This window comes from Protopterus annectens, chromosome 5.part0 (assembly GCF_019279795.1).
Source record: "Protopterus annectens isolate FY-2018-M chromosome 5.part0, PAN1.0, whole genome shotgun sequence".
NCBI classification, from domain to species: domain Eukaryota; kingdom Metazoa; phylum Chordata; order Ceratodontiformes; family Protopteridae; genus Protopterus; species Protopterus annectens.
The window spans coordinates 1,918,206,379-1,918,278,467 of NC_056735.1; positions in this window are offsets into that span (position 1 = coordinate 1,918,206,379).

Consider the following 72,089-nt stretch of genomic DNA (forward strand, 5'->3'; position numbering starts at 1 on the left):
TCAGGCTTCATAATTCTAAAGATCAATAATTATCAAGTCCATATAAATGTTCCTCTGGTAAACTGAAATATATTTATTTGCCCTATCACCATACAATTGTATCACTGTCATCACAAAGCTACTTCAGTTAAACAACAGTAGGATTCGTTGGCTGATTGAAAATACTTCTCCATTGCAAGGGTTAATTATAAATTGTCCAGTTGTCTGTTAAGCTTTAACACAAATTTAATTCCTTACTGAATAATTAATGTTCAACCAACAAGTCAATCACATTTATTTTAGAAGTTGGCACAAAAATAAATTCATACTTAAATAAGTCAAACTAAAGTGATATCATAACTGGCTATTGTTAACAATGTTGAAATAGTCTGTAGTTGAAATAGAAACATTAACTATAAAACTAGCATATTTTAGCCTTTTGATTCCCTGCCAGAACCTTAGCCTTTCATTTGTCTATTTGCTAATCATTTCTGATCTGTCTTCTGATTGGCTGACTTCTCATAGTCCATCTGGTTGGCAACAGTGCAGATTTACTAAGCATTCCAATATCTGTAACTGTAGAAATTACAAAAAAAATATTTGATGGAATACCATCATAACTGAGATATTGTATTAAATTTCTATCAGGCTTATTGAGTTGAAAATATAGTATTGGATAAGCTGTGCCTATAGTATTGGATAAGCTGTGCATTTGTCACTTCCTTTTTCATCCCTTTGCATTTGTTCACCTTATCTCCCCTCATATCCTGACATTGCTTGCCAAATCTTTCAAACAAATTTGAATAGTTAGACATATAATTTGAAAATAATAAGTCTTTAGTAAAAGATTTTTATATAGGTTTTATATTTCCTGGGCTAACTTTCCCATAGTGTCATTGTTAACCCAGAATGAATGGACAGTAATCTGTGATTCATTCTATCATATAATTCAATTACTTCTAAATTAAAAAATTGATTCATCTTCAAGACCAAAAGTAGTTGTAACTATTTAGGGACATATTTTTGCTTAGTAAATTCAAAAATATAACTAATATATAATTGTAAACCACAAATGGCAAATGAAACCAAACAAAAATATAAAAAGGCAAGGATTTACTAAACGATATATATTTCTTTAATCATGAACCAGTAATGTAAGCGCTTTCGGTCACACTTCAAATGTGCAACCTTCATCAGACAACATCAGTTAGTTAATTAAGGAAACATTTAGAAAGCCCACTCAAGTGACATCATCATTACATCAGTTCCAGACTCAAAATTTAAAGCAACAATATCCCCTTCTTGTCATAAAAGGAATGTATATGCACATTCCTTACAAATCTCATTATATAATACATATATAATACATTTTATACAAAAAAATCAATTTAGTATAAATTGATATCACATATTTATATACTTTAATATTTCATAAAAATAAAAAATAAAATTAAAAAATATGTGTGTGTGTATATATATATATATATATATATATATATATATATATATATATATATATATAAAGTACATAATTAATATATGTATTATATAAGATAATACATACGTGCATACTAATAAATGTGTACTTAAAAGTACATGCTTCCCCAAAACCTCATATGTTTATATAATTACCGTCTTTCTAAAGCCTTCAGTTTAAGCATACATTTCAGGGAACTAATTTAAGTCCGAGAAACATATAGGTGTTTGTTAACAATTGCCACCACAGTTCCCTTTGTTCTAATTTTAAGGACCAAGGCCCACCCCTAGGGTCAACTTTCTCTTGTTCGATAACCAAAAAAAGGAAAAAGTGATCATTATGGTCATTAATGTGTCTGGCTAGAGCATTAGTACAGTCTTTTTTCATTATACTGTACTGGTGTTCATACACTCTTTGCTTCAAATGACGTTCCGTCTTCCCAATATAAAATTGTGGACACTGCTGACACTCAGCCAGATATGAACCCAGACTGAATGGACAGTAATCTACTACTCGTTCTATCATATAATTCGATTACTTCCAAATTAAAAAAATTGATTCATCAAGACCAAAAGTAGTTGCAACTATTTAGGCACATATTTTTGCTTAGTAAATTCAAAAATATAACTAATATCTAACTGTATTTATTTCAGTAGTTGCTCTAATTGTCTTGACAATTTATCCTTAAAAACATTGGAATGCTCATGTGTGAAAGGCTCCTTTTAAACAAAATGTTCAGTGCTGGTTGTTTGACTTTCAATCTATCAATAATTACGTCACCACTGTAAAATTTGTAACACTTATATCAAATTCAGAATCCACAATGTGAAGTAGGGCATGGTTTCCATCAAGAATATCTTTTTTTAAATGCATTTATTGAATTATCACTTGTCTTTCACTTGCATGAGTAAATTCCCTCAACATGTCACTGACGTATTCAATTAATTGCTGCAGCACAAAATTGCATATATAAATCATCCACTGTCTTCTTCAATGAAGTCCTTTCATCAAGAATTTCTCTGGATGTCATGCCAGTGGATCTTATAAACTACACTAATAACAAAACTAAACAAACACAAAATCACAATGACTTGGTGTGTTAAACAAATAGCCAAAAAAAAATGTTAATATTAATCATACCATGGACAGACTTTAATACCCAGTTTGTGTTTCAATTCAGCTTTAATCAGAACTGAAGGTTTCACATTAAAATTCTGAATAATCGTCTGCATAAATCATATGACAAAACTAAAACGGGTCTATATGAGAACATCGAAGTTTCAAAACTTTGAATGTTCTAATTTCGAACCCTATTACGCTAAAGTTGAAAATATCGAAGCAACAGAAAATCAAATTTTTTCCTAGGGAAAGAATTTGGTTGTCCATTTCTGTTGCTTCGGTATTTTCAGCGCTGTGGTGGAAAGTTACGGATCGGGTCCAGGTAAGTGTACAATTGAGTGCAGGTTAGGGTAGTTAGGGTTGGGTGCAGGTTAGGTATGTGTGTGATTGTGTGGACGTGAGGGTTAGGGTGGGTTAGGTGAGCTAGGGTTAGGGCATGGGTTAGGTATGTGTTTGATTGTGTGGACACGAGGGTTAGAGCGGATTAGGTGAGTTAGGATTAGGGTTAGGGTTTTGGTCAGGTAAGTGTGCGATTGTGTGGACGTGAGTGTTAGGGCAGGGTAGGTGAGTTAGGGTTAGGGCGCAGGTCAGGTAAGTGAGTGATAGTGATGGTCCTTAAAGTTAGGGTTTGGGTTAAGGTAAGTGAATAGTTAGTGGTGTATGTATAGTTTAGTGTAGGGTTAGGTGTAAGATTTTAGGTGTATGTGTGAGGATTGCTGTTTGTTTGGTATGCTTTTGCTGTGTGTATGTGTTTTGGAACAACAAATTTTTTCCCTAGGAAAAAATTTGCTGTTCTGTATTTTCGATGTATTTAGCTTTCATGTATTAGGGTTCGATATTAGAACATTTGAAGTTTTGAAACTTCGATGTTCTAATATAGACCCACTAAAACAGCTGATAAGTGACACAATACATTGAATACGATATGGAAACACAAAATCAAACATAAAAATTACAAAAATATTCTCAAACACTTTACAGTTCTGTAGTCTGTAGTCTGTAGAATAAGAATACTTTTACTGGAAATGTTATCCTTAAGAGTAGGTGGTTTTAAAACATATAAAAGAAGTTACCATCTTTCTTCTTTATATTTTAAAGTATTTTCACAGCAACCACAATGTATTGGTATAAATTTCATTCACATAATTAACTTAATGTTTATAAACAAATGCCACAAATTCCCAGTTACACAAAATGTTAAACATTGCAATCGAACCATACCTAACCAAATGCACAGCGCAATATTATTTTTTATTTTTATTTTACATTTGTTGACCGGGCTAGTCTAGCTGGACAAATATCCGTTTTCAGTAGAGGCCCGGGGAGAAAAGCTCCAATTACAAGAAGTAAACAATCATTAACAATAAAAAATATTAAGCATAATACAATAAGTACAAAGGTGGACTTATGTGTGAATTAACGGAAACAAAAAAAAAAAAAAAAAAAAAGCAGAACAACAATATTTCAGAAAATAGCTGGTTAACAATAAAATTACAAGGTAAGCAACATTCTGCAGTTAGATACAAAAGAAAACTCAAGATGTGATAACATGGTGGAGGGAAGAAGAGAGAAAAAAAATGTTAGAGACAATCTCAAAGATAAAACTTTATTAATATTAATCATGTGTTATTGAACAAATTGCACAACTCAAATTGCAACTCCAACTTTGTGGTTATAAAAAAACATGTTTATAAGCATATGTTTACTATTCACAATTGTTTACTTAAGACCTCATATATGAAGTGCTTGCTCTGTATTACAATAGATACCCAGGTTTGAACCCATGTCCATCCATCATTCTAGCTTCTCCACAGCAATGGATTTATATAGTTAATCAGATGTACAACTAACACACAACATTGATACGAATTGTTTATGAAAACAGTTTCTGCTTCTGAATACAGTTGTGTTTGCAATTAAAAGGAAATAGTTTACTCATTGAAACATATATCAGCTGCAAGGCAAAGCACGTAACAATCTTGTTTGAGAAGCATAGCTATTTGAATAATGTTCACAAAATAAAGAGAAGAAATGCCATGCAGTGTTCAAAATTTTATAATGTGTGAGGAAATGTTATCTTTCCTGTTGCCAGTACCACAACCATCCACATATCTAAATGCAAATTAAACAGGACAAAGGTCAGGAAATTATTTTCTATTGCACCTGTAATGTCAACAGATAACTGTTTCACATATTGAGTATAGGTAACTTCTTTTTTTATCCTCACAATGTAATATAATGTGTGTAACACAAGGTGATAAAAATCTGCACTGTGGATAGTGAATGTCCTTCTGTTCTGGGGTTCTAATCCAGACATGGTGGTGTTTGTCTGAACATAAGGATGTTTAATGAGCATATGTTCATGCTGAAATGCAACAAAGTTGAAATAAGATAATGATATATTTTAACTCCTTGTTTCATAATGTTTCCTCTATTTCAATAGCATTTTCTATATTTTCTCTTCATTGTTTGCTTGCCTTGTGGCATTGCACACTCTGTATTGTCAGTAGTCCTTGTAGTTTACTGCCTAAAGAAAAAAGTGAACATTTTAATTTAGGCTGTCTTTTGTAGTGCAAATGAGCCCGGTGGTGGTGTACAGCAGTCAGAACTCTGCAGAGTACTCAGTGAAGAAAATGCAATTGTCAGGTAACTTTCTCTGGGCACAATGTCTATGTGTAGTGATCTTATAGAAAAAAAAAGTTATGCAAGGTTTAAACCCAGGTAAGTGAAACATTAAAGGGAAGGGGGGGGTCTAAATCCATATTTATACAAAGTTTGTTATATTATTGTGTTGCTGTTTGAAAGTCAACTATTCCCGTTATTGCTAACGACATTTCAGCTATTGTCTACCCCATTTACCATTATTTCGTAGAACCTTCAATCCTAATAATGTGTCAGAAATTAATGTTATGATCAGTCAATGAAAAATAAACAGGATTAATGTGCCACTTAATGCACTTCTGGCTTTGGTCATTGCTAGGTATACCTTATACTTGAATTAAGTTTTCCTTTCAGCTTTTGTCTCTGTCATTTTTTTGTAATGCCTTTTGCATTTGCTCTCCACTTGGCAGCATGGAAATATGGTTCACTCCCTAAGGAAAAAAGTGAAAAAATTTGATTTAGACTGCCTTCTGTAGAACAAGCATGCCTGGTGGCAATACATGGAAGTTAGCAATCTGGATAGTACTCAGTGAGCAAATTCAACCTGTCATAAATAAATATACATATATATATATATATATATATATATATATATATATATATATATATATATATATATATATATATATATATATATATATATATATATAGGAGCCCTTCATTTGTTCAAACTTTCAAATGTTCGAAACTCATATGGCCGACACCATATGAGCGAACGTTTGAAAGGCCAACAAATGATAGCGGAGATCCTGCTACTGTGCAGGACTGGGAGATTCCCCTTTGCTGGGCTGTAGTGTGATTTCAGAGTGAGACTATTTAAGTAGCAGTGGGGGGGGGTGCAGGGGCTTGCCCCCGTGCATAACACAGTTTTACTTTGTTTACAGGTAGGTAAATGGTGCTATTTCAGGATGTCGGTTTTTCAGAATGTCGATTATATGGTGTCGGCCATATGAAAGTTGGCATTCTTAATGGTCAACATTCTGAAGTAGACCTATATATATATATATATATATATATATATATATATAGGGTCTATATCACTTTGACAAAATGGCAGAAGTTTGAACACCATATGTTAGAACATCTAACCTCAAACTGCAAAACCATCGAAGGCTTAGAACAGCAATTTTTTTCCCGGTGAAAAAAATTGCTATTCCAAGAAACAGACACACAACACAAGCACACCAAAAAACAGCAATCCACACACACACACACACACACTTAAAATCCTATATCTAACCCTACACTAAACTGTAAATACACTACTATCTAGCCACTTACCTTAACCCAAACCCTAACCCTAAGGTCCGTCACTATCACACACTCACCTGACCCGTGCCCTAACCCTAACTTACCTATCCTGCCTTAACCCTAAAATCTGTCATTATTGCACACCCACCTCACCTGCGCCCTAACCCTAACTCACCTAACCCGTGCCCTAACCCTAACATCCGCACACTTACCTGAACCCGACCCGTAACTTTCCAGCACAGTGCTGAAAATAGCGAAGGCACAGAAATGGCATATCGGATTCTTTCCCTGGGAAAGAATTTGGTGTTCTGCGGCTTCACGATAATCAGTTTTTTAAATTCACAGTTTGAACATATGGTGTTTGATCTGCTGAAGTTTTGACAAACTTTTGTCTGTGGCAAAAGATATAAATGCAGTGGTCATAATGAAGATACTTGACGTAGGGTTCAAATCTAGTTGACAGATGTCTTTACCAAGGGTATCAGAATGCCTTTTGTCATTTTGATTAGGAATGTCAAAGTAAGTGCACATGAGTATCATAGCTATGTTTAGTGGAAGAAATATATCATTACTACTTGCTATAGATGTCCGATATAATGTGTGTAAATTGTGTTAAAAATGACAAAGATGATGGTTAATGCAGAATGGATATACATAGGTATGATGTGCATACTATTTTGTTCAAATTATTGAGTTCTCACATTCCTAAGTACAAGTTTATAACAGTATATGTTATAAACTATGCATGTAACTTAACCCACCAAGTCATACAACTGTAAGCATCTGAGACATATTTACAAACTTAAACACTGCCTCTTGCATAAAAATGCAGTCTTACGATAAAGCAAAGTTACAGACATTCAGGCATCTCTTAAGTATTTCTGCATTCAGTCTTAAATTAGTTTACCTCTAATTACTATATTAACAAGAAAGTCCTCCTGTGGCAATGCCAGCTAATGAGAAAAGTTTAATATTTTATCCTTTTTTTTTCTCTCTTGGCTTTGATTCCCAGGTAGTACTACTCAGTCTTACCAGTGTCTACTCCCACCATGCCAATATGTTACAACTCATACAAATTTTCCTTAAAAAAACATGATTATAACAAATAACATAATGCATATCAGGTTTTAGCGGTGGAACGTCTCAGTAGTTTGAGCATCACACATGGCCAAAGCTCACTGCCATTTTAATACCTTCTGTGCTTCTTGATGAACTCACTGACAATGTGTCTGGCAAGACATTGCTGTGCTTCCAGTTATGCAAATGCAGACAGCAAGGCTGCACATCATTGCAGAAGCTGTTACATGCAGGAGCTCAATTTTGTGCCAGTTTACACCTATATTTCTAGTTTGATTGTTGCAGACATAGCTGGTGATGGGAGGGATGATATTTCATTACAGCAGAAAGGCCATGTGTTGAGGAGTCCAGGATTTTGTGGCATTCACCACGATGAATTACAGCCAGAGGCTATTGCAAGGGGAATATACTGTGTCTCAGTATAAGGCTGAGACATGGAATAGCTTGGCAAAGGCTATGTCCGGTGCAACTGGCATCCCACATTCTGGAGAAAAATGTTGTCACTACTACAGTGACATGGGTCTATATCACATAGTCAAAGTTTTATAACTTTGAATATGGAATGTTCAAACCATTCCTTTAGAAGTTACAAAACTTTGACTAGTGATAACAAAAGAAGTAAAATAAAATAAACTGTTGTAAGCAGGGGGACAAGCCCCCCTTGCACTCCCCACACCCCACTACATAAATATACCAACTCTGAGATTGCACCACATTGAAATGAATGGAAACCACCCCTTACGGAAATTTCCATTTAAATGCTCAAACTTGTACAAGTTTGAACTTATGGTCTTAACCATATGGGGTTTGTACTTGTACATGTCCGACTATGTGATAGGAACCCCCATGACATGAAGATGTACAAGAGGAACCTCATTAGCTGACTTGAGGAAAAAGGACTGCAAACATCCCTCAGCTGTGTAAGTATACTGACCCATAACCTGTCTATGATATGGCATTAATTAGCCAGCCAGTGCAGTTGTTCATCTTGATTTCATATATATGTGTTTTCTTTTTATACCTTACAGCTACACCAGAGATAGCAGAAAACTGTGAGGTACATCAGAAGAGACTAACTCATCTTAGACAGGCATTGGGTAAGTATGCATCTGTTTTGAATGCAAGACACAGGCATCTTCTAAGTCCATCACTATATATCATGCCTACATTTGTGCTGCACTAGTTTTTGGTTATTGTATTAGGCAATCAGTACATCAGAATAATTGTGTGCAGGTTCAATACCCAGAAACAGATTTTCAAATTTTTTACAGGATAATATGTATATGATATTTTAACTTCCATAGTGTATGACATTAACAATTCAATATATTTGCAAATGCAGTTGTTATCTTAGAAATCAAATGTCTTACATGGCACAGTGAAATAAATAATTCTGTTAGTAATATCAAATAATTGTGCATGACTGATGTTATGACAAATTCATGCCTTTCCATTATATCTGGATATGGGCAATGTGTACTTATGCATTTCTCATATTGTTTTATGCATTGAAATAATTAAGTAATGTGACATGCCATTGATGTAATTATCTCTTTGTCTCCTCCTACCACATCTTTCCTTTTTTTATTAACATTTTAATACATTGCTGCTGAAAACAAAATGGTCATCAGAACAGGGAGGCAAACCAACCAGTGGAGTTCAGTCACAAAACCTCCACAGTTGGCTGCAGCAGCACCACCACCACAGGCAACACAAACATCCAGCACATCTGAATTGCAACTTGTTAGTGATGCCTACACAAATTCTATCCTAACTGCTTCATCTGTGTCAAGTAGCTTTTCCCTGGCTACTGATGAAGTGGTCCCTCCCAGAGCACTAGTTGCCGAGGTGGTGATTTTGCCCCCCATCAGGAACTGACAAGGTTGGTGAAGGGCATTATATAGAGGAGCTGCAGTACCTGAATTACCAGGGTTGAAAAGGACCTGTATCATATTGCCAAAATGATGCCACATCCAGCACTGGCCCATGTAACTGACACAGGAGACAGTGATGAGAGTTTTGAGGGTGAGGACGAGATTCTCACTTTTCTCAAGGATGTGGATGCAGCTCTGAAGACCACTACCTATCTCCAGTCATGGTGTCCCTAACCTTTTGTGTCCATCACCATCCCTGTCTGCCATGTATGTCCTGTATATCTCCACCTGCTGCCAAACTACCCTGTGAAACTGGCCCTCTAATTCCTAAGCACCTTCCCCAACATTCCTCTTTCTGCAGGCAAAAAATGTGTACCAGTCCCACAAAAAAGTGCACCTCATGCATAGCTCTCCAGTTTGCCTGTGTGCCATCTAGACACACTTGATTTGGTCAAATTGGTTATAAAATATTACTCAGCTGTTGTCACCAATTGATGAACTGTTGACTCTCAAAGTCATGGAATTCATTGTATAATTCTTCATATATGTTCTGATGAAATAGAATAGTGCTCTCTCACCATCCTCCTGCAATTTCCTGTAGACTTTCTCTTGTGTCCTACCCTCTGTTTGTAACCACCATTTTCAACATTGTCCTATCCACCCTTTTTCACATATTCTGTCAACAAATAGAATCACACAGCACAGATGGTCAAAAATAGCCCATCAAAATGCCTTCCCTTTTGGTCTTAAGCATTTGCACATAGGTTGATATCATGTACCAGTACTGACTGGTGGAGATTGCTATTTAACTTCTTATGTCAAAAGCCATAGTAATCCAGTAGAAATGATCTTAATATGCTGTGTTATGTGAATACAGAGTGAAGGCAGATTAATGACAGTACTGCGAAACAGTTACTGTAAGATTTCCTAAACTGCTTGATGTAATGAACTACAAGTTCCTAGCTGACTTTTTGTGATAATTTCTCTGTAAATGGATGTTTTTGCATCGTGTCATGGATTCAGTTACAACTGTAGGTCAAATTCTTTTTTCATGACATTTTATATTTCTATCAAATGGTTAACTGCAAATACCTGTATTTATTTCCTGTTCCAGCATTTCAGTAACCATTTAAATAGTGCAGAAAGAAAGCATTTGCCACAGCATTACTGCCCCAATGGGGAGACTTAGTAAAGTAACCTTAGGCTTTTATGTCTTAATGTGAGTTGTACTTCCCTACCCCTTTTTGCTCCTTATAGCAATCACATGATTGTACAGAGAATGACAGAGTAATGAGGAGGAATTAAGTAAGAGTAACATGCCATAAAGATGTTCGTACATGTCCCAGAAAGAAACACTATTGCTATTCCTCTCTCTCTCTCTCTCTCTCTCTCACTTTCTCTTTTTACCCCTTTTGTTTAAGTAAATTGCCACTCTCCTTCAACTTTGTCATTTAAAATGTGTGAAGGAGGAGTTTCTTTGTGGTGTGATTAGATAATGCTCAAATCTATAAACAGATTTTTGTAAAATGTCAATAGTTCTAATCCAGGCATTAGCTAACTGTTAATGACTGTTTTTAGTACACTGTTTTATGTGTAGCTTTTACCTGCACATTGTTATGAGCCAACATTATCCTTCTTCTATCAGAAGCTCCTTGGACTCGGCATATGCCATCACCACTTCTCCCCATATAAGAATCCTCTCTCTTCATTGCATCATTCTTTCTCCTCTGCATTTGCACAATGTCTGGCTGGGAACACCAACTCAACTGAGGCTAAATGGATAGTAATAGATAAACAAGGCAACCTAGACTGTTTAATCTGCTCCTTAAAAATATATAAGTGCAGGAGAAACGTTTGCATTTTACATCTATTAAGACATTTGTGAATATGATATCTATTGAGAAGATATTATAATTTCTGTTTTTGCTCTGAAAGATGGCTAATGTTTTAACTGCATTTGAACTGACAGACAGCAAATGTTTTATCTGTTTTGGAACTGTGAGACAGTATATGTGGTACATCTCTTTTTGAACTGAAAGATAGCAAATGTAATATAGAATCTGTGAAGGAGTATCCTGCTATGCCCCTTGCCTTGATGTCAGTTTCATTGGGATAGGTTTAGACCTATTAAAGGTATGCTCTTCTATATTAACTGTCTGCTACAAACTGAAAGTAAGACGTCACTGCATATCTATACTCACCTGCTGATAGACTCTATAAAATTACCTACCTTACCCCTTCCCAGCAACCAGTTGGCAAATCCTGTAATCACTCTCAATTTAACTTGTTTTTTGTAGACAGTCATATTCTCTGTCTAACCCTATATTCTTTCTCCCTCTTTAAAGATTGAACTTCGGGTATAATCTACTTCCCCATCAACGCCTATACAGACAAGTGACTTGGTGAATAACATCTCCAGCAACTGAAAAGCAAATTATTTGTATGTGTCTGTTGGACTTTTTTAAATAATATACTGCATAAACCATGTCTCTGCTACACATCACCAGGCTGAACCAAACCACTATAAACTCTTCCTAACTTGCCCCAGTCTATCTAACCTACCCACATCCTGTATAAGTGTCCCATTTATCTCATTCCACTCTCCTATATTCTTATACTTTCTTTCCTCACTACATTCCTTATTTTTAATCTATATAAAAAAATGTTAGCCTCTCCTGGCCACTTAACTCTACTCTCTCTATATTAAACTTACCTAACTTCACTGATTGTTCCTGATGAGTCCTTTGTGGCAAGTCAGGTCCAGCACACTTCTTTTGTTCTCTCTACACTCGGGCTCACTCTGGTCCCCTACCCTACCCCCATTCCCATCCAACCCTGGGCTTCTGACCTTTATACTTAACAATCCTCTCCCCCTAACCTCGCTCTCACTCCTACCTCATAACTAACAGGCCACTCCCATACTTACTCACATCTGATTATAGGATAGCCTCTCCTTTTCCATAATCCTTTATATATTCATGCACATATTCTGCGGTCAGACCAGACCAATCCCCTCACCCAGTCTCCCCACTCTAAATACACCATGCACAAAACAGCACCAAAACACAACCTGCTACTGAAATATACCCATGTTGTTGTTGTCTTTCGGCTTTTCCCGGTTAGGGGTCGCCACAGCAGAACTCAGGTCCGCTAATGATTGACAGTATATTTTCACGAACGCCGAGGTGCCAGCTCGAGGTTCAACCTTCAGCGAAGGCACACCCATTTACGCACATATTTCGAATGCCCACCAAACCATGGGGAGGACATGCAGACTCCACACAGAAGGCATTCCCCGCACTCCAGCCAAGAATTGAACGGGAGAACCTCTTGCTGAGAGGCGACAATGCTACCGCTACACCACCGCGGCATATGAAATAAGATCTCTTAATAATAAATACCCTCACTACTGCCACACACTTAACCTCCTACCATCATATTAGTAACCCAAGATCTCAACCTAAATTCCCAACCTACCCAATCCCTACTCAAGAAAAAACAGCTTTACTACTAATATCGCTATCAAGCTACCATCACTCAGATTTTGACCTTGCTTCATTTACAGTACCCCTGTACCAATTAAAAACACACATTTCTACAAAATACAACACATTTATAGCAAAATACCTAAAAACTGTTCTTCAAATAGCATCCAAAATCATACTCAATGGTGACATACACCCAAATTCTGGTCCTACAATCAACAACAGTCGCCCCACGCAACCAGATGAACAACATTCTAAACTGCCTCAGGAAACCCTCTGATCTCCTAATACTTAACATAAACATAAGGCGTATATTGAATAAAATATCATAACTACATACCACTCTGGCCCTTTACTCCACTGACATAGTTCTTCTCACAGAGACCTGACTAAAACAGCAAATCAAAGATAATGAATTTGTTCCACCTGGATATAATGTTATTAGACAAGGCAGGGTACCCAAAAGAGATGGTGATGTTGCTCTACTTTTCAAGAATAGCCTGAATATTGACATGGTAGTTAATGAACAACCAAAGTTCAATAACACAGAAACAATATTCACCAAGCTAAGAATAAAACAAACGCTATATATAATCGGTACCTATTTACCTCCAGGTAACAACACTGATACTGTAGAATTCATATTAGACTAGGCATCCCATAACTTCCTCCAAAAAACAATCATACTGGGTGACTTAAATACTGATTGGTCCTTCTGTGACTCACCCAATCCCACCAAGCGCATCGACCTGCATGGCTACACTCAATTAATAAAAACCACAACCAGAGTAGATAAAGCATCCAAAAAGGAATCATTCCTAGATTTGATCCTCACTAACCAGTCATCTCAATCCTACCTCTCTGGTTCCCTCACAGACACCCTTAGTGATCACTTTCCAAGATTTGTAATAAGGCACCAAGTGAACCCAGTAAAATCCCCCACCATCCAACAAATTCGATATACAAAGAATTTCAAAACCCAAGACTTCATATCCGCACTAAACCAATGTAATTGGAGACCACTGTCATTTATCCCCCTGGATAACACTATAGAGTACTTCAACAATACTTTCCTTAATATTCTAGACCACCTTGCCTCTATCAGAACTGTAAGAACTAAATCCAGCTATCCCCCCTGGCTTACCAAAGATACCAGACTACTTCTAAAACAAATAGATAAAACATTGGACTCATGGTGTCACCATAAAAATCAAACTAATAAACAGGCATTCTTGGAACTAAGGAATAAAGTAAAAAAAAAACAAATTCGGACAAAACACAACACTAACTCACAAATGTTCTGGTAACCATCATTAAACCCTGCAAACAGGAAAGACCAGTACTCCACCCCCTAACATCGATACCACCACCAATAACATTACCATCCAATTCAATGAATATTTCACAAAATCTCTTCTAGTACTCACTAATAATAATTCCCCCACCTCCTCCTCACCTGCAGACCAAAACTGCTTCTCCTTGCAACCTGTCCCTACTAGCACAATATATAAATATATGAGTAAACTCAAACCCAAAACCCTAGCTGCTGATGAACTACCAGCAGAATATCTCAAGATTGCACCCAAAGCCATATCTTATCCTGTTTTCCTGCTTATCAGAACAACATGTTCCTTTTCTGTGGAAAATCTCACATATAAAACCACTTCACAAAGGGGGTAACTCAGTAGAACTATCTAAATGCCGTCCAATTGCCATTCTATCTCCTTTGGCTAAAGTTCTTGAGAAATGCATACACTCCCAAATAATGAACTATCATCTTATTAATAAACTGCTGACCAACACCCAACTTGGATTCCATCCCAATCACAGTACTACCCCAGTCCTTATTAGCTTTACCAATAATGTAAATCAACACCGGAACAACAGCAACCTTGTCTCCACCATATTCTTAGATCTCTCCAAGGCCTTCAACACAGTTTCTCATGCCAAACTCCTAACAGCCCTCTCTGATCTTAATCTAAGCCACTCCACTCTAGCTCAGTTTCAGGACTACATATCTAACCACCAATAAGCTGTAAAATGGCAAAATTCCTATTCTCCCCTTCTACCTGTCACCCTGGGGGGTCCCCCAAGGATCCAGCCTCAGTCGCCTCCTTTTCAACATATTTACCAACCAACTACACAAAGCTATCCTGCACTTCACACTAGTCCAGTATGCCAATGATTCCTCCATAATCTGTGCTGCCTCGTCACTCCCTCAACTCCATGGACTGAACCAAGAATCATTTGCCACTGTTGAAACCTAGTTAGCCAACTCTCAATTAATACTTAATTCCAAAAAAAACACAGCTAAATATATTCTATCCCAACAGACCTTTAGACCCCATACAACAATTCACAATATACTCAGCTAATAACACCCCCATCATACCTGTCCAACACAACAAACTACTAGGAGTTATCATAGACCACAACTTGAAATTTGATAAGCATATTGCAAATACAATAAAAGCAGTCCATAAAAAACTTGGAACCCTATATAGATGCAAAAAGTATCTACAACAACAACGGTAAATCTACCATAGCAAGAACCCACCTAGTCTCCACACTTTTCTAAACCTCTCTCATACACACAAACCTAAACAAGGCAGACCTAATGAAACTAAACACTTGCTACAACAAAATAGCTAATTTTGCAACTGACTCTCCCTCCGGTATACATCACTGCCTAGCTATCAAGCAATTATCCTGGCTAGAATTACCCAACCTACTCATGTATAACCAATTTACAATAGCCCACCAAATCCTATATAATCCTGAAAGCTCCTGCACTACAGGGTCTACTGATTATCTACTCTACAAATTCCTATTAAGATCCACCAAAAAGCACTGGTAGACATAACCAAAAGCCAAAGTAGCTCTGGGGACTCCCTCTATTCCACCTCTGTTGCAAAAACATGGAATTCCATTCCTGTAGATATGAGGTACACATATAACAAAAATAACTTCAAAACCTCCTCTGGTCCCATTTAAGCAGGTTTTGGATATGTAATTGCTCCGACCCTGGGTAAAATGGAACACATTTATATAATATACAAGAAACTATATTGATCTTACTAAGCAAGTTAACAACAGCTTATTTCTATGGTCTGTACTTAGGAATACCTACTTTTTGTATGTACCAGAGTTTGAATGTAACCTTAGTATTGTATGTAAAGTCCTACTATTGTGCTGTATATTTTTCACATAATGTCATTTCACATTGCATACTTATTTTATGTTTACTTGCTGTAATAGTATATAGCACCTCCTTTCTTTATTTCTTTATTTCGACTATACTTTGATAATGTGTTTATTGCATATTCTTTACTAACCATTGTGGAGCTTTTCTCCCTGGGCCTCCACTGAAAATAAGATTCATGCCTATTCAGACTCTTCTGGTAAACAAATGTAAAATACATAAAAAAATAAATACATTCCCTGTATATACGTCATATTCAATAACTGCACTGTACGCAAATAGCCTCTAATGTATCCATTGCTCTTGCTATTATCTCCACTTGGAATGTTATCAACATTAATATCACATTTACTCCATTTTTTTACAATATTGCATTGTGACCCTCTCAAAGACATTGTTAGCATGTTCATTTTTAAGTTATGTACATGGGCAAACAACTGGAAACAGGATTATTTATTATCACCATCAGTATAGATGACTTTCTATTGAAACATTTTCTTTGTGACATCATCACATTTTAATGCATTAGATGAGGACATTTTTTTCATTTACCCTCCCATCATAGCACTATTAACATTATAGTTTATGTAAATTATCCCAATTTCACATCCCCTGCATCTACATGATTAGAATTCACTTGCTATTACTTCATTTAAACTGTCCCTGTGTGCTTACATAATACATCTGCCTGCAGGCAAGGAATTATGTTTACACTGCGTGCTAATGCTTCCAGCACAGTTACATGACTGTCAACACTACTGCTGGTCAAGAAACAATGTTCAGAAACATATAAACATAATGAACAGCATGAATATTCAGTAATCACTGTTGGTTATCACATTAACATGCTATAATTGTGTAGGCTTTGCAAAAAGCATACACAATGTTTAATGAATCCCAGGGCAAATATCTATCTCTCTATATAAGTCAACTTCAAATCATCGAAGTTTCAGAACATTGAACATTGCATCATTGAAGATGAGATGATCAATGTTTTGAAACATTGAAAATGAAATAAAAAAAAAATAAATAAATAAAAAGTATTCTTTTATGTTTTTGCAGGGAGGCAAGCACTCCTGCCCCCCCCCCCCCACACACACACGCAACCCCTGATAGTTAAATATACCAACTCGGAGATTGCATTACATTGAACAATATGGTAAATTTCCCATTCTGCACAGTATGGTGATCTCCATTCAGAACGTTCAATGTTTCAGAACTTCGAACATCTCGTCTTCGATGATATGATGTTCGATGTTCTGAAATTTGATGATTTGAAGTAAACCCATCTATATCTAAAGGGGTTAAGCCACTTTGCACCCACATACCCTATTTATAAATGGTGACTCCAAGACAGCACCATCCCCGTGGAAGGGGAATATTCTCATACAGAGGATTATCTTTTGCACCTGTTGACTGTTGCTGTTGATCAAATGGAGTCAACCAAACTGTTGTTGACTGTGTGACCATTTGATCACATATAATGCCCATATAATACACTGTCATGAGGCAGGTTACTTTTACCCTACTGATGATGTGTTGTTGTGATAGTAATCTTGCTCAGTACATGAGGAACCACAGCTTCAGACATTTGGTGTATGTGCTTGGCTGAGAAGCCAATGGTGTGAAGGTACCATCTGTGAGATTATGACTGAACACCTCTATGTCAGAAAACCCACCTAAACATATTAATATCACAGTGCTGCAGAGTTCCAGTTGGCTAGGGATAGCAGCCTGCAAGTTCGGCAAGGAGCGCCACTCTTCACTGGGTTGGAGGATGGATGGAAGGGGGCCTCCTATCTCCAGCAGTGCACTGCACATTCGTGGAAAACTGTGTGTTAAATCATTCATAGATGACCTGATTCTGGGTCATGGTTTCGTATGTAGAAAAGCAGCAAAAAGCTGGACCTATTGAAATACTTTTCTGACACCTCCTACTTAAAACCCAAAAAAACAGGAGGATCATGAGGTCTTGCTTTCACAGTCTGTATTCATACTGAAAATCAAGATCAAGCAAGCTTATTCCCTTCTGCTCCATGGGAGGATTCAGTGCTCTCTGAGCTCACCTTAGGGCACCTACATTACTCTATGACAGGTGTAATGCCCCGATACAGGTTGCGTTCGGATCCCCAGCACTTGGAGACAGAAGCGAGAGCCCCAGTGGGGATCACCCCCACTGTCTCACGGGGTAAGTGAAAAAATGAAAAGAGTGGTCGTGTTTCACCGTCAGTCAAGGTCTTCCACTAATTATACACCTCTCATGTCTCTTCACAGTGCCAGACTAGAGTCAAGCTTACCAGGGTCTTCTTTCCCTGCTGTTTCTGCCAGATAGATAGATATTTATATATTTCTATTTTATATATATATATATATATATATATATATATATATATATATATGGGAACACTACTGAATCTCGAACCTTTGAAATCTCGAATTTCAAAAACTCAAGACCATGTAGCCGAAACCCCACATTACCGAAAGACCAGAAGCGCGAAATTCAAAATCCCAATGTTAAGGGATTTTGAGTTACCGCTTCTGGTGTTGTGGTTCAGGTAAGTATGTGTTTGCAAGGGGCTTTATTTTGTGTGTGTGTGTGTGAAAATGCCCCAGGTGCTTATGGTGGTGTGGTAGGGAATGCCTCAGGCTTGAACCCTGTACCCTGTATGCAGGTGTTAAAGACTTGAGTTCCCTACCCACCACCATTTGTAAAAAAATTTCAGATTTTTGCCTCATATTCGATCTGATCTGTTCCTCATAATATCTGTGGTTTGTAAATGTTGCAATGCTTGATATTTGATGGTGTAGTAGTAGCATTGTTGCCTCACAGCTGCAGGTTCTTGGGTTTGATTCTTGGCTGGGGTTCCTTCTTTGTGGGGTCTGTATCTTCTCCCTGTGTTTGTGTGGGTTTGCTTTTGTGTCCTCCCATGTTACAAAGACATGTCTGCATTATTTCTTCCTGGGCCTCTGCTGAAAATTGTTTATTTGTTCCAAGTCAGACTGTCCTGATTTAAAAAATGTTAAATAAAATTGACAGGCATTTGAATTTCAGACTTGAGGGTTTCTGAATGTTTAATTCCTTGCGTATTTGATGGTGCAGTGGTAGTATTGTTGCCTCACAGCTATAGGTTTTCTGGTTTGATTCTTGATTGGGATGGCTTCTGTGTGGAGTGTGCATCTCCTGCCTGTGTTTGTGTGGATTTGCTCTGGTGCCCTGCCATTTTACAAAGATGTGTCTGCAGTTTTAATCCCTGCGTCTCTGCTGAAAATTGTTTTTGTTCTGTCCGCAGTAAAATTGACAGGCATTTGAATTTCAGACTTCAGGTTTCTGAATGTTTAATTCCTTGTATAATTGATGGTGCAGTGATAGTATTGTTACCTCACAACTATAGGTTTTCTGGTTTGATTCTTGGTTGGGGTGGCTTCTGTCTGCATCTCCTCCCTGTATTTGTGTGGATTTACTCTGGTGCCCTGCCATTTTACAAAGACGTGTCTGCAGTATTAATCCCTGCGTCTCTGCTGAAAATTGTTTTTGTTCTGTCCGCAGTAAAATTGACAGGCATTTGAATTTCAGACTTCAGGTTTCTCAATGTTTAATTCCTTGCATAATTGATGGTGCAGTGATAGTATTGTTGCCTCACAGCTATAGGTTTTCTGGTTTGATTCTTGGTTGGGGTGGCTTCTGTCTGCATCTCCTCCCTGTATTTGTGTGGATTTGCTCTGGTGCCCTGCCATTTTACAAAGACGTGTCTGCAGTATTAATCCCTCGTCTCTGCTGAAAATTGTTTTTGTTCTGTCCGCAGTAAAATTGACAGGCATTTGAATTTCAGACTTCAGGTTTCTGAATGTTTAATTCCTTGCATAATTGATGGTGCGGTGGTAGTATTGTTGCCTCACAGCTATAGGTTTTCTGGTTTGATTCTTGGTTGGGGTGGCTTCTGTGTGGAGTGTGCATCTCCTGCCTGTGTTTGTGTGGATTTGCTCTGGTGCCCTGCCATTTTACAAAGATGTGTCTGCAGTTTTAATCCCTCGTCTCTGCTGAAAATTGTTTTGTTCTGTCCAGTAAAATTGCCCGCCATTTGAATTTCCAACTTCATGTTCTTCAGAATACATAGTAGCACAACCTTTTTTTTTTTAGCAATTTTCCAACTTTATAAGATGAATATTTTAAATTTGTCCCTATTTTTGGGACTGTATTCCCCATTATTGGCTTGTCCAGGTTTTTGTGCTAAGGTTGACAGCTATGGCAAGAACTGAATTCACTGAATATGTTTGAGGGCTGTATTCCTCATTACTGGGTTTGTCCAGGTGTTTTGTACTAAGAGGTTGACAGCTATGGTGAGAACTGAATTCACTAAATGATAGCCATTTAAGTTTCAGTCTTCCTCTTTTTTACAAAGCAGCTGATGTGGCGTAGTGGTATGTTACTCTGACTGTTTTTTGCTCAGGGACCTTGGCAGTAAAATATATGGTGGCAACACAACATTTTATTCTAGCAACTTTCCAAGATTATACAAGCAATGTTTAATGTGTCCCTGTTTTGGGCTTTTGACCCCCCCCCCCAATACATTTTGGCTTTTTCCAGTTTTCTTGAGCTGCGAAGTTGAGATGCAGTTGAGTATTGAGTAGATTTTACAAGGAACTGAGAGCTGCAGGGAATAGAAGTTTAGTGCTTTGCCAAGTTAATACTATAGCACAACAGGCTGTGTACTTGCTTTTGATGCAGAAGGTTGTGGGTTCTACCCACAAGGGGTAGATGCTGCCGTACTGAGAATGTTCTCCTTGGTGAAGATACTAACTATGAGTTCGTTATCAGTTTGCCATCCATTTCCTCTTGCAATATTATTACTAGCTTATCATTTTTTAATGTAATATAGACAGTTTATTGGGCAACAGACACTTTATTTTTCGATGAAACCATGAAATATAAAGGTGATTGCTAGCAGCAACCACTTCATTAGTTACAGATTTCTTTAATGTGGAATTATTTAGATGACTGACTTCAGAGATTGTGCATATTTACTGATAATGGACTGTAGAATTGTGCATATTTACTGATAAAGGTGGACTGTAGAATTGTGCATATTTGCTGATAATGGTGGACTGTGGAATTGTGCATATTTACTAATAATGGTGGACTGTGGAATTGTGTATATTTACTAATAATGGTGGACTGTGGAAGTCTGAGTAGACTTTTTATGATAAATGTTCTCAACTGGGCAGTTTTGCCATTATGGGTGCATATGGTTTGTTTCATTGCTTACTGGAAAAATGTTCAAAACAAATTTAAAACATCCTGTAACAAGTGTACTGTATTGTACAAGGAATATAATTTTAGTACAATGAGGAAGGTGTATCAAAGAGCACATGTATGTTTCATATGCAAGGAGCCTATGATTCGAAAACAGCCCAAAATTAATCTTTATCTGCCACTGGCAAAATGTATTTTCTTTGAATGTGGGTTTCAATGCTGTTTCAATGAATGTGAGTTTCAAGGGCAGAGAAGTTTTAATGCTAAGTTTTCATTGTGAGACTGCATTGCTTTGTTTAACAGATGACTTAGTGTTTGTGCTGTAAAATACAAAATAGAACTTTCAAATGAAGTCCAACTCATCATAGAAGTAAAGCAGTATGCACATTAGTGTTTATGGTAAATGGAGTGAAATAGCCAAGTATAATGGTTCATTGGAATGGCTGCAGAGGCTCCATTCAACCATTATTTTGTCAGGCGGGGAAGGGCAGCAAACTCAGACAGGCCCAGCTGAACTATACCTCCCAACTGTCCAGATTTTCAAAGAATGAATAGATTTTTGCTTCTTATTTTTGGTTTGTTCATAAAATTTGTAGTTTTAATTCCTAAATGATTTGCCAGAAGTCACTCTAAGTTTCAGACTTCATAACCTTCAGAAAAATGCATGTTAAAGTAAGAGCTGTTCTTATCAACTGCCTCAATTTATACAAGAGCAATTTTTAGTACTGTTTATATGTGCCCCCAATATATTTGGCCTTGTTCAGATTTACTGCATTAACAGGTTGAGAGGTACATGCAAATAAATTGCTTTATAGAATTAGGCATAGCCAGCCTCTCAACTGTCTACAATTTTTGGCTCAAAATGTTGCTCTTCCCCCTTATAATCCCTCCGCAAAATAGCAATTTTGGAAGAAAACATGGAGGGTTTACAATTAAGAAATAACTGTAATAATCAAAGTTATAGATTACTTGAAATGCATGTAGATTCTTTTATATTTTGTCAGCTGCTCAAGGTAGCAGTACTAATATTAAAGTGTCCCTTCTTTGACAGGTAGCAGCTGTATTGTGTGTCTATTTTATATTTTTGCATCACGTTTTTGTCCATTTTTCATAAAATTGTGTTTTTGGCAAATTAGTGACATCACTAAAGACTGAAGTTAGAAAATGACAGACATTTGAGTTTCAGATTTTATACCCTTCAGAAAAGTCATACTAATGCAAGACCTATTCTATTATCTTTCTAAGTTTATTAGAGCAATATTTAAAAATTGTCCTTATTGTTGGGCCTTTGTCCCACTTCTGTGTATGGCTTTGTCCAGATTTCTTGCTCTTGAGGTTGAGAGGTGTGACAAATGTGTCAGGGCCATCACAGTCAGCCAGTGAGATTTCAAATTGTGACATGCTTGTTGCACCCCACTCCCCCATGTAGTGACTCTGGATGTGTCCAAGCAAGGCAAGGAGTAGTTGTATCTACCTTGGATGGGGAGGACACACTGCATAAGTACTACAGTGGCTTTTCATCTGTCCTTGATTTTGCAGAATGGTCTGGTTTCTGTCATATTTTTGTACTGTTGATTTATGCTTATTACTCAAAGTGCCTGTTGCTCTGTGTTTTAAGTAGCAATGCTTTAATGACCATAAGGTAAGCTTGTCTGAGATCGTAAGATGCAAGTAAGCTTTAATAAGCATACTGTTAAAGAATTGCCAACATTGAAAGCCTTTCTGTTGTTGCCATGCAGAGAATACTTGACTAGATAATGTATAAGCCTTGGGTATTAAAGGACAGGATTCCATTATTTTAAAAGCTCATTACACTTGTTGGAGACTTCCAGTCATCTCTACAGACTTTACCCGTAAACTAAACAGAATGCCAATCATGTGTGGTCCATAACCTGTACAGTAATCCTTTAAGCAATGTATCTTGAGCTTGTTTCTTGTTTGCTTTTCATTTTTACTTTTATCATGTTTTCCCCATGAAACAAGTTGTCAGGCAGCAGGTCTTTTGGATAAGAAACATTTTTACAAGTGGGGCATCACATAGATTTCTACTTTCAGCATGTTACTTGGTACTTTAATAAAGCTGAATATATTATAATTAGGACTGCAGTGCAAGGAGAAGTGGTTTGAGTTGAGTGCTTCTGGTTTTCTTATACTTGATTTTGACTGGCATTCCAGTAATGTATTTAAAAGTAATTTATTTTTCATGCCTCACAACCTTTTGTTTCCATCTAGATATTAAGTAAGCTGTCATGCAGCCAATGCATTGAAATATTTTTATTCTTCTACACTTATTTTTGTCTTGATTGGACTTTCATAATGATGGTTTGCCACCCAGGGCAGCGTATTTAATTAAAGTTAGTTTTTTGTGGTTTTGTGCATAGCTCCTCCCCTTTCTGGTTGACCACACCCCCTTGACCCCACCCATTCAGCTGTCTCCTGCACCCCCCCTGTGATTTGAAGTCACCAGCCGCCACTGTATATATATATATATATATATATATATATATATATATATATATATATGGATCTACTTTGATTCATTGAATTTACATTTCAACGAAATGTGAATTCGTGAATGCACTTTCGTGGTAAAAAACACAATAAAGTTAAAAAAAGGTAATACATGAAAATATTCAGTTTACATGTTACCTTAGTTGTACATCAATGTTTACTGTTGATGTACAAGTAAGGGCACTATTGCTGACATTGTGGTACAGTGGGGATAAGGAAATATTCCCTTTTCTCCACTGTAGTTCGATTTCAGAGTGAGTGCGGGTTGCAGGGGGGCTTGCCCCCCTGCACAATAGTGTTTAATGTGTGTTTTTGTTTTGTTAGGTTTTGTTGTTTTTGTTTTTTCGAAAGTGCATTTTCAAACAAATGCACTTTCGTAAAACTGCAGTAGCGAATTTACATTTTGGTGAAATGTAAATTTTATGGATCAATAGGGATCCACATATATATATATATATATATATATATATATATATATATATATATATATATATATATATATATATATATACATACATACACACACACACACACACACACACACATATATATATATATATATATATATATATATATATATATATATAGATAGATATAGATATATAAAGAACACAGCTTCTTGAGGTTCCATGACTACATGTTCACATGCTTGCGACCCTAAGTTTTAGTTTTTAATCTCTTACATGTTTGGTGACAGACCCACATCATTTGGTCCTACTGGGGTACTAAAGCTGGCATTGTCAGGCTCAGTGAATGAGATTTCAATAAAGTCTTCCCCAGCAACCTCAGTTTCCAGAACCAACAATCTATGCCTATACGTCAGTCTTCCTCATCTGAGTTGGGTTGGTTAGATAATAGATACATTCTTTTGGATACCATCACCTGTTAGGTTGCATGTGCTCATGCTCAGCATATGCAGTGCTGATTGGCTGCCCAACTTTGTGATGCTTTCTTCGTTTTCCCTTTTTGATTCTCCATTACTATCAAGTGGGAAGGTATCATTCTCCTTTACATTTTTGCAGAATACTTACCTGAACTGTGTTTCATGTTCTTTGTGTCTGGAATCATCTTGAGAGGAACTTTTGCTTCAGGTCTGGTTTAGTCACTATATATTTCTTCACCTCATCTTTAGTGGTAAATATATGTGCTTGATTACCTTTTGGTATACACATACTGAAAATGTCCACTGTACAGTAAACTATCCTTCTTTAAAAAAATGAGATCTTTCTTTTTAGAAATAATGCAGTACTGTAATCTGTCACCAATCCCACAGCTGAGGAACCTATTTTATGGTCATTTTCCATCAGTCTTGCTTTTAACATAATATTTTCTTTGGATGAGTAATTAGGGCCTTTAAATATGAACTATCTTAAATATCTGTTATTGGGCATTATATGAGTGATTCTATGAGCATGTTCAATTAAGGAAACAACTTCCACGCCGAGAATATGTTTCTGTTCTGCGTTCTCATACCAATGCATTTATCTCTTTCTATATGCCATGGCAACCTTAACATTATTACAACTTGTGCTATTCTCCATATCATCCAGTCTGGAATCATGTTCATGTACAATTTTTTTTTGTAGCTGTTGGAAGTTCACTTCATATATCTGCAAGTCAAGCTGGATCTCTTGATTTTCTTGCAGTAATAATGAATTGCACATGATTAACATTGCAGTTTTTAATCATGTTCATAATATGAGTGATGTCAGTTGCAAAGTTTTGGAATACCATAGATAGTGATTTTAGTTCCTTTAAATTTCTTCAGATCCTCTGAGACTTTCTCAGATGTTGGTTTGCTTCACTTTCTACTGCCGGCTGAGTATCTGAATGAAGTATAACAACAAATAATATAAACAATGGTATTCTACTTCAGAATGTATAGATTCTAAAGCCTGATGTTTTCTGCTGCATGGCTGAATCATTTAGTAGTCTTTCACGTTCATGTTGCATATTATAAACCTGAAAAGGGCATGAATTCAGGCAGCTCCATAATATCCTTCTGTCATGTACAGTACATCTGACTATGTCCATCTTCCCTTACAAGTTAAAATTTAGACACAGGAAGTCGAAGAAAACTTTAAACAATGTAATAAATAATACATGCCTTGGTCTCACGGTCTGCTTGTTTATTAATAACTTACCACTTTTTTATTTAATAATGCATTTATGAATCAGGTAAGCCCAGTGGGAAAACTGTCACTTTCAAGAGGCAACCCAGGCACTCTGCCTGGCGAAGTGACATGCTCTGACTCAGACAATAGACAAATGACAGAAGAATGAATCATACGATGTACTGTGTTCACAAGAGCTTCAGTCCTCTTGTTAACTGTCAGACAGCTACCTCACTTTCAAAACATGGTGTAGGCAAAAACAGATCAAAAGTGGTTTCGGTTCCAGGGAGTTTTCAGCAGTACCAAAAGCTGACAAAATAAATTAATCTTTGAGTCATTCAAATGCATATCCATTACATGAACCAACAAGGAATTTTACCTTCCTATACTAGATATGTCCTGATCAGACATGACTTAAATTTTCTGGTAGAACTATTTTGCTGTACTTAAGATGTTTGATGACCATGCATTAGATTACTTAAAAAAGATTAGATACTGTTCGCATCAGCTACTAAAGATTACTCTAATACCCTAAGTCTAAAGAGAGATAATATAAAATGTTCTGATTAGCAGCAGCTAAACTCAGTAAAATGATCATGTAAACTACTTTTGATAAATCCAAATGGAATCCTTATGATTTACCCCCCCCCCATTTGACTGAAAGTTGTCTTGCTAAGGGATCCCCAGTCAGGAGCTGAAACAGTGCCAGATTTGTCTTATTTTACTTTTCATCCTAACAGTATCTCTGCTACAGTCTCTGTTCAGTGATTGGAAGGAATAATTCTTCTTGCTATTTTTTCTTTTTTTTTTCTCATTCATTTTTTCACTTATATAGCAGAATTTAATAACACAGAGTAAGATGAACAGACCGTGCCATTGCATTATCAACTGCAGAGGACTTAACACTGTTGTCAACATCATTCCTCTTTAATGACCAAGATGAAGTTATAATTTTACAGGACAACAAGGCCATCACTAATCTCTCACATTGCTTATATCCTAGCTGGATGAGAATTTGGCATTCAGCATTTGTTGACTAGGTAGGTCTGACTGGGCAGAGACCTTTTTTTCATCGAAGATCCAAGGAGAAAAGCTCCAATTACAAAAATAACAAGAAATGCATTCCTGTAAACACCAAATTATACACATTCAAGCTATAAGATGCATTCATGTTAATTCATGTACAAGACAGTTGTCAAATACAACAAAGAGAACAGATGAAAACATTCAAACATCATGAAAATCATTAGCATGGATATAGTCCAGAATGGTTGTCAGAGCTAATTAGATGAGCTAAATATAGATATGTCAAAAGATTGCCTATAGTCAAGAGCAAGATCCAGGATAAAAGTGTAGGAAGAAGCAGAAATGAGAGGGCAGAATAATGTCATGATGGAGGATAGATCATGTTGGGTCTGGCCATAGGCAGGACCAGGAATTTAGCAGGTAGTCTTTAAGAGATGTTTTTTTAAAGCATGTAGTGATAGTGATAGTTCTGAAACACAGAGGTAGGTTATTCCATGCATTAGCCACAGAGTGCTTGTAGAGGACTTTACCTTTGTTTATATTTGGTTTATATTTTTCAAGGAGATGTTGGTCAGAGCTTCTAAGTGTACGATTTGTAGTGTAGTAAGAGATGAGATCAGAGAGAGCATGACAAGATGAGGATTTGTATAGATGGAACGAGTCAGGTGAAGTTGGGGCAGAATAAGTTGGTTGTGAAATTCGGGCCATTGCAGGTTTTTCAATGCTAGACCGTGATGAGAGCAGTAGGGTTGGTTTGCAGTGAATCTGGCAGTTTTGTGATAGTTGGATTCTAGTTTAGACATCAACTTGGATTGTATGTTGGTGAGGATAGGGACAACATACAATAGAGTGGGAATTAGGCAGGTCTGTGCAAGAGACCCTTTGGATTCATTTGTGAGATACTTGTTATGCCTGTAGAACATATCAAGTTTTTGGTGAGTTTTTTGTATGCTTTGTTGGATGTGGATATCAAATTTAGGTTGATTATCAGTCGTTACACCAAGTAATTTTGAGTGAGGTTCTACTGAAATGGTTGTGTTATTTAGGTAGGTGACAGTGAAAGTGTTTTTGTGTTGTTGGAGTACTTTAGGGAGGAAGAGGAGAAGTTTTCTTTTCTTGGGGTTGAATAAGAGTTGCTTACTAGTTAGCCATTGTTCAACAGACTGGAGATACTCTTGAGTATGGGAGAGAAGGTGTGACAGAGTGTCAGGACAGGATATAATGGTAGAGTCATCTGCATATTGCATTAGAGAAGAGTGGGATCAGGCCATGTAGAGGTCATTAGTGAAAATGTTGAATAGTAGAGGTCCAAGAATGGAGGCCTGGGGAACTCCGTTTTCAACTGGGAGGAAAGAGGAAGTGGCAGAGGACCATTTAAATGACTGAAATCTGTTGGAGAGGTAACTAGAAAAACAACATATAGCAGAGTAGGAAAGATTAAGGCTAGTTAGTTTAGATAGAAGTACTTATGTGAAACAGTGTCAAAGGCTTGGGAAAGGTCAAGGAAGAGGGAGGAGACTAACTTGTTGTTTTCATGGGATTTTGCAATAGATCAAGTGAAAGAAATTAGTGCAGTAGCAGTCCTTGAAATTGGGTTAAAAAACATGTTGGGTATGGGGTTAGGAGATTTTCCTGGAGAAGATGGTCAAAGAGCTGTCTATGGATACATTTTCCAGTATTTTTGATAGGGGAGACAGAATAGCTATTGGTCTGAAATTAGAGGGGTCAGTAGAGTTTCCACCTTTGTGTAATGGAATAATGTAGAATTTCTTCCAAATTTCAGGGACTGTATTTTCTTGAATAGATCTTTTAATTAAAATGGAGACAGAATAAGCAATAGAGTTAGCAGCAAGTTTAAGGAAAAGCGGAGGTAAGTTGTCAGCAAAGAGAGAGCAAGGTTTACGTTTATTAAGAAGTGATTGAATATATTCTGTAGGGAAGGCCTTAAGAGAGAAGGGTGGGATTGGTAGAAAAAAAAGGTGAGGAAGTAGGTAGTTGGCTACTGTCTGTTTTGGTCAATTTTTGTATGGTGTCACCGAAGAAGGTATTAAGAAAGGAGGCAGTATCATAGGAAGAGCTGTTGGGACAAGGGTTTGGAGTCAATGTGTTAGCTGGATGCTGTAATTTGTTTACTGAATGCCAAATTTTCTTTGAGTTGGTGTGTGGATTGTTGACAAGTTTTGGGTAGTAATGTTTTTTTTCATGTCTAGGTCTACTTACTTCTTAGTAAGGTTACAGAGTTCCTTGTAAGTCTGTAGAAGGTTAGGGGATTTATTGTTTCTCCAATTTTCCAGGCACTATCTCTCTTGAGCATAAGGTTGTGAGTAGCTTGGGATAACCAGGGTGCATATTTGGCTTTAGTTCTTATTTTCCTAGTGGGAGATAGGGAGTTGAGTGTTAAGGAAGATATTGTTAAATTTAAGTATGGCATTGCTAAGGGGGAAATCATGTAGGAAGGACCAGTTAATTGAGGAGAGCAAGTTATTAAAGGCATCAGGATTGAAATTTGAGAGTTTGCAGCAGTCTCTATAATGGTGGGATCTAAAAGATTGGGGGGTATGTCTTTGATCTGAGGTAGGAAGGTGGTCACTTAAGGTTTCTGGCATGCTGGTGGCATTGTGGTAAAGGTTTGAATTGGAGGAGAGGATCAAATCCAGAGTTGCTCTAGTGTTGGACTGGTTTTTAAGACATGTTGGAGTGGAGATTAGCTGGGAGAATTCATAAAGATTGATGCAGGTGTTTGGCAAGTCTATGGTTAGAGCATTCCAATCTATGTTAACATCACCTAGAATAATGGTTTGATATAATATAGCTTGTGAGATCCAGGAGAAGAGTTCAAGTGTGAATGTTGTTATGAGCTGGAATGTAGATGGTAGATAAAATGGTTATCTTTTTGTGATTGTTTAGTTTGCAGTTTGCAAAGAGGACTTTCTGCAGGGTATAAATTTGGTGGGGTGATGGGAAGAGAGTAGAGGGAGAGATGTTCAGAGTATAAAATAGCTACACCTCCACCTTTATTCTTATATCTATCTTGGTGAATAATATTATAACCAGGTGGAGGATTTCATTGTCAGATATATGGGTTTTAGCCAGGTTTCGGAGAGGGTGAGGATATCAGGGGTGTATAGTCAGATCCAGGAGTGCAGTGAAGTGATTTTATTACAGATACTTTGAATTTCCTTTGATAGTATCAAGAGGTTTTTAGAAGGTGCTGATCAGAAAGTGTGTGTGTGTGTGTGTGTGTGTGTGTGTGTGTGTGTGTGTGTGTGTGTGTGTGTGTGTGTGTGTGTGTGTGTGTGTGTGTGTGTGTGTGTGTGTGTGTGTGTGTGTGTGTGTTGTTAGCAGGTGAGGGATTTAGGGGGATTGAGGGATATGGGGAGTTAGATGCTGGCCCTGAGTTGGGATAAATGTCACCTGAGAGGACTAAGTTTACAAGAGGTGATTTTCTTGGTTATGTTCTAGTAAAGCAGGTGATACTTTGGACTAGTCTTAGTAAGGGCTGAGGCTTTTTGAGACACAATAAATTTATGTAGAGTGGTGTTGTGATAGTTAAATAGAGAGGTGATGGTATGGAAATAGTGTAACATTGACTGATTGGTTTGTGAATAGGAGAGAGAGACAGGAAGGCAGAACAGTTACATGAGAGCGTAGGACACCCCAAGAACTTCAAACTTTGTTTCCTATTTGGATTCTTGGTGGGATCCAACAACTATGTTTTGCAGGAGTAATTAACAATTTTAAATGTTAAAGCAATCATTAGATTACATACCTTAGGGGGATATTTAACACAACATCAAACATATCTTGCATGTCAACTCCTTATCTAAGAAATACATGGGTTCCCTAAACTTCAGAAGCATAAGGATTCCCAAAAGATACAAAATACATTTTCTTAGCGCATTTGGTAGAAAGATGACATTTCCTTCTGGACCAGGTTTTTCTTTTACCTTATTCACCACTAAAGTATAAAGCAGATCAGACCATTCCTTAGTTTTGTAGCAGTTTCTTCTGTGGCTGTAACATATCAGCCCCATGTAATCTGATATATCATAAAGCTGTAAGTATGTCACTTTCCTTAGTTATCTAGGAACAAGGGATACATAGACAGAAGCTAGAGTGCTGCAAACCAACTGACATTGAGGCATTCCAATTTCTAAATGTCTCAAGTCAACTTCTATCTGGCCTTCACCCTACTCACCCTACCCCCTTCCTACTTGTAAACCATTCAAGCCAAAAAGCAGGTTTTATCATTTCAAAGCAAATATGCTGCTTTACATGAAACTGGCATAATGAAATGAAAATATAGAAAATTAAGTCATCAGCCATTGAGTCAATGCTAGTGTGTGTACCTGCTGAACAAATAAAAATAAAAGATGCAATCATAACTTTATTGTAAGCTGTCAGAAGGCAATGAAACTTTAAAACTTTAAAAATTATTTATTTTAGATCAGAGTGATTAAAGCTGTTATGTCAATGGTAGGCAATTCAAGGAGGAACTCATGGGGAAAAAAATGTGTCTGTGTGTGTGTGTGTGTGTGTGTGTGTGTGTGTGTGTGTGTGTGTGTGTGTGTGTGTGTGTGTGTGTGTGTATAAATATATGGATCCCCTCAAAAATCAAATCTCCACAATATCGAACCCAGATTCATCGAGACAACTTCACCGAACTTCACCGAATCTTCAGTTTATCGAACTCTGAGAACAACAAAACCTAACCCCGGGAAAAAATACACTCAACCACCAAAAGAGCAACAAACAGCAAAACAGTAAAACCCTCCAAGTTGGGGGCTTCACCCTCACCCCCCCCCCAACTAAATATACCAACTCTGAGATTGCATTACATTGGATAAAGGGCAAAGTTCACCATTGTGGCCTTGTGGTTCTTTTACTGGGGTTAGTTTTCATTGTTCCAGGAGTTTGATATAATGAAGATTCAGCAAAGTCATCTTGATGATTCTGGATTCGATATTGTGGAGATTCGATGTTTTGAAGGGGACCCAAACATATATATATATATATATATATATATATATATATATATATATATATATATATATATATATATATATATATATATATATGTATACATATATACACTATGCATACAGAGCATAGTCACAGACTATCTTGCAAACTTGCACCCACAAATATGGACATACACCAGTGAAACATTTATACAACCTAACTCACAAAAATGTATACTAAATACATTTTTAACAATGAAGGACAATACCCTACACCCTCCATCACCAATCCTATGTAACTAATTCTGATTTTGCATGCACACCAAGCATACCTAACATAAACCTCATTCATTGTAACAGTTTCACGCACACACTACATACTGTACTCATGCCTGCACACACACACACACACACACACACACACACACACACACACACACACACACACACACACACACACACAAACACACACACATTCACCCTATATCACCTTTGTAATCCCATCATTCCTCTTAGATAGTAACAATCACATATATGTGAGAGGAGTCAGTCCTACCTCAAGAAATCCATGCACATGCACATAAACACCCTCTCAATGATTATACATTCATGTATACCAATGTCAGCCAGCAGTTATATCCAATGTGTGTACCTCTCTGTAAGCTAGTGTTTATGAACTTGCTGTTACTCAGATGGCTTATTATAAAAAGGAATACATTATGTGGATTATTACATCCTTGTAGGAACTATTATAAGGATAAATACACTTACTGCCATCTTTACTGTCGCCACTTCAGGTTGGATAGATGGAATTTCTTAGAATCGCTAAATCACTCAAATGTGACCAGCAAGGAACTTATTTCAAATTTGAACAATTTATAGAGCTAGACGTGTAAGTGGCCAACCAGTTTACTCTCCAGTAAAGTATTCCTGCCAGATGGCTTAACTGCCACTGCAAAAACAAAATTGTCAAAAAATATATACGTATACAGTATATGTCTATATATAGATATTTAGAAAGTATTGTGCAGAATTATACACTAGGGACCTTATTACAGATGGCAAAACATAAAGAATAAGAATTGATCTCTCAAAACTGTCCCTCCCAATGATTAATATGGAGGCTTTAAAGAACATTCTTTAACATATAACTTTACAGTAGGTTAGGGATGTTATACACAGGTTTAAAACTGTGTAGTACACAGGTGCAGAGGGAATCCCTACTGAGGAACAAATTGTTGCTAACCTTATGAAGGCATGTGCTCAAATGTTTAATCATATAGTCAGTGGATGAAGTATTCTGGGCAACTAGAAACAGAGAGCAATAGTAGTATTAGCAAAGGAAGGAAAGAAGTTAAGCCTCTCTGGCTCTTATTAACCATGATTGTCCGATGCCTGCATCAATTATGGCAAGTGCACAAACTTTGTAGACCCTGACCAATGTAGTTTTAAAAAAGGAAGGTATACATTTGATCATTTAGTTTCTATACTTATGATAATTCATGATGCCAAAACATGGGTAAATAACTTGCTGTAGCTTCATTGAATGCCAAAAATGACATTAATAGATTAAACGGGCATTTCTGTTTATTATCATAGAAACTAACTGTGGTTCCCTGTAAAGACTGTATAGATTATAAGGGAGATGTATACTGGAGTCACAGGTGGAGTAAAAGTGTAAGGAGTGCCTCTATAGAACTGACAAAAGGCACCAGACATGGCGGCACACTATCCTCTCTGTTATTTGAATTATATCTGGAGTCACTAGCTATCACATTGAGACAGTCACAGAGCAGAGGTTATAGGTGGGAAACAATGAAACTCAAAGTGGATTTTTATGAGTATAGTATAATCCTAATGCTTTCATAACTGGATGAGGACCTTTGCATGTTGTGCAAATGCATAAAAGACTTTGGGAAGTTGCATGTTACAAAAGAAATAAAGAAAAAAATGAGTGTCCTTTAGCTAAACATACCAGAGTACTTCCAGCTAAATCAGTGCAATCACTGCTGGTGTGTAAGTAGCGATGTGAAGTATTTAGTGATATGGCTTAGGAAGATATCTATGAAGAATCAGCGTAGGCATCATATTAGAGGCAGTTAGTAAAAGTGCAAAAAATAAGGAAAAAGAAGCATTTAAATATATAAAGCAAGACGTGCTGGTCATTTAATGTCATGTGCATTTGCATATCTTGTGTTTAGGCCCAAGTTTTTAGACCCTTACAACACTGAGGATTAGCTTCCAAAATTAAAGACTGGATAAGGGGCTTCATCTGGCCTGGTGATAAATAAAAGATATGCTGGTAGATGTTGTTGGATAGGGACAAGGGAGGAATGGTTGCCTTGGACAGCTCTAGGTATTTAAATGCTTTTCAGTTAACTTTACTGGCCAAAGTTTCACAGACTGATGATTTAAAGAAGTGGCAATGGATGTTATGAATGAGGAATTTAACTTGTGTTTTGTACATAAGGTTGTGGGTTATATTCCCACACCAGGAAACTGAGACTATTTTTCCAGTACTGACACTGCAGTGCAGCATAAGGTGTGCCACACTCCTGAGTGTGCTGTTTTTCAGATGAGATTTTCAACTGTATTACAGTATTACAGTCCCATCCAGCAACAGTCCACAAACCTCTTTCTTCATAAACCTTTGCAATGTCCAGTAATTCTTTACATAAGCACTTCAAATGTCTTTTCAAAGTCTCTCCTCCTAATTCTGTTTGAAATTGTACATGAATCTTCTTTTATGTTTCCCTGTTAAATGCTTTTATTACATATAAATTCCAAGGATTATAGTTCTTTTTCTCTTCATATTATCCAAGAAAGTTTTCCATTGTATAAACAGTCTCAAATATAATGTCACAAAATGGCTATTTGTTTAAAAGAATAAATGCTCTTACTTCTTGGGATTTTATACCCAAAGGAATCATTAAGTTGCCTCAAGCTTCATGCATATTCACTTCTTTTTCTTCATTTTGAAGTCTCACCACATACTTCTGCTTTGCATTCTCATCTGCCTTTTTCTTTTCTTTTACACTCCTTGCATGTTCTTTTGCTTTTTCTGCATAGGTTTTCCTTTCCATCTCACTATCTTCCTTCAGGATAGACTCTGCTTCCTCTTTATGTATTTTATCCATAATGTCTCACAATGAAACATCTCCTTTATTTGTGGCTCACTCTGCAGCTCTCCTGCAATAAATCATTCCACAACTCTCCTGACTGAAGGGTTGTAATAATACACTTTTCACTTGCTGAGTCTTCTTTTTCAGCTTCAACAAATACATTTTATTGAAAAACAACTTCTAAATTGGACACAGTTTCATTATTACTCTAAGCACTGGCATTTACCTCTATGTCTTCTGCCATCTTTCTCTCATTGCACATTGTAATCCCAGTTGCCACTGTGCTAGGAACAGCACATGAGCACTCACTTGTTGGCTCCAAAGTTATGAGTAAGGGAAGTTCCTCTGCATCCTGGCCAAATTTCCCATAGTCAGTATGAATAGCACCTCAGGTTTCCACTGAAGGAGACTATTTTCCTAGTGAAATTAAACCAGCCAATAAAATGTTAAATAAATAAAAAATCGTGTCAGTCTCAAGCAGACCTGATAGAAGCAACACGAGGAGTGGAGGTTCACCCGTTCAGACCCCCTTTCTCAAATTTCTTGGGGAGAGAAATAAAATTTTCCAGAGTAAATGGTTGAATAACTGCAAACTGGATATTCTCTCGTTTTTAATTTCTCTGAATCTTTTGTGTTTCTAATACCATGATGGGAATGGACCCCATTCCTAAGATTATGATTAAAGTTCATGAAATTAGTATTGTTTCAGTCTTTGATGTTCTTCACAGCACCCATCATGTGTCCAGTAATGACTCCTGCAATTCGTATAGAGTTACATGTATCAGTAACATATCTAAGTATGACTGTAAATTTTTTTTTATAAGACCCATTGCTCCTACTACTACTGGAACTGACTGGGTATCCTTCTTCCACACTGCCCTCATTTCTGCCTGAAAATTATGGTATTTTATGACTTTGTGTATCTCTGTACATAAGATACTGTAGTCACTTTTGCCCTCATTTCTGCTTGAAAATCCTGGTATTTTATGACTTTGTGTATCTCTGTACGTTAGATACTGTAGTCATTTGGTGTAGCAATTTCAGTGATCAGTGCTACTTTTGTCTTCTTTTCATGGACTACTACATCTGGTTTTCTCACATCAATTATTTGAAATGTTGGTAATGGGTGATCCCATGCGATATAACAATACCATAATGTTTGCACAATCTCCAATGCAACACCTTTGCCATATTATTGTGCCTTTCAGTATACAGTCCTTCTGCCATTTGTATATCACAACCAGTAACAAAATGTGCAACTGTTTCCATTTCTGTTTTAGAAAACCTATATTTGTCTGTTTGTCCCACATGTTCAATGGATTTTGTAAAGCAGCGTTTGTATAGTCTAGTATATTGAACCACCAATATTAACCTTTCATCTTTTGGTTTAAATTTACCTCTCCTTAATCATTACTGCATTCGATTTTAATCAACAGGAGATTGTTCCACGAGTTTTTTATACTTGTAACTGTATTTTTGCATTTCCACATTTTTTGCCTTTTCATCTGATCCTTCACCTTATATTCTTTCTTTTGTTCTTTGGCACATTCAGTTGCTGCCTGATTTTTCTCTACTTCTGGTTTGATTTCCATTCTCGCTTAATGCAGATATGCTTCTGCTAAAGTAAGCAGGGAAGTCATCTTAGACTTATTCTCTTCACGTTTCAAAACTTTCCCTACATTTCTGTCTCATGAGGTCAGCAGATATATATGCAGTACCACAATTGCAAATCGATACCTATAATCAGTTTTGAGGAGGCCCATACCACCTTCAGAACTGGGAATATATAATCTTGGTATGCAATGATTTTTATAAATCTTTTGATGAGCATGAAACATCCTTCTTGTTTTCCAGTCAACATATCCAACACCTTTTGGAACCAGTCAATTACTCCAAAACTGTAAGTTAAGACAGAAGGAGAAAATTGGTTTATAGCTTGGACTTTATTTCCTAGATGTCAACACTGTTTTCAGTATTAATTGAAGTCTTCCAAAATATTCCTTACCAAGTTTTATTTGGATTTGTTCATGTTTTATTGCTGGTCCTTCATCAGTTCCCAAATATTTATACACTCTCTCTTGCTCAACTTCTTTTATATCACATTCTCATCCCATAATGATGTTTTCTTGGTGCTGCAGATTTCCTGTTTTAAAGGTTGTTTTTGCACAGTTATCAAGACCATATTATAGTCTTATATCATCTGAAAAAAGTTTTGACCACTTGCAGTTGTGCTTTCAGTTCCTCATCTGATGAACTATGCAGTTTTAACTCATATGCAAAAAAAGAAGATGAGAAATATTTACTCTTGGATGTTTTCTGGTACCCAAATTGTAGCCAGGACCTAGTCTGTTAAGCAGACAGCGTCATGGGTTAAGAGCAAGAAAAAAAGAGCAGCAGTGACAAGAGAGTCCCCTTGGAATATCCCCCTTTGAGTTTTTATCCCTGGAATAATAACTTGTCCTATATGATGGCTTAACTGCAAATTATTTTGCCACTGTTTCATGGTCACTGTAATGTAATTGATCAGTGTAGGGTGCATCTTGGACATTTTTAATCACTCTTTTATCCATGAATGTAGGGTACTGTCAAATGCTTTTTTGTAGTCTAGCCATGACATACTTAGAGTCTTCCCCCTTTTTACAGTGCTCTATTATGAATGTATTTAACAGCAAATGTTGCCCTTTTATTCTATTGCTGTGATTGAGTTTTCTTCTAAATCACTATAAACTGTCAGCATCTATTCCAGTGTATACGTTGATGGAAGGTAAGTTATTGGTTTATAGTTTTAGTATAGCTAGCAGGTTCAGTCTTAAGCAGGAGCATTGTTTTTCCTGTTGTTAACCAGGCTGGTGTCTGTTCGGGGTACACATATAACTAGTTCTTACTCATGGCTAAATCTTCATGCAAAGATGTTAATAGCTTTAGCCAAAAGATAGGTATTGCATTTGGGACTGAGGTTTTTCAATTAGGAGCTTTTCTTAACTTTGTTTCAATCTCCCTGGCCATTACTTCATCCCATTTCATGTCCTGTACATTTCAACTTCTTATTCTTTCCTTTACTTCTTCTATCTGTTTAGCATCTTTGTTATGTTCCACAGTATCTTCATAGATATTTCTCTTAAATACATCTATTTCTTCTTTTTCTGGTAGTGTTTCAATTCCTTTTGCCCCCCCATACCCACCTACTTAAATATACCAACTCCAAGATCGCACTACAGTGCCAAAAAGGCAAAGTAGCGAAAGCGGCCAAACAAAATCTATCCCAGGGAAAGAATTCACTGAAAAGCCACTTCACTATTTTGCCTTTTCACGCTTTTCAGTTTGACAAAGACAGCATAATAGGGAGCCTTTCTTTCTCGTATTTCCCTATGTTCTTGTCAAAAGACTTTATCTGTTATTAATTTAGGCACACGATCTATCCTATTTACTTCTGTTATATTGCATGAATCTCTATGGAGAGTCCTAATTACTGTGTTTATTTGTTTTATCAAACTTCTAACTTTTGGGGTTTTATTGATCTTCTATAGTCAATTTCATTCATTAATCATAATATATTTGTCCATCTGTATTAAATCAAGCAACTCTTCTCTTAGATCATTTTCTTCTAAACTGAAGGCACATTATTGTTTCTCCATTTCTTGCAGACATTTTATAGAAAGTTCCAGAGCATCTTCCTGTGTCACATCCTCTTCATTTTCATCCTGTGTCACCTGTTGCTCTTTCTTATGGGAACTCACTGGCCTATCACTCCACAACATTGACTGCCACAGTTTCCTGTTCTTTCCCTTGCTGTGCATCTCCAACTGAAAGTTTGTACTGGTATCCTGTGGAAGGTTCCAAACTATCTTCATATGGCAATTAATCAGATTATTCCTCCTCCACTGGTTTCTCCTTAATTTGGGTGTCCATTATTCTATCCTGCTGTGATGTTAACCGAGTTAAATTTTCTACACTAAATCCTTCACTTCACAGGTAATCCATAACCTCAATTTCTATTTCTTTAACGTCTCTATCACTAATCCTTTTTTTTCTGCTTTTCTTCTTTGTTTTCTTATTTGTGTTATAAAATGTTTCATGTCTGCATAACCTTTGCCTGTATTTCTCTTCAAATATCTTTGGTACTTCTCTTTTTGTATTTATTAGTTTTGCTTTCTCCTTTGCATAAATATTTCATCATTATAAATCTCTTTCTCTTTCCCATGTCCATATTTCTTCTTCATATGTCTCCTGTTCCTCCTGTTTCTCTTTACTTTAGGGAAACACTGTCCCATCATCCTGTGATATATTCTGTTATACAAATCAAGACTAAAAAACAGCCGATAAAGTGATAAGTAATAAAATAACAAAATGGCTTCTCACCAAAAAAAGTACACTTTATTGAAAAACAAACTCCACTGGTAAGCACTTTCATTCTAGCACAAACTTCATCAGACTGAGTTGCATATTAAAATAGACAAACCATATATACCTAAAATAGAAATCACATGACATCTTGGTTACAATGATTTAACCTTTCCTTTTTAAAACAATTTTAAAATGTTCTCTGTCATTAATCCCTGGATAGACACAGACATTAAGCTTTACCTGCCAGCAGAACTCTTTCCAGTCTAAATCAGCTTCTGTATCCCACCTGGAATCATAATTTTAAACTTGATAAATTATAGGAAATGTATAAGCAGCTGTCTGATTTGAATGATTTAAACTTGCATGTTTAGCCTGTGCATTAGTTAACATTTTTTTTCTCCACTGCTCTCAAGTGCTCATACACCCAAAAATGAAAACCCCTATTTGAATAAAAAATAAAGTCCACCACTCAGCAAGTAAACGCTGTAGTTCCGTAGAGTAAATGTAGCATAAATCACAAAGGAAACGGAGTACAGCAGAAGTAAGAACAAAACTCCAAATTTAATTCCAAGAATGTGCACATAAAACATACGGATGAGCGCTTTCACCATTACAGCTTCTTCAGATCCTTGTATAGAAATCCCAATAGACCTCTCCTCATATAAGCAGCTCAATTAATCAATTAAAAACAATGTTAGAAAATTTAAAGAGCTCTTCCACATTAAAACATGCTAATGTAAAATAAGACAAAGTATAAAAAACATGCGTAGTGACCTAAAAACATGTAAATAAACATATTAATAAATAAATATTAATAAAATTAAAACCAAAAACATATATAAATAAATTGTGATTCATTTCACGTTCCTGCGTTGTCTCAGCTTAGGTTTTATAGAAGCTCTATCATTCAACCCATGCCCCCTGTCAGCTTTCAAACGGATAATCCAGTCAGTCTCCTTAGATTCCGTAAGATTCATGATGTCACCACCCCTCTTATTGACAACAATGATCTCTAAAACCCGGAACAGAAAAGTATGATCATTATCATTAGAGGTTATATGTCTTGCTAAGGCATTATGTGGAGTGCCCTTCCTCATGGGGTAAATATGCTCTCTCATTCTATCCCTTAAAGGCTGATTAGTTTTACCAACATAAAAATTTGGGCATGCCTGGTAAGTAGCTAAATACACCACATTGGGTGTCATACAATCTGCATCTGCCTTGATGGAAAAAGTAGTGTGTAAGTCCGGGTGTATAAACACCTCACTGCTATCAATGAATGAACAAAAGTTGCAGTGACCACAGGGTTTAGTGTGACCAATGTTCCTCATAATCCTATCATGTCTGGGATGACAAAGCAATCGCATTAGGTTGCTCTTGTTCCTGAATAAAAAACTAGGTGTCTCCCCCACTATACGTTTTAAGTCATCGTCAACAAGGAGAATGTCCCAATATTTACTAATAATTTCCTTTAACTGATGTTGATCAGAAGTGTACAAAGTGGAGAATTTAATGGGTCTATTTACCATATAATCTCCAGCGGCTTCATCTTGAATCCTGGGTCCAAAGTATGGTGCACCTAAGGTAGTGCGTGACATGCACGCTTCCTCCATGTATGGTATAATCTCACCATCCTTGTATCCCCGGGTCAGTAATCTGTTTCTCAGACTATCTAGTTCTGAGATGAAGCCCTGGTCAGTTGGGTTCAATCTCGAGGCTCTAATAGCCTGTCCTTTCATTATATTCTTAAAAACAAATTGTGGGTGCATGCTGGACCTCAATAACAGGGAATTGCAGTAACATGCCTTACGGTGGACCCCCATGTTTATCATATCATCCGTTAATCTCTCAATATATAAATCTAAGAAATCAATTCTATATATGGAATGGTTCATAGTAAAAGTAAGGAATGTAGTTAAATTATTCATAGTGGATAACATTGATTCCAGCTGTTCTAATGTTCCATTCCAAAGGACAAAAAGGTCATCAACAAACCTTCTATAGAACACCACATGTTCACAAAAAAGTGCGTTCTTGAATAAAACATGTTCCTCCCAATGTGCAAGGAACATGTTGGCGTAGCTATTTGCACATGGAGTGCCCATAGCTACGCCATCACGCTGTTTATAAATCTGGTCTTGGAACATAAATAGATTGTTCTCTAAGACCAGTTCCAGAAAATGAACTATAAGATCTATCAATACTGCAGTATAAGTACTGTGTGCTTTCAGGTAATTCGACACATAATCAAGTCCTATATCATTGGGAATTACAGTAAATAAAGATTGAATATCAAAGGTGACAAAAGTACAATCAGAGATTCTACCCTGGTGCCCAATACATTCATATAGATCAATCAAAAATTGCTTGGAATCCTTCAAGACTGTAACATTGTCATTCAATACACATCTCAGATGTTTCTCCACAAAAACTGAAAGATGTTCAGTTACCCAACCACGGCCAGAGACTATGGGTCTCATGGGTGGGTTCTCCATATTTTTATGTACCTTAGGGAGACCTTGTATAATCGGTATGGTAGGTGTATAAATCATAAGGTATCCATATAGCTCCTTGTTAATTAAATTGCTTCTAAAAATATCATAAAGCGTGTTATGAATGTATCTAACAACAGAATGGACCTGTTCCATGGAAATAGGTTCATAGAACCTATCCTGTAACATGGAAAACATGGCCTCTATGTAAAACGACATATCCAAGACTACAACTTTCCCACCTTTATAAGCCGGTCTAATTATAATAGTAGGGTCATTCTGCAATTTCTTCAGACATTGGCGTTCCTGAAAACTCAGGTTATCCCATCTCTTCTGTTTGTAAGGTTCCAATTAAGTGTTATAGTGACTATACAATTCCTCCTCTGTTAAATTAAGGAATGCTTCAACTAGGGGGTGAACATATTATTCTGCGAGGTCTAAGGGTTCTCAATATGCCAAATCAAGGCAAGGAACATCCAGACTTACTTGTGAAATGGCAACGTCTCAATATTGAGGTGAGTCGCAAGTATTTGCAACTATTAATTGACTTCTTCCTCCCTGAGGAGGTTAGGTTAACAGACAGCATAAAGAGTAAACAGCAGGAGCTCTTCAGTGTTTTTCCGGACAAGGTGGTTACACCATTGTTTGAGAACCTGCTAGATTGTGTGCTAGCGTATGAAAGAAAACTACTACAGCAAAAAAGACACAAAGCCACCAGGGACATCAATGATTTCAAATTGGGCAATGTATTTTTATGGCCCAGAATAGGACAGGATTCCTCTACAACGACTCAGATGCATAGGGATCCATCCACCCCTATGCCCCCTAAGAAAGTCAAGGGATCTACACACTCCAATTTCATTAACGATGTTACAAGTAACAGTGCAACAAATGGCATGAATGTGGGTGATGAATTGAATGGACATAATAACATCATTCCTTTGGAGGTGGACTCTGTCCAAGTCTGTACTGGGGGGGTCACTATTAGCAATGATGTATGTACCCTGGAAGAGGTACCACCTGTCGCTGAGACTACCATAGACAATTGTAAGGATTCTGTGGATGTCATTCATATTGTACATCCCAGTACATGCACCAGAAATAACTTATATCCTGAAGTACATGTGGTTAAGAATAGACCTGTTTCTACAAAAGAAAGATCAGAGCCTGTCGTCAAACCTAAGAAAACTATTACTTTGACTGAGTCTAGTAATCTCTCAAGTTTGGATTTATCTTTTCCTCTGCCAGTGCGCATGGAGAAAGGTCCTTGCAGACCTCGCTCCATGAGCAGGGGCAGACAGAAGAGGAAACTATCAGGGGATTATATACCCCACCAGACTTTAAAGAGAATGTGGAACAACAAGCGTTAATATACAATTTGTCCCACATTACCCTAACAGATGATGATACCAGTTTATTGAATAAAGGTTTGAATTTTATTCCCAAAAGCCAGAGTAAATTAACTGATACAATTGTGGACTTAAAACTTTTTTGTAGGAATGTAATGCTTAGATTTATTCGCAATAATTCTGAGAAAGAACCAGCCCAGAGCAGGAAGTTTGCTTTTAAGAATTTAAGTGATTTTGTACCAGTCCATCACCCCCTAGTTGAAGCATTCCTTAAGTTAACAGAGGAGGAATTGTATAGTCACTATAACACTCAATTGGAACCTTACAAACAGAAGAGACGGGATAACCTGAGTTTTCAGGAATGCCAATGTCTGAGGAAATTGCAGAATGACCCTACTATTATAATTAGACCGGCTGATAAAGGTGGGAAAGTTGTAGTCTTGGATATGTCGTTTTACACAGAGGCCATGTTTTCCATGTTACAGGATAGGTTCTATGAACCTATTTCCATGGAACAGGTCCATTCTGTTGTTAGATACATTCATAACATGCTTTATGATATTTTTAGAAGCAATTTAATTAACAAGGAGCTATATGGATACCTTATGATTTATACACCTACCATACCGATTATACAAGGTCTCCCTAAGGTACATTTATTTATTTATTTGTTTATTTTTATTTTACATTTGTTAACCGGGAGAGTCCGACTGGATACATGTCCATTTTCAGCGGAGGCCCAGGGAGAAAAGCTCCAAGTACATAACAGACATATGAACATTGTTAATGCAAAAAAAGGAAGATAGTTGAGTTCTAAATACAATATAAAGATACATCACATCTTGGGAAAAAAAAACAACAGCAGCATATAAAAAAAAAACATAGGTCAGTTACAAAGGCGAGGCCCCTTGTTAAAAAGCGGTTAAGGATAGTGAGGTAAGAGAAGGGTAAATGATAGTGGTTAATCAGGTTTGGAACAGGGACATTGCCAGAGAGTATTGAGATGGGGTTTAAGCTTTTTTTTTGAATTGTAAGAGTGAGGGTTCTGAGGTGAGCATGGTCGGTAGGGAGTTTCACATTTTACCTACAAAGTTTGAGAATAGAGAATCCCCAGCAGAATTATTGGCTTTGGTAGTTTGAGCTAAGATCTTATTGGAGGAGCGTAAAGATTGCAGGTTAATATAGGGGTGAATGATGTTTTTCAGAGCTGGTGTTTTCTCTGGGTGATACAATATCTGGTGAGCCATTTTGAGTTGGTTGAAATGGAGTTGGCTGGAAAACTCTAACCACCCTAGTTGCTTCAAGTTAGTGCAGTGGTGCGTTCTAAAGGTGGAATTTGTGGCAAATCTAGCTATGTGATTGTAACAAGAAGCAAGTTTGTTAAGGGTTGTCTTGTTTATGTTTGTAAAGAGGGGGGAGGCATAGAAAAGAGTTGATAGTAGGTGTGTGCTGGCAATTGTAATTTTAGCATGAGGAGTGAGAAAGTGTTTTACTTTATAGAGAGAGCCAAGCTTTTTATTGATGGTTTTGATGGTAAGATTGAAATGGGTGTCAAATTTAAGGGAGTTATCAATGGTAACACCTAATAGCTTTGTGTGAGCTTCTGGTGATATAGTGATTCCATTGGAGGATGTAATAGAGAAGTTGGGGGGAAGAGTCTTGTTAGTGGCTGAGAAAGTAAGTAGTTTTGTTTTGTTGGGGTTGAGAACTAGTTGTCGACTTGAGAACCATTTTTCTATTAGGTTGAAGGTGTCTTGGGTTGAAGCAGTGAGGTCTGCCAGGTTGGAGGCAGTGCTGATGATAGTCGAATCATCTGCATATTGAATGCATGTGGCATGGGGGGTGATTGTGGGCAGGTCATTAACAAAGATGGTGAAGAGAAGAGGGCCAAGAATAGATCCTTGGGGAACTCCAAGTGTAACAGGTAGGCATGTAGATAATTTGTCCTGCCATAGAACAGCCTGTTGCCTATTGGACAGGTAGGATTGGAACCATTTCAGCGTGGAATTGCTGAGTGATAGTTTTTAATGTATGGAGGAGTTGAATGTGGTTCACCATATCAAAGGCCTTGGAGAGGTCTAAGAAAAGAGCAGATGATAGTTTATTATTGTTTCTGAAGTTATTGATGGTATTAGAAAAGGATAGTAGGGCTGATGTGGTACTGTGATTTGGCCTGAAGCCATGTTGGGAGTTAGCTAGAATTTTATTTTTGGTGAGGTGTTCCATCAGTTGTTTGTGGACACACTTTTCCATAATTTGGCCAGGGGTGAAAGTATAGCTATAGGTCTGTAGTTGGTTAGCTCTAGTGAGCTACCACCTTTATGGAGAGGAATAATGTGGGACATTTTCCATATGGAGGATGAAGGCTTCTGGCAAGGTACGGTTTATGATTATGGAGCAGGATAGGAAATGGCCTCAGCTGCTTTTTGCAGAAACTCAGCTGGGAGAAGGTCAGCTGCTAGCTTAGTGGGTTTTAGTTTTTAAGAAGAGATGTTATGAAGGATATGGGTACTGGATCGAAGGTAAATAGATGATCTGATGTAGTTGTAGTATTCTGCTGGCATGGGTAGTGGAGTGGGCTGGTTGTTTGTTTGAATTGTGTGGCCAGGGATTGTATAGTTTCTGTGTGAAACTATTGAATGTGTTAGCAATGTTTACAGGGCACTGTTGTTTGCAAGTTGTTGGAGTGGGGTGGTTGCCTGGCCTGGGTGCAGGAGCTTGTTTAAGCCTGCCCAGAATTTTGTGGATTATTAAGGTGTTTGTGTTGGAGGTGGAGGAAGAAGTTTTTTATCATTTAAGATCATTCTTTTAGTTTCATTTCTAAGTTGCGGAAGGTTTGATGGGAGTGTGGGTCTTTAGAGGTGCCATGTGACCCACATCTTGTTTCTAGATAGGATTTTGGATTTTGTTTCCTTAGAGAGCCATGGTGCGGTTTTGGTTTTAGTTCTAATGGACCGTATTAGAGCATGGGAATCTAGAATCTTGAGGAAGGTGGTGTTGAAGTAGATAACTGCCTCTTCAAGAGGAAGAGACTTGAGTATTGTCCAGTTGTGGGCTTTAAGTTCAGTTTGAAAAATGGGCGTTGAATTTATTATTGTTCCTGATTTTTTATGGTTGTAAGAAGGGGTGATTTTCTTGAATTTGATAACATAGGTGAGTAAGTGATCACTCATGTCCTCTGGGTGAGTACCTGCTGAGTACTGGTCAGGATCTTTATTAGTAAGGATCCAGTCCAGGATGCTGTCTTTGTTTTGGGGTTTACCTAGTCTGGTAGGAGTGGATATGAGCTGAGAAAAGCCATGTAGATTTATGCTGCTAGATGGGGAGCTAGATGAGAAGGAATTCCAATCGATTTTGAAGTCACCTAACACTATGGCTCCCTGCGGGTCAGTTTGAGTTAACCAGTGGAGAAAGTCCTCTAAGGTTTTGTTATTATTGTTGCCTGGGGGATGTAAATACATGCTATATTTATGCTTTTATGTTTGTTTGGTTGAAGTTTTACAAGTAGAATTTCGGCATTGTTTGTTAGGAGGGGTTGTGGTGAGGCAAGGGAGATTTGTAATGTATTTTTGTAGAGTATGGCTACACCGCCACCTTTACGAGTTATTCGGTCTGCTCTTAGTATATCATACCCTGGTGGGATTATCTGTGTGTCTTTCGTACTTGGTTTAAGCCAGGTTTCTGTGAGACATAGTAGGTCTGGGGAACAAGTAGCTAAAAGGGCATGTAGGTTGTGAATCTTATTGTTTAATATACATGTAATGTACATAAAAATATGGAGAACCCACCCATGAGACCCATAGTCTCTGGCCGTGGTTGGGTAACTGAACATCTTTCAGTTTTTTGTGGAGAAACATCTGAGATGTGTATTGAATGACAATGTTACAGTCTTGAAGGATTCCAAGCAATTTTTGATTGATCTATATGAATGTATTGGGCACCAGGGTAGAATCTCTGATTGAACTTTTGTCACCTTTGATATTCAATTTTTATTTACTGTAATTCCCAGTGATATAGGACTTGATTATGTGTCGAATTACCTGAAAGCACACAGTACTTATACTGCAGTATTGATAGATCTTATAGTTCATTTTCTGGAACTGGTCTTAGAGAACAATCTATTTATGTTCCAAGACCAGATTTATAAACAGCGTGATGGTGTAGCTATGGGCACTCCATGTGCAAATAGCTACGCCAACATGTTCCTTGCACATTGGGAGGAACATGTTTTATTCAAGAATGCACTTTTTTGTGAACATGTGGTGTTCTATAGAAGGTTTGTTGATGACCTTTTTGTCCTTTGGAATGAAACATTAGAACAGCTGGAATCAATGTTATCCACTATGAATAATTTACATTCCTTACTTTTACTATGAACCATTCCATATATAGAATTGATTTCTTAGATTTATATATTGAGAGATTAACGGATGATATGGTAAACACGGAGGTCCACCATAAGGCATGTTGCTGCAATTCCCTGTTATTGAGGTCCAGCATGCACCCACAATTTGTTTTTAAGAATATAATGAAAGGACTGGCTATTAGAGCCTCGAGATTGAACCCAACTGACCAGGGCTTCATCTCAGAACTAGATAGTCTGAGAAACAGATTACTGACCCAGGGATACAAGGATGGTGAGATTATACCATACATGGAGGAAGCGTGCATGTCACGCACTACCTTAGGTGCACCATACTTTGGACCCAGGATTCAAGATGAAGCCGCTGGAGATTATATGGTAAATAGACCCATTAAATTCTCCACTTTGTACACTTCTGATCAACATCAGTTAAAGGAAATTATTAGTAAATATTGGGACATTCTCCTTGTTGACGATGACTTAAAACGTATAGTGGGGGAGACACCCTTGTTTTTTATTCAGGAACAAGAGCAACTGAATGCGATTGCTTTGTCATCCCAGACATGATAGGATTATGAGGAACATTGGTCACACTAAACCCTGTGGTCACTGCAACTTCTGTTCATTCATTGATAGCAGTGAGGTGTTTATACACCCGGACTTACACACTACTTTTTTCATCAAGGCAGATGCAGATTGTATGACACCCAATGTGGTGTATTTAGCTACTTGCCAGGCATGCCCGAATTTTTATGTTGGTAAAACTAATCGGCCGTTAAGGGATAGAATGAGAGAGCATATTTACCACATGAGGAAGGGCACTCCACATAATGCCTTAGCAAGACATATATCCTCTAATGATAATGATCATACTTTTCTGTTCCGGGTTTTAGAGATTATTGTTGTCAATAAGAGGGGTGGTGACATCATGAATCTTACGGAATCTAAGGAGACTGACTGGATTATCCATTTGAAAGCTGACAGGAGGCATGGGTTGAATGATAGAGCTTCTATAAAACCTAAGCTGAGACAATGCAGGAACGTGAAATGAATCACAATTTATTTATATATGTTTTTGGTTTTAATTTTATTAATATTTATTTATTAATATGTTTATTTACATGTTTTTAGGTCACTACGCATGTTTTTTATACTTTGTCTTATTTTACATTAGCATGTTTTAATGTGGAAGAGCTCTTTAAATTTTCTAAATCTGTTTTTATTTGATTAATTGAGCTGCTTATATGAGGAGAGGTCTATTGGGATTTCTATACAAGGATCTGAAGAAGCTGTAATGGTGAAAGCACTCATCCGTATGTTTTATGTGCACATTCTTGGAATTAAATTTGGAGTTTTGTTCTTACTTCTGCTAAAACCCCTACTTGTCCTACCTATATAAAAAGTGGGACAAAGACCACAGATTGCTATATATACTACATATTTAGATTTGCAATCAAATTTGTGGGTACCTCAATTAAATAATTGCTCGCTTCTACATAAACTTTCTCCCCTACTATTATATGCCTGTGCTGATTACAGCTCCCACATATACACATTCCTCTAGAAATACCATTGCTTTTGTGACTATCTCTATAAAAAACATTCTTTGAGATTTTTCCCTCTTTTGTTCACAAAAACTGCGACTTCACTAATTACATTTTTCATATCTTGGAAATTCATTAATAATTTCCAATTATTCTTGATTATTTTCTTAATATTGAAATCATCTACCAAATAAGAAAGTAAACAGGTTAAGGCATAAACATTACTAGAATTATTATTAACGTACATTTGATCATTATTGTTCCAAGAACAGCTAATGCCCATCAAATTCCTTTTAAGAACTACATTGTCCATCATCTCATCAACAACCCCAGGTTGGTACCCTCTAGCAAAACTTCTTTTTTGAGAAAATTACATTCTTCATAAAATGGCTGTCATCTTCAGTTAACCTACTAACTCTATCAAATCGGCTTTTAACAATATTCTTATTGAGCTTAGCATTATGCACACTATTATAAAACAAATAACTATTACTTTGCACTGGCTTCTTATAAATTTTTGCACTCGGTTTGTTGGCTTTCTTTAATAAAGTCAAATCCTGGTAATTTATGCTTTCTAAATCAAAATTAAAAAGTAAATTTCAAAAAATTTGAAGCTGAATTTAAATGCTTCATAAAAATCAAGTAATGAGAATAACTGAGATCATACCATTTGAGGGGACTCACACAATGAAGAATGCATTTAGTAGCTGTAGCTGTCCATTAGTAGTACAAGGATCAGTCCTAAGGTACATTTTCTGTTTTTCATCCATAGATCTAAGTTGTACTTGAAAATGGACAGGGATGAACTTTGTTTTATTTGGATGTAGATTATGTTCCATTGCAGCAGCATCCTCTGCAAAATATACGGGTCCCTCCTAATCATTCTATTGATGTTGTAGAAGAGGTTCAAATCCCTAGACAAAATATTTCTGATGCAGTTTGATTTGCTGATATGCAATAAATCCATCAGAAATGGGGATTAATAATACACCACAATTAGTAATCCATCAGTAACACTTCATTTATGGAGAAACTTACATAGTGCTAGTCAAAGGCATTAAAAACAATTCTTCAAGTAGGAATCTCCCAATCATTAGGAATCACTATATGTCTTGGATAAATATATGGTATAAAATCTTGTTCAAATTCATGCCGGATGATGTTAGGGGTATGGCCATTGTTAGAGATCTTGTAATCAAGTATCTAGGACTCTACACATGTTTTGGGATTGTTCCAAAGTTAAAAAAAAAAAGTCTTTTTCACAGAGGAATGCTTGACTGGGAAGCCGTTTTTAACAAAAAAATCTCAAAAACCTGGCTCTTCATCTTCTTTGGGATTGGAGGACACTCTGAAGGTTGCAGGGAGTACAGCTTCTCCTGCTGTCTGAATAGGTCAGGAATAATATTACCAAAGGTTGTAAAAAGGATCTTGAATGGAAGGAATCAATGATAGCTGTGCAACATTTAAAAACATATAGGGAGATCATCTTGGTCAAAATTTGTCAAGCATCCAACATTACAACGAAGAAACTAAGGTCCAGTGTTTGGTTGTTTTACTTATGATTTTTTATGATATATAGACTGCACGGATGTATAAATATTTCACTTTCTCTAAATACTAGAAGCTTATATGATCTTAATTTTCTATGGATTGTTTCAATATTGTGCTTTGTATAAGTTTTAGTGTGGTCTTCTCTTGTTTTATACTTTTTTGTTCTGCTTATCCCTTATTTTTATATGTACACTATTTAATAAAAATAAATACTACCCTAGCTCAATGCATGGAAGACATGACACTAATCTTCTCTGTCATATCTCTCTCTAAACTCCAGAACCTTAGGCAACAGTCCTTTTTATTGATAGAAAGCTGGCTAACTACCTTTGAATCCTAAATTATTTTTTGCTCTCTATTGCAAAATATATCCCAAAAAAATTACACTTTTCACTACAGTCTTTGCAAAACAATACCATGATAGAACAATTCATAAAACAACCAGTGCACTTTGAGTTATTGAAATAACTGGAATCAAATTTTGCAATAACCTCTGTTCACAAAGATTTACTGCGTTCACCCTTCACTGGGTCTTCATCAGAATAAATTAACGGAACACAATCAAACTTAAAACATTTGACAAAATTCATATGATCTTTGGATAAAAGTATAACTCCAGGAGGCAGACTATGGAAAACCCAGTATGTTTCAGTTCAATTCCAGTTCCAAAAAGTACAACAGCAAAGGCAAAAATTCACGAACAGGAATCTTCTTTAGTAAAACCAGTACTGCTTTATTCAGACCACAAAAGCGCTTTCACTACTGCTTCTTCAGGTCTATGAATGAAGTCACACTTACACCTGTTTAAATACTCTAATCAAAGCACATGATCAATCAACTTAAAAAAAAAACAGCTTTTCTAAAAATCTTTTAAAACCTTTAACATAATAAAGACATTTAGACTACTATATACTAAAAATTAAAAATTATCATGGTACCTACACACATGACACAAGTGTACAGAGCAAGCATATATATATAAAAACACACTCAAAAATGTGCGAATACACACAGAAAATTTATGCATGAAAAAACATATATATAAATTATGGACATAAAAGGCATGTAAAAGGCACACTAAAAGGAACACAAAAAAGGGGGACACAAAAACAAATGCTTAGCTATCTACGTAGCCTCCTCTTCTTAAGGGTAGGCTTCACAGGCGTATTTTCATTCAGACCATGCACATAGGTGGCTCTTAACATGATAATCCACCTGGCTTCCAACTCTTCAGTTCTCCCCTTGATGTAACTATACCTAGTATTCTCTAGTACTTTAGAAATGACCATAAATCTAAAATTGTGACCCATACCCTTGACCAAAATGTGTTTAGATAAGGCATTGATTCTTGACCCTTTGCTAAAATGGTACATATGCTCCCTTATCCTCTCCTTCAACATCCTATCAGTCTTGCCAACATAAAAACTGTGGCATAGTGAGCATATAGCAAGATATATGACATGTTTAGTATTGCAGGTGGCATTAACCCTAATATCATAAACTTTCTTGGTGTCTGGATGTTGAAAAATGACACCCTCTTTAATGTACCTACACTGGTTGCAACTGCCACACGACAAAGTCCCATGTATCGGTTTTTTGGCCGAGACGTCAGATAGTTATTTCAGTTTTCATTAAATCTACTTGGTGGATATTGTGTTCGTTGTTTGTTTCCCATGTATTATCTCCCTAGTCAAGTCACATTTAGATCCACAGAGTCTTCTCTTCAAGTTTTTCTTATTCCTATAAGTGAATTGCGGTATATCACCAACTATCCCCTTGACAAGTGGGTCTGTCATAAGTATATTCCAATGGTCATTAAAAATACCAGTGTATTTACTAACATCCCTCGTATTAGGTATACACATGTTCAACCTGGTGTTATTACTATATTCTTTCCTTGCCACTGGTACTCTATGAGAGAAGTATGGCTTAGCACTACTACTTCTCAACCGTTTAATATCACACTTACATCCTTCTATAATCCTCTCTTCATAGCCTCTTCACCTTAATTCATCACTAATAGTATGAGTATGATGTTCAAAATCCTCTTCTTTTACATTCAATCTGGAGGCTCTAAAAAATTGATTCTGCGTCACATTTGTAAAAATATACTTGGGATGCATGCTATCTCTACTGAGTAAACTACTACCATAGCACTCCTTCCTATATAACTTAGTAGAAATTGTACCTCCAGGGTCCTTCTCCATAAACACATCCAAAAAATTAATGCCTGATCTAGAATAATTCAAGGTGAATTTAAGAAAAGTATTATTCAAGTATTCAACAAATAGTTTCAAATCTTGTTCGGTGCCTCCCATAAAATAAAAGATCATCCACAAATCTCCTGTATAGAATGATCAAATCCTTATACCAAACACATACTCTAATTCCCAGGCCAGCATTACTCCATTTGCATAGCTATTAGAGCAGGAACTGCCCATAGCTACACCATTCTTCTGGTGGTACACTACACCTTCAAACATAAAAACATTATTACTTAACACAATGTTCATCAAATCTTGTACCAAAGCTATTTCTTCACCTCCAAATAATCCACTAGAACAAAGTGACTTACTCAACAATTCAATACCAACAGAGTTAGGAATGACAGTAAATAAAGAAACTACATCTAGTGTAACCAAAAATACTTCATCCATCCTCATACCATTGCCAGTGCATTCATACAGATCATGTAAGAAATGTTCAGTATCACATAATACAATTTTATGTTTCTTAAACAAAGGTTTTATATTAGCATCAAGGTATATTGAGATTGGTTCCATGCACCACCCACCTCCTGAGAATATATGTCTCATCGGAGGCCTAACCATATTTTTTATGCAGCTTGGGCAGTCCCTGAATCTGGGGTATGACAAATTTATCCATCAAAAAATACTTCACTAATTCTGCAGTCAAAAAAACATATTCACCCATTAACTTAACATTCCTATTAATAGAATGTGCCATGTCCGTAGCACTTTTTAACGTAATTATTTGGTAGAAACTTTCATCTGATAACATCTCATACATAAATTCATTATACCCTCCTCTATCCATTACTACAATCCGACCCCCTTTATCTGCTGGTCTTATTACTATTTTAGTATTGTTTTCAAGATCATGTAAAGCAGAAAATTCTTCCTTGCTAAGATTATATTTGCTAAGAATATTCTTATTACCTTGTGAAACATAATATGCATTATAAATATCTGTTAAACAGAGTTGTTCAAACGCATTAACAACTGGTGAAAGTTTTGGAACATAGCAACTGGGCTTAGAGAATTTGCAAAAACTAGTATTATTTGTCTGATCGTACATACATTTTAACATTATGCTCCTTGTGAACATTTTAACATCTAGAATTAAGTCCACAATATTCATGTCAGTAGAAGGAATGAATGTCAGTCCTTTGTTCAAGACATTGCACTCACACTCAGTTAAATCATGGCTAGATAAGTTAGTTATTAATGTCTTACTTGTCGCTGTTGAAACGCCTTCTTTATGGGCCACTGACTTTCCAAACTGTCCTCGCTCTTCTTTTTGTACCTCGTGGTACTCCTTCCCCTGTTCTGAGAATTCCCTTTCTTCATCCTTCCTCTCAAGGATGAAGTGTCCCGGACTGGTAGGGGAAAATTTAGTTCGTATGAATAGGTATAGTGACATCAAGGAGAGAACTGTAGAGTTGGAAGCCAGGTGGATTATCATGTTAAGAGCCACCTATGGGCATGGTCTGAATGAAAATATGCCTATGAAGCCTACCCTTAAGAAGAGGAGGCTACGTAGATAGCTAAGCATTTGTTTTTGTGTCCCCCTTTTTTGTGTTCCTTTAGTGTGCCTTTTACATGCCTATTATGTCCATAATTTATATATATGTTTTTTCATGCATAAATTTTCTATATGTGTATTCACACATTTTTGAGTGTGTTTTTATATATATGCTTGCTCTGTACACTTGTGTCATGTGTGTAGGTACCATGATAATTTTTAATTTTTAGTATATAGTAGTCTAAATGTCTTTATTATGTTAAGGTTTTAAAAGATTTTAGAAAAGCTGTTTTCTTTAAGATGATTGATCATGTGCTTTGATTAGAGTATTTAAACAGGTGTAGGTGTGACTTCATTTATACACCTGAAGAAGCAGTAGTGAAAGCGCTTGTGTGGTCTGAATAAAGCAGTACTGGTTTACTAAAGAAGATTCCTGTTTGTGACTTTTTGCCTTTGCTGTTGTACTTTTTGGAACTGGAATTGAACTGCAACATACGGGGTTTTCCATAGTCTGCCTCCTGGAGTTATACTTTTATCCAAGGACTGTCTGTTTTCTTTTCTATGAGGAGGTAATTTGTGCTCTTTTGGAAACTTTTTCCTTCATTTGTTGCCTGCTTGTCTTCCTTTGAGCACTTTAGGCTATGGCTAATAATACTAAAGACATTGAATTGGATTATGTTCCTGTGATTAGTCCCCATGGGACACGAATGTCTGGGGGTTGTAGTAACAATTTGAATGCTGAGACATTTGTTAGCAGTATCATTATGAGGAATAATCCTTATGCAAGGTGGGGTTATGGTCGCCCTGAAGGTGATACTGATATGGATAGCAGTGCCAATTTTGATCTTCTGACACTAAGGATGGACTTATTAGACTTAGAGAGAGAGCTATCGAAATTAGCTCGTACCCAGTATGAGAGGTTTCATCTTGAAGTCTGTGTTAAAGAAAATGTGATTCCTCGAGGTCTGAGGGTACTGAAAATGCCAGCGCAAGTTGGCGTTGACAATGTGCTTTTGACTGGTTGGCAGAAACTAAATATTTCCACAAGCATTGGCTATCTCAACCTGTTGATAGAAGCAGCTGAAAGGAAAGAGAAAGAACTTGTCAGCGTTATAAAAAATAAGTATCAACAACTGATTAAGAATTATGATTGTGAACTTTTGTTTACTGAATGAAACAACTGATCATGTATCCTCGTACAAGAGGAAGTTACTGCAAGTTAAAATGAATAAATTATCTAGAGATCGTCGAGACTTCCAATCAGGTCACATCTTCTCGTGGCCACAAGATGAGATGACCAATAGTGTTATGCGAGAAACGAGAGGGGAGGGACAACGAGATTACATCACACAACCACGCAGTGAGAAAGCTGATGTTACACCGAGAGGAGAAGGAGATGCAACAGTCATGAACGGAGGCCAGCAGCCTGGTAATGTATCTAATACATTGAATGTGCAAGGAGATATGGGTGCGAGAAGAAAAACAGTTGTTACGGTTGCTGAAATTCATCAGGAACCGAGCAGGGACAACACTTTATCTGACAATAATTCTGGCGTCTTGAATGGAGCTAGCATAAAGCCAGCATTGAAGACGAATGGCTCCTATTCATACAAACTAAATTTTCCCCTACCAGTCCGGGACACTTCATCCTTGAGTGGAGGGATGAAGAAAGGGAATTCTCAGAACAGGGGAAGGAGTACCACGAGGTACAAAAGGAAGAGCGAGGACAGTTTGGAAAGTCAGTGGCCCATAAAGAAGGCGTTTCAACAGCGACAAGTAAGACATTAATAACTAACTTATCTAGCCATGATTTAACTGAGTATGAGTGCAATGTCTTGAACAAAGGACTGACATTCATTCCTTCCACTGACATGAATATTGTAGACTTAATTCTAGATGTTAAAATGTTCACAAGGAGCATAATGTTAAAATGTATGTACGATCAGACAAATAATACTCTTTTTGCAAATTCTCTAAGCCCAGTTGCTATGTTCCAAAACTTTCACCAGTTGTTAATGCGTTTGAACAACTCTGTTTAACAGATATTTATAATGCATATTATGCTTCACAAGGTAATAAGAATATTCGTAGCAAATGTAATCTTAGCAAGGAAGAATTTTCTGCTTTACATGATCTTGAAAACAATACTAAAATAGTAATAAGACCAGCAGATAAAGGGGGTCGGATTGTAGTAATGGATAGAGAAGGGTATAATGAATTAATGTATGAGATGTTATCAGATGAAAGTTTCTACCAAATAATTTCGTTAAAAAGTGCTACGGACATGGCACATTCTATTAATAGGAATGTTAAGTTAATGGGTGAATATGTTTTTTTGACTGCAGAATTAGTGAAGTATTTTTTGATGGATAAATTTGTCATACCCCAGATTCAGGGACTGCCCAAGCTGCATAAAAATATGGTTAGGCCTCCGATGTGACCTATATTCTCAGGATGTGGGTGGTGCACGGAACCAATCTCAATATACCTTGATGCTAAATTAAAACCTTTGTTTAAGAAACATAAAATTGTATTGTGTGATACTGAACATTTCTTACATGATCTGTATGAATGCACTGGCAATGGTATGAGGATGGATGAAGTATTTTTGGTTACACTAGATGTAGTTTCTTTATTTACTGTCATTCCTAACTCTGTTGGTATTGAATTGTTGAGTAAGTCACTTTGTTCTAGTGGATTATTTGGAGGTGAAGAAATAGCTTTGGTACAAGATTTGATGAACATTGTGTTAAGTAATAATGTTTTTATGTTTGAATGTATAGTGTTCCACCAGAAGACTGGTGTAGCTATGGGCAGTTCCTGCTCTAATAGCTATGCAAATGGAGTAATGCTGGCCTGGGAATTAGAGTATGTGTTTGGTAGCCCGTATAAGGATTTGATCATTCTATACAGGAGATTTGTGGATGATCTTTTTATTTTATGGGGAGGCACTGAACAAGTTTTAAAACTATTTGTTGAATACTTGAATAATACTACGACGTTTCTTAAATTCACCTTGAATTATTCTAGATCAGGCATTAATTTTTTGGATGTGTTTATAGAGAAGCACCCTGGAGGTACAATTTCTACTAAGTTATATAGGAAGGAGTGCTATGTTAGTAGTTTACTCAGTAGAGATAGCATGCATCCCAAGTATATTTTTACAAATGTGACGCAGAATCAATTTTTTAGAGCCTCCAGATTGAATGTAAAAGAAGAGGATTTTGAGCATCATACTCATACTATTAGTGATGAATTAAGGCGAAGAGGCTATGAAGAGAGGATTATAGAAGGATGTAAGTGTGATATTAAATGGTTGAGAAGTAGTAGTGCTAAGCCATACTTCTCTCATAGAGTACCAGTGGCAAGGAAAGAATATAGTAATAACACCAGGTTGAACATGTGTATACCTTATACGAGGGATGTTAGTAAATACACTGGTATTTTTAATGACCATTGGAATATACTTATAACAGACCCACTTGTCAAGGGGATAGTTGGTGATATACCGCAATTCACTTATAGGAATAAGAAAAACTTGAAGAGAAGACTCTGTGGACCTAAATGTGACTTGATTAGGGAGATAATACATGGGACTTTGTCGTGTGGCAGTTGCAACCAGTGTAGGTACATTAAAGAGGGTGTCATTTTTCAACATCCAGACACCAAGAAAGTTTATGATATTAGGGTTAATGCCACCTGCAATACTAAACATGTTATATATCTTGCTATATGCTCACTATGCCACAGTTTTATATTAGCAAGACTGATAGGATGTTGAAGGAGAGGATAAGGAGCATATGTACCATTTTAGCAAAGGGTCAAGAATCAATGCCTTATCTAAACACATTTTGGACAAGGGTATGTGTCACAATTTTGGATTTATTGTCATTTCTAAAGTACTAGAGAATACTAGGTATAGTGACATCAAGGAGAGAACTGAAGAGTTGGAAGCCTGGTGGATTATCATGTTAAGAGCCACCTATGGGCATGGTCTGAATGAAAATATGCCTATGACGCCTACCCTTAAGAAGAGGAGGCTACATAGATAGCTAAGCATTTGTTTTTGTGTCCCCCTTTTTTGTGTTCCTTTTAGTGTGCCTTTTACATGCCTATTATGTCCATAATTTATATATATGTTTTTTCATGCATAAATTTTCTATGTGTGTATTCACACATTTTTGAGTGTGTTTTTATATATATGCTTGCTCTGTACACTTGTGTCATGTGTGTAGGTACCATGATAATTTTTAATTTTTAATATATAGTAGTCTAAATGTCTTTATTATGTTAAAGTTTTAAAAATATTTTTAGAAAAGCTGTTTTTCTTTAAGATGATTGATCATGTGCTTTGATTAGAGTATTTAAACAGGTGTAAGTGTGACTTCATTCATACACCTGAAGAAGCAGTAGTGAAAGCGCTTGTGTGGTCTGAATAAAGCAGTACTGGTTTTACTAAAGAAGATTCCTGTTCGTGACTTTTTGCCTTTGCTGTTGTACTTTTTGGAACTGGAATTGAACTGAAACATACTGGGTTTTCCATAGTCTGCCTCCTGGAGTTATACTTTTATCCAAGGACTGTCTGTTTTCTTTCTATGAGGAGGTAATTTGTGCTCTTTTGGAAACTTTTTCCTTCATTTGTTGCCTGCTTGTCTTCCTTTGAGCACTTTAGGCTATGGCTAATAATACTAAAGACATTGAATTGGATTATGTTCCTGTGATTAGTCCCCATGGGACACGAATGTCTGGGGGTTGTAGTAACAATTTGAATGCTGAGACATTTGTTAGCAGTATCATTATGAGGAATAATCCCCTTATGCAAGGTGGGGTTGTCGTCCTTGAAGGTGATACTGATATGGATAGCAGTGCCAATTTTGATCTTCTGACACTAAGGATGGACTTATTAGACTTAGAGAGAGAGCTATCGAAATTAGCTCGTACCCAGTATGAGAGGTTTCATCTTGAAGTCTGTGTTAAAGAAAATGTGATTCCTCGAAGTCTGAGGGTACTGAAAATGCCAGCGCAAGTTGGCGTTGACAATGTGCTTTTGACTGGTTGGCAGAAACTAAATATTTCCGCAAGCATTGGCTATCTCAACCTGTTGACAGAAGCAGCTGAAAGGAAAGAGAAAGAACTTGTCAGCGTTATAAAAAATAAGTATCAACAACTGATTAAGAATTATGATTGTGAACTTTTTCGTAGTTTACTGAATGAAACAACTGATCATGTATCCTCGTACAAGAGGAAGTTACTGCAAGTTAAAATGAATAAATTATCTAGAGATCGTCGAGACTTCCAATCAGGTCACATCTTCTCGTGGCCACAAGATGAGACGACCAATAGTGTTATGCGAGAAACGAGAGGGGAGGGACAACGAGATTACATCACACAACCACGCAGTGAGAAAGCTGATGTTACACCGAGAGGAGAAGGAGATGCAACAGTCATGAATGGAGGCCAGCAGCCTGGTAATGTATCTAATACAGTGAATGTGCAAGGAGATATGGGTGCGAGAAGAAAAACAGTTGTTAGGGTTGCTGAAATTCATCAGGAACCGAGCAGGGACAACACTTTATCTGACAATAATTCTGGCGTCTTGAATGGAGCTAGCATAAAGCCAGCATTGAAGACGAATGGCTCCTATTCATACGAACTAAATTTTCCCCTACCAGTCCGGGACACTTCATCCTCGAGTGGAGGGATGAAGAAAGGGAATTCTCAGAACAGGGGAAGGAGTACCACGAGGTACAAAAGGAAGAGCGAGGACAGTTTGGAAAGTCAGTGGTCCATAAAGAAGGCGTTTCAACAGCGACAAGTAAGACATTAATAACTAACTTATCTAGCCATGATTTAACTGAGTATGAGTGCAATGTCTTGAACAAAGGACTGACATTCATTCCTTCCACTGACATGAATATTGTAGACTTAATTCTAGATGTTAAAATGTTCACAAGGAGCATAATGTTAAAATGTATGTACGATCAGACAAATAATACTCGTTTTTGCAAATTCTCTAAGCCCAGTTGCTATGTTCCAAAACTTTCACCAGTTGTTAATGCGTTTGAACAACTCTGTTTAACAGATATTTATAATGCATATTATGCTTCACAAGGTAATAAGAATATTCGTAGCAAATGTAATCTTAGCAAGGAAGAATTTTCTGCTTTACATGATCTTGAAAACAATACTAAAATAGTAATAAGACCAGCAGATAAAGGGGGTCGGATTGTAGTAATGGATAGAGAAGGGTATAATGAATTAATGTATGAGATGTTATCAGATGAAAGTTTCTACCAAATAATTTCGTTAAAAAGTGCTATGGACATGGCACATTCTATTAATAGGAATGTTAAGTTAATGGGTGAATATGTTTTTTTGACTGCAGAATTAGTGAAGTATTTTTGATGGATAAATTTGTCATACCCCAGATTCAGGGACTGCCCAAGCTGCATAAAAATATGGTTAGGCCTCCGATGTGACCTATATTCTCAGGATGTGGGTGGTGCACGGAACCAATCTCAATATACCTTGATGCTAAATTAAAACCTTTGTTTAAGAAACATAAAATTGTATTGTGTGATACTGAACATTTCTTACATGATCTGTATGAATGCACTGGCAATGGTATGAGGATGGATGAAGTATTTTTGGTTACACTAGATGTAGTTTCTTTATTTACTGTCATTCCTAACTCTGTTGGTATTGAATTGTTGAGTAAGTCACTTTGTTCTAGTGGATTATTTGGAGGTGAAGAAATAGCTTTGGTACAAGATTTGATGAATATTGTGTTAAGTAATAATGTTTTTATGTTTGAATGTATAGTGTTCCACCATAAGACTGGTGTAGCTATGGGCAGTTCCTGCTCTAATAGCTATGCAAATGGAGTAATGCTGGCCTGGGAATTAGAGTATGTGTTTGGTAGCCTGTATAAGGATTTGATCATTCTATACAGGAGATTTGTGGATGATCTTTTTATTTTATGGGGAGGCACTGAACAAGATTTAAAACTATTTGTTGAATACTTGAATAATACTACGACGTTTCTTAAATTCACCTTGAATTATTCTAGATCAGGCATTAATTTTTTGGATGTGTTTATAGAGAAGCACCCTGGAGGTACAATTTCTACTAAGTTATATAGGAAGGAGTGCTATGTTAGTAGTTTACTCAGTAGAGATAGCATGCATCCCAAGTATATTTTTACAAATGTGACGCAGAATCAATTTTTTAGAGCCTCCAGATTGAATGTAAAAGAAGAGGATTTTGAGCATCATACTCATACTATTAGTGATGAATTAAGGCGAAGAGGCTATGAAGAGAGGATTATAGAAGGATGTAAGTGTGATATTAAATGGTTGAGAAGTAGTAGTGCTAAGCCATACTTCTCTCATAGAGTACCAGTGGCAAGGAAAGAATATAGTAATAACACCAGGTTGAACATGTGTATACCTTATACGAGGGATGTTAGTAAATACACTGGTATTTTTAATGACCATTGGAATATACTTATAACAGACCCACTTGTCAAGGGGATAGTTGGTGATATACCGCAATTCACTTATAGGAATAAGAAAAACTTGAAGAGAAGACTCTGTGGATCTAAATGTGACTTGACTAGGGAGATAATACATGGGACTTGGTCGTGTGGCAGTTGCAACCAGTGTAGGTACATTAAAGAGGGTGTCATTTTTCAACATCCAGACACCAAGAAAGTTTATGATATTAGGGTTAATGCCACCTGCAATACTAAACATGTTATATATCTTGCTATATGCTCACTATGCCACAGTTTTTATATTAGCAAGACTGATAGGATGTTGAAGGAGAGGATAAGGGAGCATATGTACCATTTTAGCAAAGGGTCAAGAATCAATGCCTTATCTAAACACATTTTGGACAAGGGTATGTGTCACAATTTTGGATTTATTGTCATTTCTAAAGTACTAGAGAATACTAGGTATAGTGACATCAAGGAGAGAACTGAAGAGTTGGAAGCCTGGTGGATTATCATGTTAAGAGCCACCTATGGGCATGGTCTGAATGAAAATATGCCTATGATGCCTACCCTTAAGAAGAGGAGGCTACATAGATAGCTAAGCATTTGTTTTTGTGTCCCCCTTTTTTGTGTTCCTTTTAGTGTGCCTTTTACATGCCTATTATGTCCATAATTTATATATATGTTTTTTCATGCATAAATTTTCTATGTGTGTATTCACACATTTTTGAGTGTGTTTTATATATATGCTTGCTCTGTACACTTGTGTCATGTGTGTAGGTACCATGATAATTTTTAATTTTTAGTATATAGTAGTCTAAATGTCTTTATTATGTTAAAGTTTTAAAAATATTTTTAGAAAAGCTGTTTTTCTTTAAGATGATTGATCATGTGCTTTGATTAGAGTATTTAAACAGGTGTAAGTGTGACTTCATTCATACACCTGAAGAAGCAGTAGTGAAAGCGCTTGTGTGGTCTGAATAAAGCAGTACTGGTTTTACTAAAGAAGATTCCTGTTCGTGACTTTTTGCCTTTGCTGTTGTACTTTTTGGAACTGGAATTGAACTGAAACATACTGGGTTTTCCATAGTCTGCCTCCTGGAGTTATACTTTTATCCAAGGACTGTCTGTTTTCTTTTCTATGAGGAGGTAATTTGTGCTCTTTTGGAAACTTTTTCCTTCATTTGTTGCCTGCTTGTCTTCCTTTGAGCACTTTAGGCTATGGCTAATAATACTAAAGACATTGAATTGGATTATGTTCCTGTGATTAGTCCCCATGGGACACGAATGTCTGGGGGTTGTAGTAACAATTTGAATGCTGAGACATTTGTTAGCAGTATCATTATGAGGAATAATCCCCTTATGCAAGGTGGGGTTGTCGTCCTTGAAGGTGATACTGATATGGATAGCAGTGCCAATTTTGATCTTCTGACACTAAGGATGGACTTATTAGACTTAGAGAGAGAGCTACCCAGTATGAGAGGTTTCATCTTGAAGTCTGTGTTAAAGAAAATGTGATTCCTCGAAGTCTGAGGGTACTGAAAATGCCAGCGCAAGTTGGCGTTGACAATGTGCTTTTGACTGGTTGGCAGAAACTAAATATTTCCGCAAGCATTGGCTATCTCAACCTGTTGACAGAAGCAGCTGAAAGGAAAGAGAAAGAACTTGTCAGCGTTATAAAAAATAAGTATCAACAACTGATTAAGAATTATGATTGTGAACTTTTTCGTAGTTTACTGAATGAAACAACTGATCATGTATCCTCGTACAAGAGGAAGTTACTGCAAGTTAAAATGAATAAATTATCTAGAGATCGTCGAGACTTCCAATCAGGTCACATCTTCTCGTGGCCAAGATGAGACGACCAATAGTGTTATCGGAGGGACAACGAGATTACATCACACAACCATGCAGTGAGAAAGCTGATGTTACACCGAGAGGAGAAGGAGATGCAACAGTCATGAATGGAGGCCAGCAGCCTGGTAATGTATCTAATACAGTGAATGTGCAAGGAGATATGGGTGCGAGAAGAAAAACAGTTGTTAGGGTTGCTGAAATTCATCAGGAACCGAGCAGGGACAACACTTTATCTGACAATAATTCTGGCGTCTTGAATGGAGCTAGCATAAAGCCAGCATTGAAGACGAATGGCTCCTATTCATACGAACTAAATTTTCCCCTACCAGTCCGGGACACTTCATCCTCGAGTGGAGGGATGAAGAAAATTCTCAGAACAGGAAGGAGTACCACGAGGTACAAAAGGAAGAGCGAGGACAGTTTGGAAAGTCAGTGGCCCATAAAGAAGGCGTTTCAACAGCGACAAGTAAGACATTAATAACTAACTTATCTAGCCATGATTTAACTGAGTATGAGTGCAATGTCTTGAACAAAGGACTGACATTCATTCCTTCCACTGACATGAATATTGTAGACTTAATTCTAGATGTTAAAATGTTCACAAGGAGCATAATGTTAAAATGTATGCGATCAGACAAATAATACTTTTTGCAAATTCTCTAAGCCCAGTTGCTATGTTCCAAAACTTTCACCAGTTGTTAATGCGTTTGAACAACTCTGTTTAACAGATATTTATAATGCATATTATGCTTCACAAGGTAATAAGAATATTCGTAGCAAATGTAATCTTAGCAAGGAAGAATTTTCTGCTTTACATGATCTTGAAAACAATACTAAAATAGTAATAAGACCAGCAGATAAAGGGGGTCGGATTGTAGTAATGGATAGAGAAGGGTATAATGAATTAATGTATGAGATGTTATCAGATGAAAGTTTCTACCAAATAATTTCGTTAAAAAGTGCTATGGACATGGCACATTCTATTAATAGGAATGTTAAGTTAATGGGTGAATATGTTTTTTTGACTGCAGAATTAGTGAAGTATTTTTTTATGTATAAATTTGTCATACCCCAGATTCAGGGACTGCCCAAGCTGCATAAAAATATGGTTAGGCCTCCGATGTGACCTATATTCTCAGGATGTGGGTGGTGCACGGAACCAATCTCAATATACCTTGATTCTAAATTAAAACCTTTGTTTAAGAAACATAAAATTGTATTGTGTGATACTGAACATTTCTTACATGATCTGTATGAATGCACTGGCAATGGTATGAGGATGGATGAAGTATTTTTGGTTACACTAGATGTAGTTTCTTTATTTACTGTCATTCCTAACTCTGTTGGTATTGAATTGTTGAGTAAGTCACTTTGTTCTAGTGGATTATTTGGAGGTGAAGAAATAGCTTTGGTACAAGATTTGATGAACATTGTGTTAAGTAATAATGTTTTTATGTTTGAAGGTATAGTGTACCACCAGAAGACTGGTGTAGCTATGGGCAGTTCCTGCTCTAATAGCTATGCAAATGGAGTAATGCTGGCCTGGGAATTAGAGTATGTGTGTGGTAGCCCGTATAAGGATTTGATCATTCTATACAGGAGATTTGTGGATGATCTTTTTATTTTATGGGGAGGCACTGAACAAGATTTAAAACTATTTGTTGAATACTTGAATAATACTACGACGTTTCTTAAATTCACCTTGAATTATTCTAGATCAGGCATTAATTTTTTGGATGTGTTTATAGAGAAGCACCCTGGAGGTACAATTTCTACTAAGTTATATAGGAAGGAGTGCTATGTTAGTAGTTTACTCAGTAGAGATAGCATGCATCCCAAGTATATTTTTACAAATGTGACGCAGAATCAATTTTTTAGAGCCTCCAGATTGAATGTAAAATAAGAGGATTTTGAGCGTCATACTCATACTATTAGTGATGAATTAAGGCGAAGAGGCTATGAAGAGAGGATTATAGAAGGATGTAAGTGTGATATTAAACAGTTGAGAAGTAGTAGTGCTAAGCCATACTTCTCTCATAGAGTACCAGTGGCAAGGAAAGAATATAGTAATAACACCAGGTTGAACATGTGTATACCTTATGGATGTTAGTAAATACACTGGTATTTTTAATGACCATTGGAATATACTTATGACAGACCCACTTGTCAAGGGGATAGTTGGTGATATACCGCAATTCACTTATAGGAATAAGAAAAACTTGAAGAGAAGACTCTGTGGATCTAAATGTGACTTGACTAGGGAGATAATACATGGGACTTGGTCGTGTGGCAGTTGCAACCAGTGTAGGTACATTAAAGAGGGTGTCATTTTTCAACATCCAGACACCAAGAAAGTTTATGATATTAGGGTTAATGCCACCTGCAATACTACACATGTTATATATCTTGCTATATGCTCACTATGCCACAGTTTTTATATTGGTAAGACTGATAGGATGTTGAAGGAGAGGATAAGGGAGCATATGTACCATTTTAGCAAAGGGTCAAGAATCAATGCCTTATCTAAACACATTTTGGACAAGGGTATGTGTCACAATTTTGGATTTATTGTCATTTCTAAAGTACTAGAGAATACTAGGTATAGTGACATCAAGGAGAGAACTGAAGAGTTGGAAGCCAGGTGGATTATCATGTTAAGAGCCACCTATGGGCATGGTCTGAATGAAAATATGCCTATGACGCCTACCCTTAAGAAGAGGAGGCTACATAGATAGCTAAGCATTTGTTTTTGTGTCCCCCTTTTTTGTGTTCCTTTTAGTGTGCCTTTTACATGCCTATTATGTCCATAATTTATATATATGTTTTTTCATGCATAAATTTTCTATATGTGTATTCACACATTTTTGAGTGTGTTTTTATATATATGCTTGCTCTGTACACTTGTGTCATGTGTGTAGGTACCATGATAATTTTTAATTTTTAGTATATATTAGTCTAAATGTCTTTATTATGTTAAAGTTTTTAAAAGATTTTTAGAAAAGCTGTTTTTCTTTAAGATGATTGATCATGTGCTTTGATTAGAGTATTTAAACAGGTGTAAGTGTGACTTCATTCATACACCTGAAGAAGCAGTAGTGAAAGTGCTTGTGTGGTCTGAATAAAGCAGTACTGGTTTTACTAAAGAAGATTCCTGTTCGTGACTTTTTGCCTTTGCTGTTGTACTTTTTGGAACTGGAATTGAACTGAAACATACTGGGTTTTCCATAGTCTGCCTCCTGGAGTTATACTTTTATCCAAGGACTGTCTGTTTTCTTTTCTATGAGGAGGTAATTTGTGCTCTTTTGGAAACATTTTCCTTCAAAATTCATATGATGTTATCATATGACTATATCATTTGTATTTTTCTTACTTCTATTCCTCTTTAAAACATTTATATAATTTTCGGTTCCATTAAATCCTGGACTAACATATGCATTTGACACAATTTTCCATTTCATTTCCAAAAAATCAAGTTCATCATTTTTTGTTTCCATTAAAATTACTGGGAACAAGGTCTGGTACATAAAAAAGTGAACCTTTTAAAATGTTTACACTCCATGGAGTGCTTAACCAAAGCATTCTTGCCATTTCTTTTTTGATGGCATATTGATTTTCATATATTCTCTTTGTAAGCTGGTTTAATTTTACCAAGTCTTTTGTATTTTTAATACCATGACAGGAATGGACCTCATCCCAAAGTTAAAGTATGATTAAAGTCTCTGATGAATTTAGTATTGTTTAATTCTTTGATGTTAGCCAAATGTGCTCTTTGCAGCATCCACAATGTGCCCAGAACTGAATCCTTCTGCAATTCATACAGAGTTGCATGTATCAGTAGCATACCTAAATAAGGACTGTATATGTTTTTTTTATGAGAACCATTGCTACTACACTAGTGCTGGAATTGTCTGGGTGCCCTTTTTCCACATTGGCCTCATTTCTCCTGCAAATACTGGCATTATATAACTTTGTGTCTCTCTGTATGTAGGATACTATAATCACTGGGTATAGTAATTTAAATGATTGATGTTACTTTGTCTTCTTAACACTGACTACTATATCTGCTTTTTTTTTGAACTGTTGGTAATGACTAAGGTCATGTGATACAGACTTCATTATTCTCTATAATGCATTGTGGCTTATGTCTCCAATGCCCCTCAGCTATTTCAATATTATAATGTTTGCATAATCCCCAATGCAATCGTCTTGGAACATTATTATGCCTTTTAGTATGCAGGCCCTCTACCATTAGTGTATCATGGCCATCAACACGATTTGTGACTGTTTACAGTTTTGTTTTACAGAAGCTGCATTTGACTTTTTCTCCTAAATATTCAAAGGACTCTCTAAGCTAACATGTGTGTTGTCCACTATCCTGTGTTGGTAATGCTAACCCTTCATCTTTTGTTTTAAATTCACCTCTCCTGAACCATTCCTGCATCATATCCTGATCAACATGAGGTTGTCCCAGCTCTTTTCAGTAATGACTACTATATTTTTGCTTTATCCACATTTCGTGCCTTCTCATCTGATTTGTCTCCTAATAATGTTTTTTTTTTTTTTTTTGGTTTTTCCGTTGCTGCCCAGTTTTTGTCTACTTCTGATATGTTTTCCATTCCTTCTTAACACTGATATGCATCTGCTAAACTAAGCAGGGTACTCATCTTATGTGTATTCATTTCATGTTTCATAACGTTCACTATGTTTGGATCTGATGAAGTCAGTAGATATGTATGCTGCCATGCGACTGAAGATCTATACATGTAATCAGTTTCAAGGATGCCCATACCTCCTTCAGAATGATGGATATATAATTATGATATACACTAATTTTTATATATCATTTGATAAGCATGAAGCATTTTTCTTGTTTTCCTGTTCATCTGATCCTGTACCTTTTGGGGCCAGTCAGTCACCCTAGAACTGTAAGTTAGAAGAAGAAGACCAAATTGATTCATTGCTTTCACTTTGTTCCTACATGTCAGAGCTATTTTTATTATTAATTTTAGTCTTCTAGATTATTCTTTATTTAGTTTTGTTTGCATTTGTTCCTGTTTTATTGTCAATCCTTCATTTCCCAAATATTTATACACTCCAGTCTACTCAAGTTCCTTCATATAACATTTCTGTCCAAAGTGATATTTTCTTGGTGCTGTAGCTTTCCTGCTTTAAAAGTTGCATTTGTACATTTACCAAGACCAAATGATATTCTTAGATCATCTGAGAAGGTTTGACAACATCCAGTTGTGCTTTCAGCTCCTCATCTGATGAACTATACACTTTTAAATCATCCACAGGAAGAAGATGCAAAGTCTTTAAAATCTGATGCCATCTGTGAGTCAGATTGTAACTATGATCTAATCTTTTTAGTAGACAGTTCAATGGGTTAAGGGCAAGACAAAATAGCAGTGGTGACAAAGAGTCTCCCTGGAATATCCACCTTTGAATTTTTATCCCTGGAATAATATTTTTTTCTTTATCATGGCTTAGCTGCAAGGTGGTTTGCCACTGTTTCATGCAATGTAATTGACTAATGTAGGGTAAATCTAATATAACTCTGAGCCCTTCTTTATCCATGAATGTGGAATGCTATCGAATGCTTTTTTTTTATCTATCCATGCCATACTTTGATTCTTCCTCTTTTTACAATTCTTCATCATGACTTTATCAACAAATGTTCCTTTGTTCCATTTGACTTTCTTTTGTTACCATTTTGTTCTACTGCCATGCTTGAGTTTTCTTCTAAATGACTATAAACTCTGTCGGCATTAATTCCAGCATGCCGTTTTTACATTGTCAGAAGACAAGTTACTTGTCTATAGTTTTTAGGATAGCTTGCAGGTTCTATCTTATGGAGGAATATCATTTTTCCTGTTATTATCCAGGTTGGTGTGCATTCATGGTGCAAACATTATTCTTACACAGGGCTAAATCTTTGTATAACAATGTTAATACTTTTAATCAATCGTTTAATTACTTTATCTGGGCCTGGCCTTTTCCAGTTAGGAGTTTTTCTTAATTTTGTTTCAGTTACTCTCATTGTTACTTCATCCCATTTCATATCTTGTACATTTAAACTTCTTACTGATTTGTTTACTTTTTCTATCCATTCAGCATCTTTATTATGTTCCACCGGATTTCCATAGATATTGCTCCGAAATGTGATGCAGTATAACTTTCTGTACTTAATGACATGTTGTAAGGTGAGAGAACCTGCCATTAAACTGAAAAAACGCCTGCCACTTCCCGCAGGATGCCTCATAAATACAATTGCATCATCATCAGCAACAACAGCAGTGCCCATTCAGCTGCTGAGTTCATCCATATTTATTGGTATGGTTGAACTGTTAGTTTCTGATGCTGAGCCTGAAAAATAATTCATTACAGCACATTAATAGCAATGTGACAGCATGCAGTATAGCATGCTTGCAAGGGTGGAGTGGGGCACTTAGAATGGTCTGGCATTTTCATTAACTGCTGATGTACAAACCTGACCTGATAATAATGAATCATAACATTTAACTACAGCACTGTTTGCCACCATTAAGTTTGCAATATTTAAAAGTGTATATTTTAAAACAACCTTCAGGAGCTAATGAATGAATATGCTGCTGCAGACTTTGATTTGATGGAACAGTGTCCACACCATCTCTAATTATTCCAGTTGTGCCATCTTCATCATTGATGGACAGAAGGCATTAATCATCTGGTGTTAACTTAATAAGATTTGGAGCCCCAGTAGTGCTCCTGGAAATCGCATTCTACCTTGTCTTGCTTCTAGGACATGCTACCACACCAGTTACACTTTTTGCACTGTGCCATAGATCTGTTTATGCCGCCAACTGCATTGATTTCAACTATTACTTTCCTCCATCCTTTGCTCCTCTCGACTTCTCTGGGCCCTCCTTTAACAAAAATAAGTTGCAGTATGTCCTAAGTGCCGTTGTAAGTACACAATAGTCCTCATGGCTATTGTTATCATGTTTATGCCTGGATTTCTTATTCTCTATTAGTACTAAGCAGGGGGAAAAAAGGAAAAAATAGGCAACAGTCAGACACTTGCCACACTGCTGTCTGGTTGACATCAGCAGTTAAAGTATAAACCAAGGGCCTGCTATTCTTGACAACAGAAACAAACAAACAAACAAATAAATAAGCAAGCAAGCAAAGAGAAATGTTATTTAAACTGCACAACTTCAGCTTATTCCATATTGATCAAAGTAATTACACCAAAATCAAACTGCAGTACTATTTGCCTTTGCCATGCATTCCTCCCTTTCTGGCAGTAGCAAAATATCACTTTCATTAAACATGCATATTTCTGTCTTCTGCACAGTACAAATTCTCAACTGCAATAACCACTTTTCACATAAATGCACAATCTGAAAATTCTGTAATAATCTATCGTTCACAATACAATTTTAATGGACATCACCACATGACAACTGCAAATACTTGAACATAATTATCAGTCATGCAATGGTATTATTAAATGCAAGCTATACTTCAAAATGTATTGCAAGTGACCTTTAAAACTTTATGATAGCAAGTGTTAATTTGCCTCTTAATAAGTGTTAACTCATTTATAAACATTGTCTTATGTTTTGATGGTTGTGGTGTCCTAACAAATTTGTCACCTATCTCAGCTATTTATGAGTCAGCATGGTACAGTTCAACATTGCTGCATAAATTCAGGCCAATTTACACATTTAATATGCAAATTAGACTCATTCATATGCATGTCTATGAATCATAGTATAATGCAAATATGTTACGAAGTACATTGGAGGATTCCAGATTTTTGCTGACTGTGAACGTGTGTCACACAATACATGAATGTATTTGAAACAGCAGTGGACACACTGTTGATGTTTACAAACTCCACAGTAGTCCTCTGCAGAGATGCTCTGCTTGGCCTAAACTAGTCAATATAGGAATATACTTGCAAAATTTAAAATGGAGTCATTTGAAAGTCAGGTTGAAATCAATTTGAATATTAATCATTGTCCATATAACACATTATGTCATACCCTAACAAGTGATGCATATCAAATAGTGCTAAAAATAACGTTTTACATTACTATTGACATTTCCATCTCCATGACCTTAATAAAAAAAAAAAAAAAACAATTGATTTAAAAACAATAGGTCCCACTTCACTGCATAACACCTTCTGCTAATAAAGTAAGACAGAAAAAAATGCATTTTTTATCAATACA